Here is a 51,610-nt window from a genome sequence, read left to right as displayed (position 1 = left end):
AGTGATAATGTGTGAGTGTGGTGACAGTGTTGAATGATGACGAAAGTATTTTCTTTTTGGGTATTTTCTTTCTTTTTTGGGTCACCCTGCCTCGGTGGGAGACGGCCGACTTGTTGGAGAAAAAAAAAAAAAAAAAAAACTGGACCTGTCTCGAAAAAACTTAAGAGGGCATCCACATTCAGGATATTTTTGGAGAGGACAAAAAGTGAGTAAAGCAAAGAATAAAAAAAAATTGAAAATAAAGATACCAGAATTTAGTATATTAACCCTTAAACAGATCGACATTCAAATTCGTAGTGCTACAAAAGTAGATCTACTTTTTTTTACATATTTTCAAATATAACAAAAAAAATGTAGATAAAAATTTTTTTTACACGTTTTCAAATGTAAAACAAAAAAGAAGATCTACATTTTTTTACATACTTTCAGATGTTGAAAAAACGTATACTATATACGTTTGGACCATTTAAGGGTTAAGGACACTCCATCTAAATGTACTGCACATACTGCACAAATGCACCAGTGCAACAAATGTAAATGGCTTCAAAACATTCAAGGGTTCTTATTTTCTACTTTCACAGCCAGGTCTGAGGTTAGGATTCCTTGTTGACTGCCTAGTCAACTAGACTGTTTCTAGCTAGCCAACAAAGCCATCATACACTGAGTGATCTGGCACATATAAGAGTAAGTGATCTAAATCATTTCAAGAATGATTTGGGTGAAAAAGAAAATAACTTATCACCAATATTTTTTATTATTATTCTTAATATACCGAAGGACCACATACCAGAGCAGTGACTATCACAAATACAGGCATATCTCGCTAATGTGGCGGGTTAGGTTCTAGACCGCTGCCGTAAAGCGAATATCACCTTAAACTGTACACAAAGAGTAATAGTAAACAGAGTAAGTCTGAGGCAGCTACAGTGAAAACCTCTGTTCTGCAAGGCACAGTACTCGCCCCCATCCTGTTAAAGTGACCCCTTACTCAAGGGAGGTTCCTTGATGCTGGTGAGGGGCTCTTGATCTAGGGAATTGGATCTGTGCTCCAATTCCCTGATTTAAGCCTCAATGCCTTCCTATGGGTTTAGCACTTCCCCATAACAATAATAATAATAATAATAACTTTAAAGCGAATCATTCTTTTTTTCTCGCCTGCCAGTATATTTAAAAATCTAAAAACATATTTGCACTATCATTTATTAAATCATACCCAGTGTTTGCAGTTATTAATTTGTGAATGACCCGAGTTAAAACCATCAGTACCTAAACCCTAAACACTTAGGAGCTAATCAAGCATACACAGCAACAGATAACATACAGGCAGTCAAAGGTGTACTTGCTTTAAACTCTCTCACATGACAGGCAACAGATCATAGAGAAATAACTTACCTTGAAAACTGTCCTGTGGCTTTCAAGGTCAGGAAATCTGGTAAATCTATAAAATGGCCAGCCCTGGCCCAAGTGTTTTTCATATTCTTCTTGAGCCAAAGAAGTTTGGGAGTCTGCATTTCCAGCAACACTACCTCCCACGTATTTCAGCACACTGAAAAAACATTCTTATGTAAATGCTATAAATAATAAAATCCATGCATTTTGTAAGAGGCAACTAAAATGCCAAGAGCATGGGGATAGTAACCCCTTCTCCTGCATTAATTACTAAACATAAAAAGAAACACTTTCGTTTCTTCTTTTTCAGGTCACACTGCCTTGGTGGGAGACGGCCAGTCTTGAAAAAATATATATATGTAGTAAATATACAAAATGTAATTTTTTCTACTTTTCTACAGTATTCTTTGTAATGTTGACAATTACAGACAAATAATGTTGTGGCAGTATACTTTTTTTTCCACTTGATGTTCACCCCATACTACATTTAGCCATACATCTAGGATTTATAAATCAAACATTCAACATTTCCTTTAAGTCCACACTATAAGACAGTTTACCAGTAGTAGTAGCTTGGTTGATCAGGCCATGATCCACCCTTGCAGCCTGATCACGGACCAGGCCGCAGGGGTATTGACCCCCAGAACACCTTCCAGGTATACTCCAGGTATAAGCACAATAATGTATATCCAGAAATTCCTCCTTCACGATACGTACTAATGTTCCTGAGAATTAATGAAGTCGGCTTGTTCCTTTGCTCTGTGATCCATCCACGTGACAATATTGAACCTGTCATCTCCTGAAATATCATTACCACATTAATCACTGCAGCATTATCAAATTGGAACATGCTTAATGCTCTATGATAAGTGTCATTTTCACATTATTGGTGGCACAGTAACTTCTCTTTCTCTTACACAGCACCTTCCTATATTATTTTTCTAATACACCAGCCGTTTCCCACCGAGATATGGTGACAAAAAAAAAAAACTTTCACCGTCACTTACTCCATCACTGTCTTGCCAGAGGCACTCCAATACTGCAAATATCCCCACCCCTCCTTCAGAGTGCAGGCATTTTACTTCCCACCTCCAGGTATCTAAGTCCAGCTAACCAGTTTTCCCGAACCCTTTCATAAGTGTTACCTTGCTCACACTCCAAGAGTGTATCAGTCTGTAGTGGAAGGAAGGCGGGGTAGGGGTCGGCCTAGGAAAGGTTGGAGGGAGGGGGTAAAGGAGGTTTTGTGTGCGAGGGGCTTGGACTTCCAGCAGGCATGCGTGAGCGTGTTTGATAGGACTGAATAGAGACAAATGGTTTTTAATACTTGACGTGCTGTTGGAGTGTGAGCAAAGTAACATTTTTGAAGGGGTTCAGGGAAACCGGCAGGCCGGACTTGAGTCCTGGAGATGGGAAGTACAGTGCCTGCACTCTGAAGGAGGGGTGTTAATGTTGCAGTTTAAAAACTGTGGTGTAAAGCACCCTTCTGGCAAGACAGTGATGGAGTGAATGATGGTGAAAGTTTTTCTTTTTCGGGCCACCCTGCCTTGGTGGGAATCGGCCAGTGTGATAAAAAAAAAAAAAAATCAAAATCAAGTCGCTGTCCCAGATTTCTGCTTGGCTAACTTCATGGGTCTGACAAATTACCTGGGTGGGCTAAATTGGGACGACCTTACTATGTGTCAGGTAGGTAGAGTTGGTTGCCAATATGACATATTTCAGAGCATAGTGCTGGCTGGCCAGACGACTTTTGTCCCCAGTAGGGAAATTAGATCTAACAACAATGATCCCAATAGAATAAACAATAGATTAAAACATCTCATTGCTCATTGGTCAATAGAGAGGCATATATAGGCATATCAAAAGAGGGAAAGGGCAGTTAAGAAATCAATATATTCAATTAAAATGAGAAATAGGAAAAGGAATAAGAAAAGCAAAAAGGGATTATGAGGTTAAAGTTGGGAGGGATTTGAAGACTAACCCAAAAGGGTTCTTTCAGGTATACAGAAGATAGATTAGGGACAACATTGGCCCACTTAAAAGTAACTCAGGTCAGATCACTGACAGTGATAAGGAAATGTGTGAACTTATCAATACCTACTTCCTCTCAGTTTTTATTCAAGAAGATACTAGCAAAATTATAGAAATAATAAATTATGTAGAAAAGGATGATGATAAACTATGCACAATTAGGGTAACTAGTGACATGGTCCTCAGACAAATAGAGAAATTAAAGCCTAACAGATCCCCAGGCCATTATGAACTATTTGCAAGGGTTGTAAAGGAATGTAAAGAGGAACTTAGCATACCTTCGGCTAATCTTTTCAATATATCACTACAAACTAATAACTAATTAGTTATTTATGATATTTAATGCGCCTCACCTAATTGTACTCACCTAATTGTGGTTGCAGGGGTCGAGACTCAGCTCCTGGCCCTGCCTCTTCACTGATCGCTACTAGGTCCTCTCTCTCTCTGCTTCCTGAGCTTTGTCATACCTCTTCTTAAAACTATGTATGGTTCCTGCCTCCACTACGTCACTTGCTAGGCTATTCCACTTCCTGACGACTTTATGACTGAAGAAATACTTCCTAACATCCCTGTGACTCGTCTGAGTCTTCAGCTTCCAATTGTGACCCCTTGTTTGTGTGTCCCCTATCTGGAACATCCTGTCTCTGTCCACCTTGTCTATTCCCCGCAGTATCTTGTAAGTCATTATCATGTCTCCCCTGACCCTTCTGTCCTCCAGTGTCGTCAGTCCGATTTCCCTCAACCTTTCATCGTACGACATTCCCCTGAGCTCTGGAACTAGCCTTGTTGCAAACCTTTGTACTTTCTCTAACTTCTTGACGTGCTTGACCAGGTGTGGGTTCCAGACTGGTGCTGTATACTCCAGTATGGGCCTAACATACACAGTGTACAGTGTCTTAACGATTCCTTATTAAGGTATCGGAACACTATTCTCAGGTTTGCCAGACGCCCGTAAGCTGCAGCAGTTATCTGGTTGATGTGTGCCTCTGGTGGCATGCTCTGTGTTATGGTCGCCCCAAGATCTTTCTCCCTGAGTGAGGTCTGTAGTCTTTGTCCACCTAGCCTATACTCTGTCTGCGGTCTTCTTTGCCCTTCCCCAATCTTCATGACTTTGCATTTGACAGGGTTGAATTCGAGAAGCCAGTTTCTGGACCACGTGTCCAGCCTGTCCAGGTTTCTTTGCAGTCCTGCCGCATCCTCATCCGATTTAATTCTTCTCGTCAACTTCACATCATCTGCGAATAGGGACACTTCAGAGTCTATCCCTTCCATCATGTCATTCACATATATCAAAAATAGCACTGGTCCTAGAACTGACCCCTGTGGGACCCTGCTCGTCACGGGCACCCATTGTGATACCTCTTCTCGTACCATGACTCGTTGTTGCCTCCCTGTCAGGTATTCCCTGAACCATTGCAGTGATTATTATTATTATTATTATTATTATTATTATTATTATTATGGCATCTTCAAGACTAATAAGACATTCTTAGTGATTTTAATGTGTACCTGCATGCCAGCACAGTGTGTAAGTTTATTTAGGTACAGGTACACGTAAGTATAATTACCAGTTATAATGATAATGTAGGTACAGTATATTTACATAGTTTTGTATTAATGTTGGTAGAATTACCGACAATATGTTAGGTAAAAGGACACAAGTGCAACTAATGTGACATTTTATTGTGGCAACGTTTCGCTCTCCAGGAATTTTATCAAGCTGTGTGTGTGTACGGCTTGATAAAGCTCCTGGAGAGCGAAACGGGGCACCCCATACCCAGCTTGTGGGGTGCCCCACAGGCTGGGTATAGGGTGCCCCCACAGGCTGGGTATGGGGTGCCTCCACAGGCTGGGTATGGGGTGCACCCACAGGCTGGGTATGGGGTGCACCCAAAGGCTGGGTATGGGGTGCTCCCAAAGGCTGGGTATGGGATGCACCCACAGGCTGGGTATGGGGTGCACCCACAGGCTGAGAATGGGGTGCCCCCACAGGCTGAGTATGGGGTGCCCCCATAGGCTGGGTATGGGGTGCCCCCACAGGCTGGGTATGGGGTGCCCCACATGCTGGGTATGGGGTGCCCCCACAGGCTGGGTATGGGGTGCACCCACAGACTGGGTATGGGGTGCACCCACAGGCTGGGTATGGGATACACCCACAGGTTGTGTGTCGGGTGCACCCACAGGCTAGGTAATAAAGCACTGGTAAACACAAAAGGCAGCCACTGGTATGTAATGTATTTTGGGATAATTAAAATTGAACTAAGTCACTCTAACTTTGGGTTATCCTAGGTAATTTAAACTATGTATGATAATGCATACCTGTACCTAAATATATTTGTTTACTAAGATGATTACTAAGTTCATTCAGGTACACAAATACATAAATTATCATACAGCAGCACCATCTCTTCCTTTGCAGATGACACCTGAATTTGCATGACAGTGACCTCCATTGAAGACACTGTAAGACTCCAGGTAGACATCAACCAAATCTTTAAATGGGCCACAGAAAACAATATAAAGTTAAAGGATGAGAAATTTCAATTACTCTGATATGGAAAACATGAGGAAATTAACGCTACATCGGAGTATAAAACAAATTCCACAACAGAGCGAGAAACTAAGGTGATCATGTCAGAGGATCTCATTTTCAAGGGCCATAACACTGTCAATTGCATCTGCTAGAAAAATGACAGGATGGATAATGAGAACCTTCAAAACTAGGGATGCCAAGCCCATGATGACACTCTTCAGGTCACTTGTTCTATGTAGGCTGGAATATTGCTGCACACTAACAGCTCCTTTCAAGGCAGGTGAAATTGCTGACCTAGAAAATGTACAGTTCCTAAACCTGTACTCCACAGAATGCAGGCGAGAGAGATACATGATTATATTATTTTTATTTTTTTATTATCACACTGGCCGATTCCCACCAAGGCAGGGTGGCCCGAAAAAGAAAAACTTTCACCATCATTCACTCCATCACTGTCTTGCCAGAAGGGTGCTTTACACTACAGTTTTTAAACTGCAACATTAACACCCCTCCTTCAGAGTGCAGGCACTGTACTTCCCATCTCCAGGACTCAAGTCCGGCCTGCCGGTTTCCCTGAATCCCTTCATAAATGTTACTTTGCTCACACTCCAACAGCACGTCAAGTATTAAAAACCATTTGTCTCCATTCACTCCTATCAAACACGCTCACGCATGCCTGCTGGAAGTCCAAGCCCCTCGCACACAAAACCTCCTTTACCCCCTCCCTCCAACCCTTCCTAGGCCGACCCCTACCCCGCCTTCCTTCCACTACAGACTGATACACTCTTGAAGTCATTCTGTTTCGCTCCATTCTCTCTACATGTCCGAACCACCTCAACAACCCTTCCTCAGCCCTCTGGACAACAGTTTTGGTAATCCCGCACCTCCTCCTAACTTCCAAACTACGAATTCTCTGCATTATATTCACACCACACATTGCCCTCAGACATGACATCTCCACTGCCTCCAGCCTTCTCCTCGCTGCAACATTCATCACCCACGCTTCACACCCATATAAGAGCGTTGGTAAAACTATACTCTCATACATTCCCCTCTTTGCCTCCAAGGACAAAGTTCTTTGTCTCCACAGACTCCTAAGTGCACCACTCACTCTTTTTCCCTCATCAATTCTATGATTCACCTCATCTTTCATAGACCCATCCGCTGACACGTCCACTCCCAAATATCTGAATACGTTCACCTCCTCCATACTCTCTCCCTCCAATCTGATATTCAATCTTTCATCACCTAATCTTTTTGTTATTCTCATAACCTTACTCTTTCCTGTATTCACCTTTAATTTTCTTCTTTTGCACACCCTACCAAATTCATCCACCAATCTCTGCAACTTCTCTTCAGAATCTCCCAAGAGCACAGTGTCATCAGCAAAGAGCAGCTGTGACAACTCCCACTTTGTGTGTGATTCTTTATCTTTTAACTCCACGCCTCTTGCCAAGACCCTCGCATTTACTTCTCTTACAACCCCATCTATAAATATATTAAACAACCACGGTGACATCACACATCCTTGTCTAAGGCCTACTTTTACTGGGAAAAAATTTCCCTCTTTCCTACATACTCTAACTTGAGCCTCACTATCCTCGTAAAAACTCTTCACTGCTTTCAGTAACCTACCTCCTACACCATACACTTGCAACATCTGCCACATTGCCCCCCTATCCACCCTGTCATACGCCTTTTCCAAATCCATAAATGCCACAAAGACCTCTTTAGCCTTATCTAAATACTGTTCACTTATATGTTTCACTGTAAACACCTGGTCCACACACCCCCTACCTTTCCTAAAGCCTCCTTGTTCATCTGCTATCCTATTCTCCGTCTTACTCTTAATTCTTTCAATTATAACTCTACCATACACTTTACCAGGTACACTCAACAGACTTATCCCCCTATAATTTTTGCACTCTCTTTTATCCCCTTTGCCTTTATACAAAGGAACTATGCATGCTCTCTGCCAATCCCTAGGTGCCTTACCCTCTTCCATACATTTATTAAATAATTGCACCAACCACTCCAAAACTATATCCCCACCTGCTTTTAACATTTCTATCTTTATCCCATCAATCCCGGCTGCCTTACCCCCTTTCATTTTACCTACTGCCTCACGAACTTCCCCCACACTCACAACTGGCTCTTCCTCACTCCTACAAGATGTTATTCCTCCTTGCCCTATACACGAAATCACAGCTTCCCTATCTTCATCAACATTTAACAATTCCTCAAAATATTCCCTCCATCTTCCCAATACCTCTAACTCTCCATTTAATAACTCTCCTCTCCTATTTTTAACTGACAAATCCATTTGTTCTCTAGGCTTTCTTAACTTGTTAATCTCACTCCAAAACTTTTTCTTATTTTCAACAAAATTTGTTGATAACATCTCACCCACTCTCTCATTTGCTCTCTTTTTACATTGCTTCACCACTCTCTTAACCTCTCTCTTTTTCTCCATATACTCTTCCCTCCTTGCATCACTTCTACTTTGTAAAAACTTCTCATATGCTAACTTTTTCTCCCTTACTACTCTCTTTACATCATCATTCCACCAATCGCTCCTCTTCCCTCCTGCACCCACTTTCCTGTAACCACAAACTTCTGCTGAACACTAACACTACATTTTTAAACCTACCCCATACCTCTTCGACCCCATTGCCTATGCTCTCATTAGCCCATCTATCCTCCAATAGCTGTTTATATCTTACCCTAACTGCCTCCTCTTTTAGTTTATAAACCTTCACCTCTCTCTTCCCTGATGCTTCTATTCTCCTTGTATCCCATCTACCTTTTACTCTCAGTGTAGCTACAACTAGAAAGTGATCTGATATATCTGTGGCCTCTCTATAAACATGTACATCCTGAAGTCTACTCAACAGTCTTTTATCTACCAATACATAATCCAACAAACTACTGTCATTTCGCCCTACATCATATCGTGTATACTTATTTATCCTCTTTTTCTTAAAATATGTATTACCTATAACTAAACCCCTTTCTATACAAAGTTCAATCAAAGGGCTCCCATTATCATTTACACCTGGCACCCCAAACTTACCTACCACACCCTCTCTAAAAGTTTCTCCTACTTTAGCATTCAGGTCCCCTACCACAATTACTCTCTCACTTGGTTCAAAGGCTCCTATACATTCACTTAACATCTCCCAAAATCTCTCTCTCTCCTCTGCATTCCTCTCTTCTCCAGGTGCATACACGCTTATTATGACCCACTTCTCGCATCCAACCTTTACTTTAATCCACATAATTCTTGAATTTACACATTCATATTCTCTTTTCTCCTTCCATAACTGATCATTTAACATTACTGCTACCCCTTCCTTTGCTCTAACTCTCTCAGATACTCCAGATTTAATCCCATTTATTTCCCCCCACTGAAACTCTCCTACCCCCTTCAGCTTTGTTTCGCTTAGAGCCAGGACATCCAACTTCTTTTCATTCATAACATCAGCAATCATCTGTTTCTTGTCATCCGCACTACATCCACGCACATTTAAGCATCCCAGTTTTATAAAGTTTTTCTTCTTCTCTTTTTTAGTAAATGTATACAGGAGAAGGGGTTACTAGCCCATTGCTCCCGGCATTTTAGTCGCCTCATACGACACGCATGGCTTACGGAGGAAAGATTCTTTTCCACTTCCCCATGGACAATAGAAGAAATAAAAAAGAACAAGAGCTATTTAGAAAAAGGAGAAAAACCTAGATGTATGTATATATATATATGCATGTGCGTGTCTGTGAAGTGTGACCAAAGTGTAAGTTATCTTAGCGTGTTTATGAGACAGAAAAAGAAACCTAGAGAAATTAGTACCAAACTTGCACACGAAAATCATTCCCTACGAAAGCAAAGGCCTCGGCAGACGATGCAACATCCCCCCAATGAAAAGCTGGGGTGCCACTAGCACGTTAAGAGACAACACAATAAATGTCAGGGGCCCAAGACTGTTCACTGCTCAACTGTTTCCCACCATACTGCCTGTCCAGCGCCTTCCTGAAGACAGCTAGGAGTCTATTGGTAATCCCCCTGATGTATGCTAGAAGGCAGCCAACTAACTGAGCCATGATATATCACACATTTCATCTCTGAGTCCTACAGTCTTGCAGGATGGGTATCAGCTGCATAATAAAGATATTACACTAACTAAAACTTCTTATAATCTAATCAGTCTTCATTTCTAAGCTTTACAACCCATTTCTCCAATTTTTATCTCTAAGTCAGTACCTGACCAACTGGGCTGTGGTTTGTACATCAGCTTGCATGCAGCCAGCAGTAACAGCCTGGTTGATCAGACCGTGATCCACCATGAGGCCTGGTCTCAGACCAGGCCGTGGGGGCGTTGACCCCCGAAACCCTCTCCAGGTAAACTCCAGGTAAACCCCATTCAAGGTAACCTATAGAATACATTCCCCATTATTTCCTGGCCAGAGATTTCATCTCTGGTCGGGAGATAACTAATGCTTCCCACTAAGCTATTTTTTATATAAATTCTTTACAATCTTTCGTATACTTTTCCCACCACCTTCCCACCAAATATAATTACTATCTACTTCAATAACCAAACTTCAGTGGACTTGTAACCTGGAAATACCTTACAGGTGGGCCCCGCCCACCTCTGACGACATCACCAGCTGCTGCATCTCCACATACCAGGAGTAACCCTCTCCAGGTATAACACTAAATGTTACTAGAATGGCTGTTTCCACTCCTCAGACTGGTCAATGTTGCTGTGTTGATCACTGTTGCAGCAGACACAGCCAGGCACAGCAATTACCACACCTGGAACATTATAACCATCAACATTACACATTTATACACAAATAAACATTATAACCATCAATATTACACATATATACACAAACATTATAAGATAAGAGATAAGATTTCGTTCGGATTTTTAACTCCGGAGGGTTAGCCACCCAAGATAACCCAAGAAAGTCAGTGCATCATTGAGGATTGTAACTTATTTTCATTGGGGTCCTCAATCTTGTCCCCCAGGATGTGACCCACACCAGTCGACTAACACCCAGGTACCTATTTGCTGCTAGGTGAACAGGACAACAGGTATAAGGAAACGTGTCAAAATGTTTCTACCCACCGGGAATCGAACCCGGGCCGTCCGTGTGTGAAGCGGGAACTTTAGCATTATGAAATATTAGTCACAGAGACTAATTTTGCTTGCTGCACTCAACTGACTCAGTTTCAGCTGAAAACTAAAATGTACATTAATAATCAGATTAAATAATACCAGTTACAATAATAATTACAATAATAATAATAATATTTTAAAGGAATACAGGTTGTAGAGAATGATTCTAGTAGTACAGTCTATTTCAAGAGTACAGTCTATTTCAAGAGTACAGTCTACTTCAGGAGTACAGTCTATTTCAGGAGTACAGTCTATTTCAGTGGTAAAGTCTACTTCAGGAGTACAGTCTATTTTTATTTATTTATTTATTTATGTCTTTGCAAACAGTACATTGAGATTTTATATTTACAATAGTGGGTTGCAATACAAAGAGAGCCTTTATTATGCCTGGCATTATGGGCCAACTTAACATTATTGTCTTACAGACTACTTAATACTAAGGATTTTATCATAGTTGTACAGTAGGACAGTAATTATTTCACAGTTGAACAGTAGATTATTAATTATAAGTGAATTAAATTTGTATAAGACAAAGGATATATTCACATAGTCTAAAATGCTTATTGTGAAAAACAATGGTTCAATTATATTCCTGTCAACAATGGATAAGAGGATCAAAGTGATATTTCAGGAATACAGTCTATTTCAGTGGAACAGTCTATTTCAGTGGTACAGTCTACTTCAGAAGTACAGTTCATTTTTTCTAAAGTACATTCCATGGAAAGTCCCTTGTTATGCACAGCTTCCTAGTTATGACCCAGATTGACCTGCTGCTGCTTGCTAGTTATGACCCAGTGTGACCTGCTGCTGCTTACTAGTTGTGACCCATATAAACCTACTGCTGCTTGCTAGTTGTGACCCAGTGTGACATGCTGGTTACTTACTGTGACCCAGGTAAACCTACTGCTGCTTGCTAGTTGTCACCCAGTATGACCTGCTGTTGATTGCTAGTTGTGACCCACTGCAACCTGCTGCTTACTACCTGGAGTTTACCTGGAGAGAGTTCCGCGGGTCAACGCCCCCATGGCCCGGTCTGTGACCAGACCTCCTGGTGGATCAGAGCCTGATCAAACAGGCTGCTACTGCTGGCTGCTTGCTAGATATCACCCAGTGTGACCTGCTGCTTTTTTCCAGTTGTGACCCAGTGACCTGCTGTTTGCAAGTTGTGACCCAGAGTGACCTGCTGCTGCTTACTAGTTGTGACCCAGTGTGACCTGCTGCTGCTTACTAGCTGTGGCCCAGAGTGACCTACTGCTGCTTTACTCTTGTCTAGCACCTTTCTCAGAAGTAAGTTTATTCAGTTACAGGTACACATAGCTACATACATTATCATACATAGCAGCATATTCTAACCATACAATAGAGCAAAAAAGTAATGTGAAGGACCTGGGAGAGATAATGTCAGAGGATCTTAACTTCAAAGGCCACAACAATGTATCTACCGTATCAGCTAGGAAAGTGATAGGATGGATAATGAGAACCTTCAAAACTAAGGACACCAAACCCATGATGATTCTCTTTAAACCATTCGTTCTCTTTACCCTGGAATACTGCTGTACACCAACTGCCCCCTTCAAGGCTGGCAACATTGCTGACCTGGAGAACGTACAAAGAACTTTCACGGCACACGCAAGTGCGATAAGGCACCTAAACTACTGGGAATGGTTGAAGGTCCTTGGTCTGTATTCCCTCAAACACAGGAGAGAGAGAGATACATGATAATGTACACTTGGAAGGTCCTGGAGGGATTGGTACCAAACCTGCACACAAAAATCACTCCATATGAAAGCAAAAGAATTTGCAGGAGAGGTAACATTCCTCCGATGAAAAGCAGGGGTGCCACGAGTACACTGAGAGACAACACAACAAGTGTCCGGGGGCCCAAGACTGTTCAATTGCCTCCCAGCATACGTAAGGGGGATTACCAACAGACCCTTGGCTGTCTTCAAGAAGGCACTGGACAGGCACCTAAAGTCAGTACCTGACCAACCGGACTGTGGTTCGTATGTCAGCTTGCGTGCAGCCAGCAGTAACAGCCTGGCTGATCAGACAATGATCCACCATGAGGCCTAGTCTCAGACCTGGCCACAGGGGTGTTGACCCCTGAAACCCTCTCCAGGAAAACTCAAGGTAAGGTCACTCAAACTTATAGTCAGTCTTGTAGCCAAGGTCACTCAGACCTACAGTCTTGTAGCCAAGGTCAGTCAGACTTACACGAATTTAATAACTGAACATCAAGAGACTGATCCCATGAACTTCACAACTGAACATCAAAAAACTAACCCCATGCACTTCGTGAGTGAATGACTGCTCCTCGAAGGGCTTGGAGGCATCAGACTTCAAGATGTTGTACATGTGAGGCAGCAGCAGCGACCCGAACAAATCCGTGGCTTCCTTGGGCAGCTGTATGGGCATATTGTCTATGCTGCACACCAGTACCCCGGGGCCCTTGAAGCTGTAACAGGGTTCCACAATATTAATCACAATGTGTGATTTACATGTTATAGAATACAGTGGACCCCCGCTTAATGATCACCTCCCAATGCGACAAATTATTTAAGTGTATTTATGTGCTATTCTCAGGTGCTAAAGTTAATAAGTTCACTATTTTGCCATTATACTCCAAAGCTCATTTATTTGATTACCACTTTATTGTTCACCACAACTTATATTAGTCCCTTTTATATTATAATTTTATATTATAATTCTAACTTTAAAGAATTACCTTTAAAGTACTACCTACTATCATATTCCCAAGCTCCATTATTTGATCATCACTTTATTTGTTCACCACAAATTATTTTAGTCCCTTTTATATTGTCTCCTTTATTCTAGCTTTAAAACACTACCTTAGCTCATTATTTTTACATTTGTTAAATAATTCAGGTGCTATTTTTTTTTAGCTTTAGAATATTTACTTTATTTTTTACTTAATTCTAACTATAGATTCACTACAAATCTTATGATTACAAGCATTGATCCTGATACCAACCTCTTATTTAATGACTTAAATGATTCAAACAGTTACTGTAATTACTACACAGCAGAACAATCAAAGGCACTTCTCAGAGCCAACAACAACATAACTATCTTTAACTACAATATCAGATCTTTAAGCAAGCATTATGATGACCTCCTAGCATTACTAAATTCCTTGCATGCCAATATGTCCATCATTACACTAACTGAAACCTGGCTAAAGCCTGATACTACAGATGTCTATGCCATTCCTGGTTACACAGCCATACACAACTGTAGGCCAGACCAACAAGGGGGTGGCACAGCTATATACTACTCAGACCAACTAGAATGTATCACTAATACTTGCACAAGGGATGAACATGGGGAATATATAATAGCTAAATTCAAATCCAAATACCTACAAAAACCTCTCACAGTGATAAACATCTACAGAATTCCACAATCAAACATTAGCCAATTTAGTCAAAACCTAGGAAGTATGATAACTGATGCACGCATGAACAAAGATCACTTACTACTCTCAGGTGACTTCAATATAAATCTCCTGCAAGACCAGGACCCACACGTTACTGAATTCACAAACACAATGAGTAACTGCATGTTGCTACCAACAGTAACAAAACCTACAAGAGTTACAGAGACTAGTGTTTCCCTACTTGACCACATCTGGACCAACACCATATCCCCTTTAAAATCAGGCATAATTACAGATAATACCACAGACCACTACCCTACTTTCCTCATAACAACTCTTGGTAAAATACCCCAAGACACTACTAAAGTCACCTTCAGACTTCACAATGAGGCAGCCATTAATAACTTCACAACAGCAGTAACAAACATTGACTGGCACACTGAGCTAGAAATCTATACAGATATTGATGAATGTTTTAATAATTTTCTAAAAAAGACCCAATACCTTTATAACAAGCACTGCCCTAAAAAAACTAAACAGATGACAGCTAAGAGACTGAACAGTCCCTGGCTAACACCCAGCATTCTCAAATCCATAAATACAAAACACCGATATGAAAAACAGTACAGAATGGGTCACATAACCAGAGACCAAACAAAACGTTACTCATCAATCCTAACCAGCCTGATAAGAAGGGCAAAAAAATTGTATTATGAGAACAGATTATCCAACTTACGAGGTGATATAAAAAAGACCTGGAAGACCCTATCAGAAATTCTGGGAACAAAAAAGATATCACGACATAGCGAAATAAAATTAGCAAAATCAGATGAACCCAAACTCCCACCAACAGAAACAGCAAACAGACTCAATGATTTCTTCTCCACTATAGGTCAAAACCTTGCCAATAATATCCCAAGCTCAGATACCCCACCAAATGACTGCCTCACTGGCAACTACCCGAACACACTGTTCCTAGCTCCGACTAACCCATACGAAGTCTCCCTTATTATCAACGCACTGAAAAACAAGGCAGAAGATTTAAATACCTTACCACCCTTTATATACAAAAAAGCGTCACAAGTACTATCACCAATCATTGCAACACTCTTTAACAAATCCATTGAATCCTCCACCTTCCCTACAGTTCTCAAAATAGCAAGGGTCACCCCGATCCATAAAGGAGGTGACCAAACAGAGTTGAATAACTATAGGCCAATATCCAATTTACACCCTCTCTCAAAAATCTTCGAAAAATTAATTCATAAACGAATCTACTCCTACCTCATCTCCCATAACATTCTCAACCCCTGCCAATTTGGATTCAGGCCTAATAAAAATACTAATGATGCTATTATACACATGCTAGAACATATGTACACTGCAATAGAGAGAAAAGAAGTCCCTCTGGGGATCTTCATTGACTTACGTAAAGCTTTTGATACAGTTGACCATGACTTGCTCCACGTAAAATTGTCACACTATGGTATTAGAGGGCACTCCCTCAACTACCTCATGTCTTACCTCAGCAACAGAAGCCAATATGTGTACGCAAATGGGGCAAGCTCTTCCGAACAACCAATTACAGTTGGTGTCCCACAGGGAAGTGTCCTTGGCCCTCTTCTCTTTCTCCTATACATAAATGACCTACCAAATGCTTCGCAATTACTCAAACCCACACTTTTTGCAGATGACACCACATACGTCTTCTCTCACCCGAGCCCAGTCACGCTAGCCAATACTGTAAACACCGAATTACAGAAAATATCTACCTGGATGAGGACTAACAAACTTACACTAAACATTGACAAAACCTACTTCATTCAGTTTGGTAGCTCTTAACATAACGATAAATGGATCACCTATCACAAAGCTAACAGAGGGAAAATTCTTAGGAATCCACCTCGATAATAGACTCAAATTTCATACACATATACAACAAATTTCTAAGAAAATTTCCAAGACTGTAGGCATACTATCGAAGATACGGTACTATGTTCCACAGTCAGCCCTCCTGGCCCTCTATCACTCTCTTATTTACCCCTATCTTACCTATGGAATTTGTGCATGGGGCTCAACAACAACTAACCATCTCAGACCACTAATTACCCAACAAAAGGCTGCAGTTAGAATGATAACAAATTCTCAATACAGGCAGCACACTCCACCAATATTCAAAACACTCAACCTACTCACCATACAAAACATCCATACTTATTATTGCACTTATTACATACATAGAACACTTAACTCTGATATTAACCCTCCCCTCAAACATCTCCTTGCCAACCTCAACAGAACACATGACCATAATACAAGGCACAGATCACTCTTTGATGTTCCTCGTGTCCATCTCATGCTATGCAAAAACTCAATGCACATAAAAGGCCCTAAAATCTGGAATTCATTACCTATAAATATAAAAGAAACACTACCTGTTTATAAATTCAAGTCTCTTCTCAAAGTTCACTTACTCACTCAAAACCAAATAAATACTGAATAACTGAACCATATAAATTGTATATCTTAAATGTTACTCACAATTATATCACACAAATGTCAAACCTAACTTTGTTATTTTTTTTAAATACACTACCTAACAGAATACTCCATTCTACTGAATGAACAGCAATGCATGCAACCATATGACCTGTCTTTGTAATACTCATTTGTATTTTATAGTTATCTGTTTACAATACTGTAATGTCTTATCACTGATTTCATCATTGCTTAGTTAATCTTAAGTTAATTGTAAGCCAGCCCATAATGCTATGCATATAAGTGGCTTTGGCATGCTGCTCTTACCTGTATTTTTTTGTACCTCTGTATGTATGCTAAATTTCTAAATAAATAAATAAATAAATAAATAAAAATAAATGTAAGTGCATTTGTACGTGTATGTTTGGGGGTCTGAAATGGACTAATCTACTTCACAATATTCCTTATGCGAACAAATTCGGTCAGTACTGGCACCTGAACATACTTCTGGAATGAAAAAATATCGTTAACCGGGGGTCCACTGTATTGTCGAGTACAAAGAAAGCCACTAACTCTGCCTGTCGTTTTTTCTCTATCTTTATTTGTGTACTTGTTAGTGTCTTTATTCTGGTCAGCGTCGTAAGATAAGATAAGATTTCGTTTGGATTTTTAACCCCGGAGGGCTAGCCACCCAGGATAACCCAAGAAAGTCAGTGCGTCATCGAGGACTGTCTAACTTATTTCCATTGGGGTCCTTAATCTTGTCCCCCAGGATGCGACCCACACCAGTCGACTAACACCCAGGTACCTATTTGCTGCTAGGTGAACAGGACAACAGGTGTAAGGAAACGTGTCGAAATGTTTCCACCCGCCGGGAATCAAACCCGGGCCCTCCGTGTGTGAAGCGGGAGCTTTAGCCACCAGGCCACCGGGCCACCAGTAGAGACAGAAGGGTGTGTCAATGGTGATACGCATTGTCATGAACTCTCTAGATCCTCCAGGATCTGCTGAGACGTCACAGCATCCTGTGTGGCAGTGATGGTGAACCTCTCTGTAATGAAACATCATCTTCATTATCATAATAATAATAATCAGTATGTGGTTTTTTGTATATGATTATCTATTTAGAGACCACAGTATGTCTATCAGTGGACACCAAGGGGAATGAGTCTCACTTTTACTTTGTGGATTATTATTATTATTATTATTACTATTATTATATTCAAAATAGGCACTAAGTCCATATGTAAGGAACTGAGAAATACAAATAGGTGAGTATAGGCAGACAGAGTGGCAGAAAAAGGCTGTGGGCCCAGATAGGTGAGCCCAAGATTGCTGAGTAGATGTGCAGACCAGCAAGCAGCACCTCTAACTTGCATCTATCAGCAGTGCCTAGTAGTGTAAATTGCTTTCTCTGTGGAAAGAGGCAAATGTATTTCCCTGTTCACAAAAAGAAGAGCAGAATGGAAATCAACAACCACAGACTTGTGTCAGTTTTGTCAATCACTAGCAAGATTCCTAAGACAATAACCTCACAGCAAATGAGGACGAGTTTTTACACTACCATTCACTTCTTTGTGACCGTCAATATGGCTTCAGAAAAGGTCACTCTTCTGCTGATCTGTTGTTAAACTTCTCCACTAAGTGGCACCAGTCACTAGATGAATCCACAGTCAGCTGTGTAGTAGCACTGGACATTGCTACATTTCCACCGAGTATGGCACCAGGGACTCTTGGCAAAACTGCAAGCACTAGGAGTTACCAGCTAGATCTACACTATGCCTTCTCAGTAATCACCTTCAAGGTATATCTCTAAGTGTAGTTCTGAGTGGAACAGAGTCAACAAGACACACTACTAGTGCCAGTGTACCAAAGGGTAGTGTGCTTGTGCTACTGTTATGGAATGTTTATTTCAATGACCTTTAGCTCATCCTAGAATCCCATGCATATGGAGATGACTGTACTCTAGCATTCACTTATCCAGGAGAGGAAATGCTACGTGCTCTATGTTACATCAATCACCAGCTTACAGCTATATTAGCCTAGGAAAAATGATGGCAGGTTGCATTTGCTTCTAAGAAAACATAGATGATGGTCTCTAGGCACCATGATAATAATGCTGGTGCAGCAGTAAGAATGAACGGGAGAGTGTTGGTACCCTGGGATGAGATTGATATCCTTGGGGTAAAATTTGACTCTAAACAGTAGAGGCTGTGTTATATCTTGGAAATTGGTCATCCTGTGTTATTTAACTATTGTAAGAGAATATGATCGTCACTTAATATTATAGCGCGAAAGTCCCCGTTTATAGCTAGAATAGAGACTTTCAGCGTTATATTATTATCTGTTAAAATATATAAAAAATACCATGGTATTGTCCCTATTTTATTATTACAGTGGTCCCTCAATAATCGTCCGGCCTGAAAATCGTCCATTTCGGAAATAGTCCTGTTTTTTCGTCAAAATATTGGCTCGGAAATGGTCCGGTAACTTGCTAATAGTCCTTCGTCCCGGACGCGTACTCATGGTCTGAGCCGCCTCGGCCTTTCCTTCCCAGCCAGTGTGCCATTGTTTACCAGTGAGCGACGGTCCCCTCACATGCTCCAGCGAAATATTTCATCATAATTCATTTATTTTAGTGCTTGCAAGTTATTTAAGTGCTAAATAAGCTACCATGGCTCCAAAGAAAGCTCCTAGTGCCAAGCCTTTGGTAAAGAAGGTGAGAAATATGATTGAATTTAAGAAAAACATCGTTGAACAATATGATAGTGGCGTACGTGTGGGCGAACTGGCCAGGATGTATAACAAATCCCGTACAACCATATCTTCCATCATAGCCAAGAAAAAGGAAATCAAGGACGCTGTTGTTGCAAAGGGGGTAAATGTGCTGACAAAAATGAGATCACCAGTACTCGAAGACATTGAGAAGTTATTATTGGTGTGGATAAATGAGAAACAATTAGCAGGAGATACTCTTATGACTTCGATTATTTGTGAAAAGGCTAGGCAGTTGCATGACAATTTGGTCAAGAAATTGCCTGCAACTAGTGATGATGTGAGTGAATTTAAGGCCAGCAAAGGCTGGTTTGAGAGATTTAAGAAGCGTACTGGCATACACAGTGTGGTAAGGCATGGTGAGGCTGCCAGTTCGGACCACAAGGCAGCTGAAAAATATGTGCATGAATTCAAGGAGTACATAAACAGTGAAGGACTGAAACCTGAACAAGTGTTCAATTGTGATGAAACAGGCCTCTTCTGGAAGAAAATGCCAAAGAGGACCTACATTACTCAGGAAGAAAAGACGCTGCCAGGACACAAGCCTATGAAAGACAGGCTGACGCTAATGTTCTGTGCTAATGCTAGTGGGGATTTCAAAGTGAAGCCGTTACTAGTGTACCATTCTGAAAATCCCAGAGTGTTCAAGAAAAACAATGTTATGAAGAGTAAATTGTGTGTGTTTTGGAAATCTAATAGTAAGGCATGGGTCACGAGGGAAATTTTTGTGGAGTGGTTCAATGAAGTGTTTGGCCCTAGTGTGAAGAATTACCTCCTGGAAAAGAAATTGGATCTCAAGTGCCTCCTAGTAATGGACAATGCACCTGTTCATCCTCCAAACTTGGATGACCTAATTCTGAAGGAGTTTGGGTTCATCACAGTAAAGCTCTTGCCCCTGAATACCACTCCTTTCCTCCAGCCCATGGGCCAGCAGGTCATTGCAAACTTTAAAAAACTCTACACCAAAGCAATGTTTGAAAGGTGCTTGAATGTGACCTCAGACACTCACTTGACCCTACGAGATTTTTGGAAAGAACATTTCAGTATTCTCCATTGCATAAGTCTTATAGGTAAGGCTTGGGAGGGAGTGACTACCAGGACTTTGAACTCTGCTTGGAGAAAATTGTGGCCAGATTGAGTCCACAAGAGGGATTTTGAAGGGTTTGGGGCTGACCCTGATGAGCCTATGTCAGTTGTTAAATCTATTGTGGCACTGGGGAGTTCCATGGGGTTGGATGTGAGTTTGGAGGATGTGGAGAGTTGGTGGAGGACCACAACTAAGAGCTAACCACTGAGGAGCTGCAAGAGCTTCAGCAGGAACGGCAAGAGCTTCAGCAGGAACGGCAACAGATTGCAGCTCAGAATCTTGCTGCAGAGGAGGAGGAAGAGAGATGGAGGAAGGTGCCTTCTTCAGAAATTAAGGAGATTTTTTAAATGTGGGGTAGGATGGAAAGATTTATGGAGAAACATCACCCAGAGAAGGATATTGCAAGCCATATCGGCAACTTGTACAGTGACAGAGTCTTGGCCCATTTTAGGGAAGTTTTAAAGAGACGCCAGAAACAGAGCTCTCTGCAGTTTTTTTGCGAGACAGGACTCCAGTGACTCTCAAGGTGGTCCTAGTGGCATTAACCCTTTGACTGTCGCGGCCGTATATATACGTTTGCGAGGTACCGTGTTTGACGTATATATACTCATAAATTCTAGCGGCTTCAAATCAGGCAGGAGAAAGCTAGTAGGCCCACATGTGAGAGAATGGGTCTGTGTGGTCAGTGTGCACCACATAAAAAAAATCCTGGAGCACGCAGTGCATAATGAGAAAAAAAAAACTCCGACCGTTTTTTTTAATTAAAATGCCGACTTTGTGGTCTATTTTCGTATAGTATTTGTGGTTGTATTCTCGTTTTCTTGGTGTCATTTGATAGAATGGAAACTATATTATAGAAATGGAGGTGATTTTGATTAATTTTACTATAAAAAGAACCTGGAAATGGAGCACAAAGTACAGGAAATGTTTGATTTTTGCCGATGTTCAAAAGTAAACAAATGATGTCATTGTCCAATAAATGTCCAAATAGCCATTCTAATACGCAGTCATGAATGGGTTGATGTAATTTTTACAATTATTACAGTATTGCAGTAGTCTGCATAACAGTAAATCTTCTAAATCTTCAAAATAAAAAGCAAGAGTAATATCACAGGGACCTGGAGACATGACTGATGAACAAAGAAAATGTTATTTTAGAGCCAGGAATGTCTGCATTGTTCATTCTGGACCTTCTTTTGAAATTGTCGTATTTTTTAATTTTCGTGAAATTGGCCAAATTGCAAATTTCTGACCATGTTATTGGGTAGTTGAAATCGGTAAATGGGCAGTTTCTTGTACTCAATCGATAGAAAAAATAGAGTTCTGAAGAAATAGTTATGAGTTTGGTTGACTGGAATAACGGAATTAGCCGAAAATAGGGCTCAAAGTGGGCGAAATTGCCGATTTTTAAATATCGCCGAAGTCGCTAACTTCGCGAGAGCGTAATTCCGTCAGTTTTCCAACAAATTTCGTTTTTTTGGTGTCTTTACAATCGGGAAAAGATTCTCTATCATTTCATAAGAAAAAATAATTTTTTTTTTTTCGAAAATTTTGCGACACCAGAAGCAACTTCAGGATTTGGCCCTTCGACAGTCAAAGGGTTAAGAAACAGAGAAGAGAAGTAACCCCAGAAAAGCAATTGGTACCCAAGGTGTTGATGGAAGGGGATTCCCCTTCCAAACTATAAACAATCCACTCTCTCTCCTCCTCCAGTCTCCCATACACTAAGAAGAATCTCCAATAAAGGTAAGTGTTATACTGTTAATGTTTCATTCATCATTTCCCATTGTATTGTTTATGTACTACATGTATATTTCATGTAAAAAAAATTTTTGTTTTAATACTTCTGGGTGTCAGGAACGGATTAATTTAATTTACATTATTTCTTATGGGGAAAATTGATTCGTAAATCGTCCATTTCGATAATAGTCCCACTTCCAGGAACGGATTATGGACGATTATTGAGGGACCACTGTATTATTATTATTATTGTTAGGTAGGATTTCTTATGTATATAGAGCATAAGTCTCGGAACCATCCGGTGAATTGTTCAATTGTTTATGTCCGGCTGACTGACGTTTGGGTCAGGTGATCCAACCTGACGACGGGACAACAGACTGGCAGGTAGTCAGTCCGCTCCCTGCTCTAGCCTTGACAACTGATCGTATATTGGTTCTCTCTTAGGGTGTACAGTTTGAATGGGTTTGAGAATTAGTCTCTAGAGCTGACTCAGTTTGTTCCTCATTGCTCTGAAAGATTCTTTTGATATTTATATTCTTGGTCAGTTCAGTAATCCATATAGATACGTCTTCCCAGACAAACTCTTGCTTTCTACTTCCTTTACTGCCGGATTCAAAGGTCTTGTTGAATCTTGTACATTTTGTAGTTTGAGTTTACACAGTCTTGTTAAGACAAAGACGTAAATGTTAGTGAAGAATTAATTACAGGAAGAATAATTAATCTTCCTTATTAATGTGATACTTCCATGATTTTGAACTAAATATGTATATTGTAAATTTATTGTACAAAGTATTAAGATAATATTAGGTACAGAGAAAAGATAAAGTATTGTATTTAAATACTTTAATAAATTTGAATATTATTCTATGGAGTTTCCCAGTTGAAATTATTTCCCCTAGACTCTAAAATACCTTTAACTAACTGATCCAAAATCTTGTTGCATAAGAAAAAAATAGTAACAGACCACATTCTGAAGTTCTTTATAAAATTTCTTATTCGCAACAGGCTGCAAGACTCTTTATGAGGCAAGACTGCTTACACCTTAAGTGTGCTCCACTTTCTTGGACTGCCTGCCCCATGTCTCATCTGTGATTTCTTGACAGAATAGAGAACAGAGCAAGATGACTTATCTCTTGTCTGAACCCAGCCTGGACAGATCCATCATTTCAGCAGAGCCTTCAACACTGGAGGGATGTGGGTTGCCTTAATGTTGTAGACAAGGCCAATAGTGTCAAAGTACAGGAGGGCCCCCACTTATACGGCGGGTTAGGTTCCAGGCTACCGCCGTAAAGCGGAAACCGCCGTAAAGTGGAACACCCTTTTTTTCCACTTACAAATGCATACAAACACTAGATAACAAGTTTACACTAACATATATTATGTTAGCAATAGAACCAGGCATCAAAAAACAATAAAAAAGTACAATACACACATAGTGCACTCATTACTTACCTTAAAATATTTATAGTCTTAATCTAGGGTGAGACAAGTAGTATTTATTGTAAGAAATCAAGTGTGGTATGTATGGTAGTCAGCCAGGCTACCATACCAGGCCACCCCACCCACACATACTATTCTATGATATTTAAGCATCCCAGAGCGTTAAAATGTATATACAGTTCACTCATTACTTACCTTAAAATATAGGGTGAGATGAGTAGTATTTATTGTAAAAAATCAAGTGTGGTATGTATGGTAGTCAGGCAGGCTACCATACCAGAGAGAAAGAATGAGTGCATGAGAGAGGACAGGCGCAGAGTTATGTAAACAAACTAGGCGAAGGTAAGTTTTGTAAACGAAGTGTACACGTCTGGTTTGTGTACAAGTTACATTGTGTACAGGTTGTCTCTACATTGATACGGTAGAATAAATAAAGAAGAACACTCCCATTCTCATGTAACATCATTTTGAGAAGAAATGATGCTCTGAGTGAAGGCAATGGAAGTAAGTCACTCTGACTTTTTTGGGTTATCCTAGGTTCTCTACACATATGTTGTTATGTATTTATGTTATGTATCGTGTTTATTATATAATTTTGAAAACAATATCACGGATGGATTAATGAAAATGTGTATATTAACGTAATATACAACATTTAATGATACACCGAGCTCAGACAGCGTAAACAAACAAACAAACTGAACAGGTTGTGGACGATCACTCGGTCAGGCGAAATAGACGGTATTAATACGTGTCCAGTTTTAGTTCATTCATGTACATTTGTAAGAGTTTGTGAAACTTTTACCTTATAATATTTTTATTATTATTATAATAATTAAATAACGAAACAAATACTCTTACACTGTGTACAAGTTAGTACAGAATTATAGCTATAAAGTGAAGGCATACGAAAGGAATATTTTTCTACAGTTATCCCTAGTAACAGGTGACGGGCTAGAGAAAACGTAATTCTTCCGACACTTCTACAAACCGGTAAACATCTCATATATATTTGTATAAATTTTTATAATGTGGGTGCATGTATCATGTTTGTGTGTTACATAATGTGTTTCTTATATAATTTTGAAAAAAATATCATAGATAGATTAAGGGAAATGTCTATATTAACGTAATATGCGACATTAATGCGCCCAAGAGATTATTACTATTATTATTATTATTATATTATTATTATTATTATTATTATTATTATTATTATTATTATTATTATTATTGCATCAAGAGTAGAGAGACTCTTAGTGATTTTAATGTGTACCTACATGCCAGCACAGTGTGTAAGTTTATTTAGGTACAGGTGTACACAAGTTTAATTATCAAGTACAATACATATAAAATATACAATAACTTTAAAACACTTGAAATTTTGGAAAGTTTCCAGACATAATAAGGAGATGTGCTCAGGGAGAATGTAAACAAACTCGGTGGGCCGCTGTGACCGTATTAGAAAGACAGGTGGGGGGAGCCGTATAGCGAGTTTTGGTCATAATTTGAAATGTCCGTATTAACGGAACGCCGTAAAGCAAAACGCCGTAAAGCGGGGCCCTCCTGTACCTCCACTCCAAGGACAGCAAGAAGTGAGCTTCTACATCGCAAGATGGGCAGCAAGCAGCAACTACATTCTGACTGTACCCTACTCCAGAACATCACTTCGTCTGATATCATTTATTCCTAAGACGATTCTAAAATGGAACATGTTCTTACAACATAACTGAAATAAAGTCAGTTGACCAAATTAACTTGCTGGCCCACATATGCCTCCAATTTCATTTGTAAGCTACAGGTACACATGAGTACAATTACCATACATATTTGTAAAATACCCACCAGGATAACCCAAAAAAGTCAAAATCAATTGTGGTCATAAAATAAAAAGGTTTTTAAATGAGTTGAAGTTAAGTAACAGCTCTTATAAATAAAGATAGGAACTTTTAACCCAACTCTTTAAATATCCTTCTGTAAATATAAAGAAACTTACATTGGTAGGGAGCCAGAGAGTGTATATAGGCTGCAGGAGGAACTTGGCATCAGGGATGGTTAGAAGTTTGGGTGAGTTCACTGCCCCATATATACCACTGATGATCAACGTGGCATGTGGCACCACCTGAAACAACCAGTGAAATGAATGAAAACACATACAAGTTCTATGCACAGTGAGAAGATACAAAAGTTCTATATACAGTGAAGATAAGATAAGATTTCGTTCGGATTTTTAACCCTGGAGGGTTAGCCACCCAGGATAACCCAAGAAAGTCAGTGCGTTATCGAGGACTGTCTAACTTATTTCCATTGGGGTCCTTAATCTTGTCCCCCAGGATGCGACCCACACCAGTCGACTAACACCCAGGTACCTATTTGCTGCTAGGTGAACAGGACAATAGGTGTAAGGAAACGTGTCGGAATTTCCACCCGCCGGGAATCGAACCCGGGCCCTCCGTGTGTGAAGCGGGAGTTTTAGCCACCAGACCACCGGGCCACCTCCCCCCAATGAAAAGCAGGGGTGTCACTAGCACGTTAAGAGACCATACAATAAGTGTCAGGGGCCCGAGACTGTTCAACTGCCTCCCAGCATACATAAGGGGGATTACCAACAGACCCATGGCAGTCTTCAAGCTGGCACTGGACAAGCACCTGAAGTCGGTTCCTGATCAGCCAGGCTGTGGCTCGTACGTTGGTTTGCGTGCAGCCAGCAGTAACAGCCTGGTTGATCAGGCTCTGATCCACCAGGAGGCCTGGTCACAGACCGGGCCGCGGGGGCGTTGACCCCCGGAACTCTCTCCAAGTAAACTCCAGGTCCAGGTAAACATACACAGTAACAAGATGACGTCTCTGGAGGCGATCGACTGCCTCCCTTACTATACAGGCGGTGACAAAAAAAAAAGGTGCATACGTCTCAGCTGATGAAGAAGCAACTCACCGCTAAAAATAATAAATAAAAAATGATAAATTTGTTGAGTTAGGCATAAGAATTAACAACTGGGCGTCTACACTGCAAACTGAATTGTTTGCAATACTAATGGCGCTAAAGCTAACCTATAACACTGAGCTTGACTCTGTCATTACTGATTCTATGTCATCATTGAAGGCTCTTGACTCATATAATGGCTCCAACAACATGCTCATTTGGGAAGCCAGGTATAGATACTCAAAAATTAGGGACAAAGGAATTAATGTACAATTGCTATGGATCCCATCACATGATAAAGTTGATATGTTAGCCAAGAAGAGTACCCAGAAGGAGAATGTAGAATATAACTTTGGTATAACTGTGTCTAGCATTAGGAATAATATTAGGAGAGAAGTAAATAATGAAAATGATTGTTATAGGAATGCAGTTAGAAGCCTGAGTAGATCTATAACCCACTATGATAACATGAACGTAGATAAGTATGTTTATGGAGCAACTTGCAATGTGAACAGACTGACTGATGTTGTAGTGGCCAGGCTTAGGCTTGGTTACAAGTACTTCTGGCAGTTTGGGAGACACACAGATGATGATCAAACTAAATGTAAATTATGTGATCAGGCATATGGTCACTCTCTTGAACACTATGTGCTTAATTGTCCATTTATTGAGGAATACAGAGACAGACAGTATAATAACCTATGTGACATGTCAAGATATCTTATTAATGAAAATAAGATACCAGATATACTAAGCAAATTTCCTAAATTTGCTTGTAACAGATAAGTGAACTATAGATATGTAGATATAAATCCATATGTATTCCTGTTAACCCTTTGGGGCCTAGTTCCTAGGCCTTTTGTGTATCCATATGCTCTCGCGCTACCGTCCACAGGATGGATATGGGGTGCACAATAAACTAGCCACTTCGGTGGCAAAATCTCTAAAATCTCGTTCAACAGGCTATCCTCGTTGAAACACCGTGAAGTTGAAGTTGAAGTTCTCTGACCTGAGGGTTGGTGAGGATGGTAAGGAAGAGGGAGAGGAGGGCTGGAAAAATGGAAGAGGTTGGGAGGGTGGAGTAGGAGGTAGGGTTGCAGAGGTGAGTGGCCCGTCCACTCTGGAGCGTGATGTGCAGATGTACTGCAGGAGGTTGTGTTGGAGCGAGATGTGCTGGTGGCAGCAGTGTCAGTAGAGTAGGGCTGGTACTCAGGTGCCCGGCAGGAGATGGCTGGTGGTGCCCAGGAAAACAGGGTCGTTTTGGAGCCACACCCCAGCTTTAGTTAAATAGCAAAGTGCTGGGGAACTTCAGCTTGGTGGTGGTTGGTTATGCACATGATCCGCTGCTGACTGCATTGAATCTTGTTCTGGAGAGGTGTAGCACGTTGATGGGGGAGTTGGAATCAAATGTGTGGTTGTTGAGTTGGTGTATTATCTCTTCGAGGGTAGTTGGTCTTTCGTGGTAGATGAATTTTGCAGTATTGTCTTGGAGTCGTTGGATGAGTCCTTCGCGAGGTATTGCTTTACTGAATTGCTTCGTGGTGTAGAACGTGACTTTTCTGTGCGTGAGGGGTGGAGGGGTTGGTGGAGGAGGTGGGGTTGGTGGAGGAGGTGGGGTTGGTGGAGGAGGTGGGGTTGGTGGAGGAGGTGAGGAAGGTGGAGAAGGCGGTGGTGGAAGTGAGGAAGGTGGAGTGGATGGCGGAGCTTGGTTGGTCGTAGTGGTTGAGGGAGAGGCTGGAGGTGGGCTCTCATTGGTGGGATTCTGCTGTGGTTCAGTGGTCTCTGACTGGTCTAACTCTTAAGCGATCGGTAGTGGAGGAGCAGAGGTGATGATGATGATATTAGTGGACTTCACAATGTCGCTTGACGGCGGTGATGCAGGGAATATAAAGTTGGGCATGTTGTTGAGTTGGAAGAGTTCGTTGATCGTGGTGTTGAAGGAGCCTGGTACCGCAATATTGTGGACGTGGGCATACATGATGCAGTATAGTATTTTGGTGGAGTCACCCACGGGCAATGGTGGAGATGTAGTCGTGGAGGCCTGGAGAGCTGAGGTGGAGTCAGGTAGATTCCTGGTAATGGAAGCATATGAGGTTGCTTGGGTAGTTGGCGTCTGCTGTTGTTCAAGCTGTTTTTTCAGTAGTTCCCGTCTGGTGGGGCATTTGGCCACCAAGGTGTGGTGGTCGTTGTTGCAGTTGAGGCATTTGGGTGGAGTGGTGGAGGTGCATGACTTGAAATCGTGGCCTTCAGTGCCGCAGGTAGCACAGAGCTTCTTGTCTATGGAGGGGCAGTTCTTCGTGGTATGCTGGTAAGAACAACAGTTGTAACATTGAGGGATGTACTATGTAAATTTCTCTGCTTCGATAAATGTTGGATGGATGTGGAAGTAGATGGCCAGGCCCTCCTTGAGAGCTCGGGTTGCCATGCTGACGTCGCGAAGGTGGTCTTCAGCATGGAGGAAGCATTGAGAATTCTGGTGATGTGTTCTATCTTGGCCCAGGTGTTCTGGTCTTTAATTGATGATTTGGTTTCAGAGATCTCTTGGGTTGTGATGAGTTTGTCGAGCTTCTTGAGAAACACAGTTCTCTTGACTTTCAGGGCTGGGGATGTTAGGACTTGGAATCCACGTTGGTCGAGAGTGGAGATAGCTTCGGTGGTGGTTAGTTTGTCGGCCTCGGTCATCTCTGCAGATGACCACAAAAGCTTCCTTGAGAGAGAGGATTGCGTTGCACTTGACTCGCAGAGTACCACTGATGGTAGCTGCAAGGGCTAGTTTGGACGAGTCGTTGACTGTCCCACTCATAGGTTTGATCTTGACCCTGTTAGAGTAATGCATCGTGAGTAAGCAGTGTTCCCCTCCCCGACGGGGATCGTAGGGATTGAAACACCGTGAGACTATGTGATTTTTCCGAACTTAAGGCCTCTGCCGCAGGCATCTCCATCGAAAACACCCCATAGTCTCATTGTGTCATTACCGTCTAAGAGAAACTGCCCACACCACTTTTCCTAGGGTGACGATAGGTCCATAGTAAAATGCTGGCATTTGAGCTGGCCTCTTGCTTTCGACGTGCCATTTGTGTTGAAACGAAAATGATGGGCCCATAATAATATGCTGGCACTTGGGCTGACCTCTTCCTCTCGACGTGCCGTTTGTAATGAAACGAACATGATGGGTGCATAATAATAGGCTGGCATTTGAGCTTGATCTGTTAGGTGAATTACCGTCCAACACGCCACAAACACAGTAACAAGATGTCTCTGGAGGCGATCGACCACCTCCCTAACTATACAGGTGAGAAAAAACTGCATACCTCTCGCCTGATGGAGCAAATCACCGCTAAAATCACTGGATTTGGTGTGTCCATTCAACGGGCCATCCTCGTTGAAACACTGAGATCATATTATTTTTCCGAACTTAAGTCCTCTGCCGAAGGCATCTCTGTCAAAAACACCATAGTCTCATGGCATCATTGTCATCTAAGAGAAACTGCACACACCACTTTTTCCCTGATGACTATGGGCCCATAGTAATCTGTTGGCATTTGAGCTGGCCTCTTGGTCTCCTCGGGCCGTTTGGGTTGAAACGAACACGATGGGTCCATAATAATTTGCTGGCACTTGAGCTGGCCTCTTGCTGTCGACGTGCCGTTTGCATTGAAACGAACACAATGGGTCTATAATAATATTCTGGCATTTGAGCTGCCCTCTTGCTCTCAACGTATGGTTTGCGTCGAAACAAACACGATGGGTCCATGTTAATATGCCCTCATTTGAAATGGTCTCATGCTCTCGACGTGAGGTTCATGTTGAAATGAACACTGAGTCCATGATAGTATGATGGCACGTGAGCCTGTTGCTGTCGACGTGTCATTTGCGTTGAAACGAAAACAATGGGTCCTTAATACACTGGCATCTGAGCTTGGTGTGGTAGGTGAACTGCCGTCCTACACACCACAAACACAGCAACAAGATGACGTCTCTGGAGGCGATCGACTATCCCTTACTATACAGGCGGTGAGAAAAAGCTGCATACATCTCGCCTGATGAAGGAGAAATTCACCGCTTAAAATACTGGGTTTCATGTGTGCATTCAACGAGCCATCCTCGTTGAAACACCGTGAGACCATGCTATTTTTTCAAACTTAAGTCCTCTGCCACAGGCATCTCTGTCGAAAACACCATTGTCTCATGGTATCATTGCCATCTAAGAGAAACTGCACACACCACTTTTTTCCTGGTGACTATGGGCCCATAGTAATCTGTTGGCATTTGAGCTGGCCTCTTGGTCTCCTCGGGCCGTTTGGGTTGAAACGAACACGATGGATCCATAATAATATGCTTGCAATTGAGCTGGCCTCTTGCTGTCGACGTGCCGGTTGTGTTGAAATGAACACAGAGTCCATAATAATATACACTCATTCCAGCTGGCCTCATGCTCACGACGTGAGGTTTGTGTTGAAATGAGCATGATGAGTCCATGATGGTATGATGGCACTTGAGCTGGCCTGTTGCTGTCGACGTGCCGTTTGCGTTGAAACTAACAAATGGTCCATAATAATACGCTGGCATTTGAGCTTGGCGTTTACCTGGAGAGGGTTTCGCGGGTGAACAGGTGTTGACCCCCAGGTGAGGTAGGTGATCTGCCGTCCTACACACCACGTACACAGTAACAAGATGACGTCTCTGGAGGCGATCGACTGCCTCCCTTACTATACAGGCGGTGAAAAAAAAGGTGCATACGTCTCAGCTGATGGAGCAAGTCACCGCTTAAAATACTGGGTTTGGTGTGTTCATTCAACGGGTCATCCTCGTTGAAACACCGTGAGACTATGTGATTTTTCCGAACTTAATGTTTAAGATAGTAAAACTATCTTTATTTTCTTGAACATCAACGTGATAACTAACAATTTGTTTACATGGAAGTCTATATCTGCATCACAAGGCGCAACTTACTTGGATCAAGAGACCTACACTAATTTTTCAATAATGGAAAAAATAGCTCAGAACTACATAGACCATTGTGGGTTATGTAACACCTAGTTTACCTGGAGTTTACCTGGAGAGAGTTCCGGGGGTCAACGCCCCCGCGGCCCGGTCTGTGACCAGGCCTCCTGGTGGATTATTATTATTATTATAATCAAGGGGGAAGCGCTAAACCCGGAGGATTATACAGCGCCTGGGGGGGGATATGTGGAAGGCATTCAGGCTTAATTCGGGGAACTGGAGCACAGATCCAATTCCCTAAATCAAGAGCCCCTCACCAACATCAAGGAACCTTCCTTGAGGGGACCTCCTGGTGGATCAGAGCCTCCTGGTGGATCAGAGCCTGATCAACCAGGCTGTTGCTGCTGGCTGCACGCAAACCAACGTACGAGCCACAGCCCGGCTGGTCAGGAACCGACTTTAGGTGCTTGTCCAGTGCCAGCTTGAAGACTGCCAGGGATCTGTTGGTAATCCCCCTTATGTATGCTGGGAGGCAGTTGAACAGTCTCGGGCCCCTGACACTTACTGTATGGTCTCTTAACGTGCTAGTGACACCCCTGCTTTTCACTGGGGGGATGTTGCATCGTCTGCCAAGTCTTTTGCTTTCGTAGTGAGTGATTTTCGTGTGCAAGTTCGGTACTAGTCCCTCTAGGATTTTCCAGGTGTATATAATCATGTCGGAATATTGCTGCACACTAACAGCACCTTTCAAGGCAGGTGAAATTGCCGACCTAGAAAATGTACAGAGAACTTTCACGGCGCGCATAACGGAGATAAAACACCTCAATTATTGGGAGCGCTTGAGGTTCCTAAACCTGTATTCCCTGGAACGCAGGAGGGAGAGATACATGATTATATACACCTGGAAAATCCTAGAGGGACTAGTACCGAACTTGCACACGAAAATCACCCACTACGAAAGCAAAAGACTTGGCAGACGATCAATTTCACCTGCCTTGAAAGGTGCTGTTAGTGTGCAGCAATATTCCAGCCTAGATAGAACAAGTGACCTGAAGAGTGTCATCATGGGCTTGGCCTCCCTAGTTTTGAAGGTTCTCATTATCCATCCTGTCATTTTTCTAGCAGATGCGATTGATACAATGTTTAGTGTGAGAGTTATTGTTTGATCAGAGGAAGGGGAGTAGCTTCAATTCCTCGCATTAACCCCCCCCCCCCAAGAAAATAAAATTTTAAATAATTTAAGTGACCAAACTGGTGGTGGGGACCAGGAGCTGCAGCTCAACTCTACTGTTGTACTGACAAACACGTCAACAGACAATACTTAAATTATTTAGGTGTATTAAGAGGCTGAGGAAGAGATAAAGCCGACGGGGCGGAAGGAGGAGGAGCAACACGTATCTCCTATACAACCATTGAAGGTTAACTGACCTACATGTGACCTTAAGAATGGTCACTGTCCTGCCCTTCATTATAACATCATCACTGATAACCTGACTAACTCTGATTACCACCACTAGATGGCACTACTACACCGTCACTGTCAGTACTACTCGTGGTGGAGCGCTCAACCCATGGAGGTCATGCACCACCTGGGAAGATAAGTTCACTCCCAAGTGGCATAGATCACATTCCTTGGATCAAGAGACCCTCACCAACACCTTTCAGGAACTTCTCTCCAGGCCACCACTCTCACCACCAGAGTACTACCTGGAGTTTACCTGGAGAGAGTTTCGGGGGTCAACGCCCCCGCGGCCCGGTCTGTGACCAGGCCTCCTGGTGGATCAGCGCCTGATCAACCAGGCTGTTGCTGCTGGCTGCACGCAAACCAACTCAGATATGGTAAACATGAGGAAATTAAATCTTCATCAGAGTACAAAACAAATTCTGGCCACAAAATAGAGCGAAACACCAACGTCAAAGACCTGGGAGTGATCATGTCGGAGGATCTCACCTTCAAGGACCATAACATTGTATCAATCGCATCTGCTAGAAAAATGACAGGATGGATAATGAGAACCTTCAAAACTAGGGAGGCCAAGCCCATGATGACACTCTTCAGGTCACTTGTTCTATCTAGGCTGGAATATTGCTGCACACTAACAGCACCTTTCAAGGCAGGTGAAATTGCCGACCTAGAAAATGTACAGAGAACTTTCACGGCGCGCATAACGGAGATAAAACACCTCAATTATTGGGAGCGCTTGAGGTTCCTAAACCTGTATTCCCTGGAACGCAGGAGGGAAAGATACATGATTATATACACCTGGAAAATCCTAGAGGGACTAGTACCGAACTTGCACACGAAAATCACTCACTACGAAAGCAAAAGACTTGGCAGACGATGCACCATCCCCCCAATGAAAAGCAGGGGTGTCACTAGCACGTTAAGAGACCATACAATAAGTGTCAGGGGCCCGAGACTGTTCAACTGCCTCCCAGCACACATAAGGGGGATTACCAACAGACCCCTGGCAGTCTTCAAGCTGGCACTGGATAAGCACCTAAAGTCAGTTCCGGATCAGCCGGGCTGTGGCTCGTACGTTGGTTTGCGTGCAGCCAGCAGCAACAGCCTGGTTGATCAGGCTCTGATCCACCAGGAGGCCTGGTCTCAGACCGGGCCGCGGGGGCGTTGACCCCCGGAACTCTCTCCAGGTAAACTCCAGGTACGAGCCACAGCCCGGCTGATCAGGAACCGACTTTAGGTGCTTGTCCAGTGCCAGCTTGAAGACTGCCAGGGGTCTGTTGGTAATCCCCCTTATGTGTGCTGGGAGGCAGTTGAACAGTCTCGGGCCCTTGACACTTATTGTATGGTCTCTTAACGTGCTAGTGACACCCCTGCTTTTCATTGGGGGGATGGTGCATCGTCTGCCAAGTCTTTTGCTTTCGTAGTGAGTGATTTTCGTGTGCAAGTTCGGTACTAGTCCCTCTAGGATTTTCCAGGTGTATATAATCATGTATCTCTCCCTCCTGCGTTCCAGGGAATACAGGTTTAGAAACCTCAAGCGCTCCCAGTAATTGAGGTGTTTTATCTCCGTTATGCGCGCCGTGAAAGTTCTCTGTACATTTTCTAGGTCGGCAATTTCACCTGCCTTGAAAGGTGCTGTTAGAGTGCAGCAATATTCCAGCCTAGATAGAACAAGTGACCTGAAGAGTGTCATCATGGGCTTGGCCTCCCTAGTTTTGAAGGTTCTCATTATCCATCCTGTCATTTTTCTAGCAGATGCGATTGATACAATGTTATGGTCCTTGAAGGTGAGATCCTCCGACATAATCACTAGTGGTACTATTTTCCCACTAGTACTCTGATACTAGTGGTACTATCAAAACTTTGTGGCCCAGCCCCTGGACCCATTATGTACTTCTGTAATGTTAAGGTACAGTGCCTGAATCCATTATGTACCTCTGTAATGTTAAGGTACAGTCCCTGGACCCATTATGTACCCCTGTAATGTTGAGGTACAGTCTCTGGACCCATTATGTACCTCTGTAATCTTTTTGACTACCGCCCACAGGATGGGTATGGCGTGAATAATAAAGATATTAAACTGTCAGCTAAAGCTTAGGCAGCTATGGCAATGTCCATAAGGGTTACCTTGAGCATAGATGGATGACTTGAGAGACAGGTTTGCCCAAACTAGGTGACCTTTTTTAATTTTTCTTCCGATTTTGTTTCTTTCTGGTGTACGTTTAGAAGCATTTTTGTAGTAATATTTGATAAAGTATCAATAAGATCGGCCAACAAACAAATGGGTAGGTAAGTAAGTAAGTTTATTCAGGTATACACAAATACAGTTACATAGATTATCATACATATGTGTAGAGAACCTAGGATAACCCAAAAAAGTCAGACAGAATGACATTTCCATTGGGGTCCTTTTACCTTATTATTATAATATAAAGGTTATAATAGATTCTTATTATTCTATAATGAAGATAACATCTTATTAATATACTAAAAGACTATCTACTACACGAGGGTCGTTAAGACTATCTGCAGTACGAGGGTCATTACTAGGAATAAGGTAAAATTACACTTGTGTTAGCTAAAAAATAAAAAATCATTCCCTTCCCTTTCTGTAGCTACATTCATCAGACACCTTTTGGCACTCTTCTTGAACAGGTTCATGCTATAACTGGCTTTGACATGTGCGGGCAGTCTGTTCCATTCCTTTATTACTGTACAATAAAAGGTGTTTGAAGCCTGGCCACTGACTGAGGGTACTACAAAGTTGTGCTCTCTCCCCCTAGTACTATGATTGCTTTGGTTCCCAACCTTGACAAAATTGACAGTAAGATATTCTGGACACTGTGAGAAAAAAACATTTACTGAGTATACACAAATAACCCACACATAAAAGAGAGGAGCTCCTCTCTTCTATGTGCGGGCTATTTGTGAATTCAGGTCACGGTCTTGTGTCTTTTTTTTTTTTTTGTTATTCACTAAGTATGGCACTTGGCAGCACTAAACCTTGTAGTGGTACTGCGGACACTCCCGGCTAATAGAACAAGCTTTACTCGAATATCCAATGTAATACTATAATGTAATATACCTTGTCTTTATGCCCCCCCCCCAAAAAAAAACAAAAAAAATACATTTGGTACGTTTTTGACATTCACTGAAATATCTGCCTTTCCGTCCCCCCTACATAAAATAAAAAATATTTGATATTCCAAATGTCTGTACATTGGATATCAATCACACTTTGTTTTATATTGTCTGTGAAAATCATTTCAATATAATCAACAATAATGGTGTATCGTCAAGAACTAGGCCAAAATCTTACTTTCAAGATGTTGGGGTAAACGCGTTCACATCTAATTACATAAAAAAAATCGCAACAATTTACATTTTGCCACCGAAGTGGCTAGTTTATTGTGCACCCCGTATCCATCCTGTGGACGGTAGCGCAAGAGCATATGGATACACAAAAGGCCTATGAACTAGGCCCCAAGGGTTAACAGGAATACATATGGATTTATATCTACATATCTATAGTTCAATTATCTGTTACAAGCAAATTTAGGAAATTTGCTTAGTATATCTGGTGTCTTATTTTCATTAATAAGATATCTTGACATGTCACATAGGTTAGTCAATAAAAATTCCTAGCGGATATTCGTTATTTTCCAATGCTGTGTAAAGCAGATCTAGCATTTTTACAGTTGCATCATTAGTGCTTTTATTTTTCCTGAATCCAAATTGGCAGGGGTTGAGTATGTTTTGTGCCGTTATAAATGAATATAGTCTCCTGTGCACGAGTTTCTCGAAGATTTTGGATAGCAACGGAAAGTTTGATATTGGCCTATAGTTGTTTACATCTGTAGGGTCACCACCTTTATGTATTGGAAACATTGGGCATGGCGTGTTTCCCTACGCCTGTTGTCCCTGGTGACCTAGCAGTAAGTAGGTACCTGGGTGTTAGTGGACTGGTGTGGGTGGCATCCTGGGGGACAAATTTGAAGGACCACAATGGAAGTAAGACAGACAGTCCTCGATAACGCACTGACTTTCTCGGGTTATCCTGGATGGCTAACCCTCCGGGATTAAAAATCCGAACAAAATCTTATCTTACCTGTATTTATATAAAATTACCCGTATTTATATAAAAATACCTACCTGTACATGTATTTATATAAATTTGCTTGTTGTTTGGTTTATGACGGCCTACACAGTAATATTAAAATTGTGAAAATTTTGTATCTTCCTTATATTAGATCATTGGTTGATTATGCTGCGCCAGTACTTGCTCTTGTGTCTGACTGGAAGCTTGGAAGGCTGGAAAAAACTTCAGAACGAAGCAATGAGGATCATTCTAGATGTCCTCGTACTGCCAAAATTTTAAATATGCGGAAAGAACTTGATATTCCAAGCATCAGAGATCGTGTTACTGAAATAAATATCCTAACTGGGGTTAATATGCTCAATCAAGCCCATTCAAACCCCTACACTGATGAATACCCCTCCAGAAGTTAGTTTAATATCTTTATTATGCACCCCATACCCAACCTGTGGGCGGTAGTCAAAAGATTACAAAGGTACATAATGGGTCCAGGGACTGGACCCCAAAGTTATGATAGCTGAACTAGTTACAAAGGCATTGAACTCCAGGTAGATCTGGTCACAATCATGGCAAGTTACAAAGGTAATGAATCAGCCTCATTCCTATACATGATTACAGTCATGAACAAATTACAAAGTAATGAACCACTGGTCACAAATGCAATGAGTTATAAATACAAATATTAAAGTGGGTCATACACCCACACGAGCGCGCGCGCGCACAGACATATGCACACAAGCGAACGGGATCGACCCCTGGACCTAAGTGTGTCAGCTGAGTGCTCTAGCAATCAAGCTACGGGACACAATAATGCATAAATTGTCATACATTAGTGTCCCGTAGCTGGATCCGTAGCACACTCAGCTCGCACACTGAGGTCCGGAGTTCGATTCCCAGTACGGCTGGAAAACATTAAGACGTGTTTCCTTAATTAAGACACCTGCTGTCCATGCTCACCCATCAGTGAAATTGGTGCCTGGGTGGTAGTGGATTGGTGTGGGTCGCATCCTTGGACAAAACTGACCTAATTTGCGGGAAATGTTCAGCATAACAAGCGGCTTTCTATATAGTAGTATGTCATTGATGTCAGCTTATGGTCTGTATACCTTGAACATGTACTTGTAGTAAATAAAGATATTATTATATTGTTACATGAGTAAATTATCAAAGATAACCCAAAAATGTTTGACAAAGTGACTTGTTTCCATTGTGTTTCTTGCAATATCTTATTATTTAAACATAAAGTCAATACCTGATCAACTGGGCTGTGGTTCGTACGTCGGTTTGCGTGCGGCCAGCAGTAACAGCCTGGTTGATCAGTTCCTGATCCACCAGGAGGCCTGGTAACAGACCAGGCCGTGGGGGCGTTGACCCCCGGAACACCTTCCAGATATAGTGTTTTTGTAGTGATTTTAGAGCGTTTTTGTTGTATTTTTACATTATAGTTTTATGTAGGGGTTATGTAGTGTGTCTGCATTTTTTAATGTGTTTTATAGTATTCTTTAGTGTTATTATTATTATTATTATTAAAGATTAGCCGGTATTCTCCCGGCCCGGGCCTTTTCCAAGTGGTGGCCCGGCCTTGGCTCCCTCTTTAGGGAGTGTCTGAGACCTAAGTCTCCCATGGGAGGAGGCACAAGTACCTCCTCATCTTTGGGACCAACTGTCCCCAGGCCTAGCCACAAGCTAGGCCTCTCTGGTCTGCCATCCCCGCCCCAAGGGGGCAAATGGGAATGACAGTCTTATGAGCTAAAGGCTCGGGCTCAGGCACCTACCCTACCCTAGAAGGGTTAGGCATGGTGTCGATTTAGTGTTTTTGAGAGTTTCGCTGATTTAGTATTTTATATTAGTGTTTTTGAATTTTTTGTTTTTTTTTTTATATTAATATTATCAAAACTAAGCACTAAACCCACAAGGGTCATATAGCACTGCAAGTGTTTTATAGTGTTATTGTGCTGTTATTGCAATGTTTTTGTAGTGCTTTTATAGTGTATTTGCGTTTATATGCATTTTATAGTGTTTTGTATTTTTGTAGTGTTTTTCAGTTCTTGTGGTGTTTTTGTAGTGTTTTTGTAGTTCTTAGTGTTTTTGTTGAGTTTCTGTTATTTCTATAAACTTTTTGTAGTGTTTTGAAGAGGACTTTTTGTAGTGATTTTTTTAGTTTGGTACTCTTTTTGTAGTTTGTGTTTTAACAGTGTTTTTGTGCTGTTCTATAGTGTTTTTGTAGTGTTTGTTAGATGCTTTGTAGAATTTTCTTGTTTTTACAGTATTTTATAGCTTGTAGTGATTCTGCATTTTTTGTGTTTTGCTGTTTTTGTAGTGTTTTGTGCTTCGCGATGTTATTGCATTGTTTTGAAGTTTTTTTTGTAGTGTTTTTATACTGAATTTGGAGTAAGTTGTTCGCTCTGTGCCACTATGAGTGGGTGTTGAGTGATGGCTTCTAGGTCTTATGAGATAGTTGAGGTACAGCTCCTCTGCCTCTTGAGGGTTTTACGGTACAACTACTACGTCTCTCATCACACAGCCTTTTTCACATTCATACCTAAATACCTTACATCTCCGGGCTTTATTGTTGGATGTAAATGGGGTGCCAGGGGATGTAGGAAAGGCTTTAATGTATGTCATGACGGATTATTTATATGTATCTTGGGGGATGAGGGAGGTAAGGGAAGAGTTGAGAATATAAGCGTTAGCGGCAAGATTTTATAGAACGATGTGTAGGAATAGACAAGTCTATGGGGGGAGGTGGGCATCCAGCTTCTCGGAGGGTTGCCGGAATGTCACTGTGGGTCGCCTCCTTCTCGTGAACCCAGGGGGCGGGCAAAGGGTTGGTCTTCTGCCGAGGGATGTATGAAGGTAAGATGTTTTAGGCTACATTGTTGTGGATGGTGGGTGGGGAATGAATGATGTGGGGGAAGGAGATGTGTGATAAACTAGTTAACCTATGGTTATGTTTCCTGCGTGCAGGATAACATTTCTAACCATGGTAATCAAATCTTGGGATCTCGGGTTAGGCGCAGTACTGTTTAATTTTACACCCAAGTTTAAAATTCATTGCTGTTCAGAGAAATTGGTTGTGGGGCGCTGTGACCCTGCATATTTGCATTGCAGTAGTAAATTAGTGCTTTTAGGTATGAAGGTTAGTAGGATGGTTAACACCTGGAATCTCGGTGTTAACTACAGTCCTGAGTTACATTTATCCCAGGTACATTGATTTGCTGTCAACAAAATTTGACTTGTTTAACATTGGTTCATGCTATAAAAGCTTTCTACAATGATGTTTATTATGACATAGTTCAGTTTTATATATTATGTGGTAATGTTAGGTTAGCTGTTGTTATTCATGGTTTCTCCATGACCTGTGTCAGGCCCAGTCAATATTTATCATCATGTACATTGTATTTTTCTCTTGTGAACCTTTTCATTTATATGCGAAATGTTTTAATTGTGAATTTTTAATAATATGACTATTGTATGTTCAATTTATATCATTGTATTCTGTACTATAATTGGATTGGGCAATGATGACCTACGAGGGATTCCAACCATGGCTGGTGGGCGACGATTGTGCGAGATTTCAGTGAATAGCGACGAACTCAGTCGGTGATATGTACATTTACTGAAATATTAATGTATATTATAATCTTGTTTGATGGAAGTAAAGTATAAGCCTGTGTAACCCTGTAATTAGGATAAGTGTTGAGGGATAAAAAGAAAGGGGGGGGGGATAGCATGCGCCTGCGCGAAGTTGTACGTGCAGTGTGTATTTCGGCAGTGAGATTATAATTCTGTGGGAGATTAGGATCTGGTTGATTTATTATTTAATGTATTGTATGTTTTTTAACATAATTTGTAAAAAAAAAATTGGTTGTGTGGATAGTGCTGTTTGGGGGGGGGGATAATGCCATTATGAATGGACTGGAGTTGTACCAGTAGACATTTTTGTTACATGTAATTGTACGTGTCTACCTACTTATATATGTATATGTATTTCGTGAATAAGTTTAAATGAACGATGTACCATTATCATAATAGTGAGGTTTATTAACTATTATCAAGTAGTGTTATATTTAGTTATTGTATATATGGTGTCTGATGAGTTGGTTATTGTTTATTGTTTTGTGTTACTGATGTCTTCCACGCAAAGGCATTAGATATGTTTTGGTGAACGAGTTTTGGATATTGTGTAATCAATCAATCAATCAAGGACTCACAGGTAAGGACCCACGAGGGGCAAGGGGCAAGTGGGGACAGTGCGAAGAATAGACGGTGAGAGGAATGTCTTGAGTCGAAGAGAGAAGAGTCAGGACTAGACCCAACTGCTAAGCCTGGATGAACAATAACGAAGACGACATAGAAGACAGCAGGAACTCTGCGGGTGCTGACTGCAACTTGCTGGATGGAAGATTGTTGCATCTTGATGTTGATTGGCGGCTGGCAGAAGCTGGAGGCGTGGTCAAGGGAGGCTAGCTTCTTGATTGGTCAGGTGTCGTTAAATTGTGAGTCAGGAGTTACTTCATTTCTTCAGTGTTGGAGGCATTCCTTATGTTGTGCAGTTGTTGGAAGGAAACGATGAGTAGTCTTGTAAGCTTGGGTGGAAATGCTGGGTCGGCTTGTAACTGGTCAAGGGTCATCTTGAGTGTAGTGAAGGAGCAACGTTGATTGGAGGATTCAAAAAAGGATGCGTCGTCATTGTCATTTATTAATTCCTTCAAGTCATCTCAAAACTGACGATCTTCGGGATTATTTTCAAAATTTCAGCTGATAGTGGACTTGCAGGGAAGTTAAATGATGGCATGTTGTTGAGTGCAAGAAGTTCATTGATAGTCGTGTTGAAAGAGCCAGGTTTTGCAGCATTTTGCATGTGGGCAAACATCATGCAGTAATAGAATTTGGTAGAAATATCATCAGGTGGAGGTTGGGTAGTGAGAGGTGGTGGAGACAACTGTGGAGTAGCTTGTAGAATCTTGGATGTTGTAGATTGAATCTTGGGAATTGCAGCGTATGTAGGAAAGGTTCCAGATGACTTCTTTGTTTCTTCCTTTAGTTTCTTAGAAAGGATATCCTTTCGCACTGGACACTTGGCTGCAAGAGTATGGTGATCACTCTTACAGTTGATGCAAGTGGGAACAGCAGTGGAAGTGCAAGAACGAAAATCGTGTCCAGCAGACCCACAGGTGGAACATATCTTCTTATTCTTCACGTGACAGTCGGCAGTAGAGTGACTGTACGAGTAACATGTCCAGCAAGGTGTTATGTACGTGAAGCGTTCAGGTTCAATCTGTCGAGGGTTGATGTAGTAGTAAGAGATGGCCAGGCCATCCGACAGTGCTCTGGTCGCCATGGTAACGTCCAGGAATGTGACCTTGAGCATTGAGGAAGCGTTGGGGATCTTCACTACAGTGTCAATCTTGGCCCAGGTGTTGAGGTCTTCAAGTGATGTAGTAATTTCCTGGATGGACATGTTCGTGATCAGCTTGTCAAGACGTTTCATAAACACTGAACGTTTTGCAAGCATGTATGGTGACGTAGAGATGGTAAAGCCTCGGTCTTCTAAGGTCTTCATGGCAGTAGGTGTAAGCACCTTGTCAGCTTCAGTATCATCGAGAAAAGTAACGATGAAAGCTTCTTTCAGTGACGTGATCTTGGAGAACTTTGCGTGAAGACAAGTGTTGAGAGAAGCTGCAAGCTCAAGCTTCGTGGCGTCATCGACGACAGCAGACTTGGGCTTAATTCTCACACGATGAGACATCGTGGAGATGGTAGAGGTTCCCCTCCCCAACGGGGATCGTAGGGATACTGTGCGAGTAAGGAGAGCTGCTATGACCTGCTTGGGCGAGAGTCAACAGCAGAATTCAGTCTTATTGTGTAACAAGGTGGAAGTGGACACTTTATACTTGTGGAGGGGGACTGTAAGAAATGCCGAGTTTGTACCATTATATTATTTAATAAAAACCTTTGTACTTGTGTAACACTGTATTCAGCAGCAGTGTGTAGGGTGTTAGGTTATTTTTAGTGTTATGTAAGATATATGTTTACAGTATTTTGTGTAGTGACAAAGTTTGATGTTTTGTTTCTCATCAGTATCATGGTTACATATTAATATATGTATCTGATTATGTGTATCTGTACATGAAGTTTTAAATAAAATATATAAAAAAATTCCTTACATTTGCTTGCTAAAACTTTTTACGAAGGCACCGAACTTTTTTTTTATTTCTTGGTTATGGTTATTTAGGTTTTATTAACAAATTACGGGAGAAAGAACAGATAGAATGGAATGACAGTAGAAAGCAGCGGTGAGAATATGCTTAAAAGTAAATACTAGATTAAGAGAATTTGTAAATACTAAACCTAAATTTCTGGCACTTGTAATCCCGTGACGGCTAGTGGGTGCATATCCGTTGTTAGTTATATATATATATATATATATATATATATATATATATATATATATATATATATATATATATATATATATATATATATATATATTATATATATACATACATACATATACATACACATACATACATACATACATAGTCACGAGGCTTATACGGGTTCCCCAGTGCAACCGCTGCAAGTGTTGAGGACGCATCTCCACACACTTGTCAAGATCCTCTTCAACTTTAGGCGTTCATAGCTATTCTATTTACACATTATCTTCCAAGCAGCTCAAGATATCAACCTTCACCAGGCATTAAACTATTAATTGCTCTTGGTGATCAATGGTAACTCTACTCTTCACCAGCCAAGATTATTATTATAATTAAAACTAAGCGTTAAACCCACAAGGGTCATACAGTGCAGTTCACCAGCCAAGAAACCACAAACTTTTTACACCTCAGAAGTCAAGAAACCGCAAACTGTTAAGTGTGTTCACTTGTTTTTGTTCACTTCGGCCAAATACTTTTCCTGTGCTCTGATTCAAGTATTCCGTGTTTATTAATGTGCACTACATTACTTTGGAACCAGTTAAGTCCGCTATAAATATCCAGTGTCGCTCTTTTAAATATAAGAAATGTGTAACTTGCAGTCATAAGTTTCAAAGTGTGTCTAAAACTAATTTAATGCTCTGATTAAATATGAAAACAAGAGCTCGGCGTTTATCTTCACACCAGATCAGAGACAAATGTTATTCCATTGTGTTGTAGATGTTCGCTCTATCTTGACGGATCATTTATATTACAAACCATAAAACTACTTCTTTGAAAGTATTTAGTATTGAGTTTGGAACTTCATAGCAGGACCCTTCTGTTCAAGTATTTATCTTTGTTCACCCCAAGGATCCATATGTGTCTAGTTGTTCGTCATTGTACAGAGCACAAGCCCAGGTCTTCTTAAGCGTGTCCTTGGAAATGACCATTGTTTATTTCAGACGAAAGAAGTAAAGTTAAAAATATGATGAGTTTCTTTTCTTTCGGGCGCAGGGATTCAGCTCCTGAAAATGACTCCCGTAAACTGGAAGAGGATTCTGCAGGACACGATAGTCGCCGCAAGCACCTAAGACCACCTAGACATTGCTGCAAAGGTGCACATCTCAGTCCCCACAGGTACCATAGGCCTCACTCCCATCTCAGTCCTAACAGACATCCCAGTCTGCGAGAGAACAGAAGTCCTCATAGACACTGTCAACATGGAATTCGCAGTCGAAGTGCAGATTCCAGTCCTGATCGACGCTACAGCCCAAGAGAGTGCCACCAAAGCCGAAGTGCACAAAATAGCCCAAGCGGACGTCATAGCCCAAGCGGACTTCATAGTCCAAGCGGACGTCATAGCCCAAGCGAACGTCATAGTCCAAGCGGACGTCATAGCCCAAGCGGACGTCATAGTCCAAGCGGACGTCATAGCCCAAGCGAACGTCATAGTCCAAGTGGATGCCATAGCTCAGGCGAATGTCATAGTTCAAGCAGGCATAATCACAGTTCAAGTGAACATAGCCACAACTCACGAGAACGCATCCGCAGTCCAAACAGACACCGCCATAGCCGAAGTGGACATCCAAGCCAAGTGGACCACAACAGTCAAGGATCCTGCAGTTCAAGTGGACAGTGTGAAAATCATTGACACCACAGTGCCCAGGAATATCAAGAACATGAACGCCATTGCCTACATTGTTTCCGGTGTCCAGCATGACCTCATCCTATTCGGCTGCCGAAAATTCGGCATCAGTTTCTGCAAGACTATTATTTCTTAGAATTATTGCTGTATAAAAATGTCGTAGCCTATGCAAAAATCAAGAAACTGCAACTTAATATCGTAATTTAAAACTGAATTTGAATTGTGAGAAATTACTTGTGATAATTTTTATGCATCTGTTAAAAATCTTGGTTGGTTGGTTAATGGGGTTTAAAGCCTACTAACTACACGAGCGTCATTAAAGCTGCATGTAGCCTGCTCACTACCATTCAAGAATACTGTAATTCTTTAAAAGGGGATTAAGACATTATTATTATTATTATAATCAAGGGGAAGCGCTAAACCCGGAGGATTATACAGCGCCTGGGGGGGGGATGTGGAAGGCATTCAGGCTTAATTCGGGGAACTGGAGCACAGATCCAATTCCCTAAATCAAGAGCCCCTCACCAACATCAAGGAACCTTCCTTGAGGGGGGGATTAAGACAGCCTCAGTGTATATATCCTGCGTCGATATCTTTAATTCTTTCGTTCATTTACTAGAAAACAAAGCTATAATTGTATATAAAAATTAATAAATATGTGTTGTTTATAAACATTCAGAGATTTGTATATCTCTCAGTGTATATAGGTACATCAACCAATATTTAATTGCTTAGTCTTGCTGTTACTGACTAGATACTTTGTGGCATTGATGACTAAATGGTTGGTTCATTAGGTTTAAAGCCTATCGTCTACACATTAAGGCTCCATGTCACTTGTATACTGTGTATTTGTCAGTGTATGTACACTGACAAATACATACATATCAGAGTATATACCCTGGACTCTGCTAGCCAATAATGCCTGAAAAAAAGCATTGTCAATAGGTTTTTTAAAGCATAATATTGAATAATATGTTTTCATTGTTCCGATGTTTGTAGGTGAAGGTCACAGAAATATCTGCTAATTTTCAGGTCTCCTAAAAATATCTATTATGCTCACATCTTTAACGCATGTAAATTACAGTGAAAGCCCTTTGTTTTTCTTTTGGAACATAAACAAAAATATTAATAATACTCTGGAGTGCTATAATAAAGAAATTGCAGTTCCTAAACTTTAAAAAACTAACGAGAACTGTTTGCAAATGAGTTGATCAGTGTAAATTATATACAGGAATCAGTTAATGCTTGTATTGATACTGCATACCTCGAGAGATATAATGTAAGGTAACAGTTTCCCCAAAAGATATATTAGGTTTACAGTGTGATCATGTAAATTTCAAACAAGGAAAAATCAAGTGGATAATGTAAATACAACAAAAATATGAGATTATATAATACTGTAATACAAATTTCAGTAAAAAAAAGTATTTATTGATAGACATCAAATTAAAATTTAAAGTTAAATTGAGCATTAATTCATGAAGATTAAAAAAAACAAATAAGGAGGTAATAATGTGATAACAGTATACCTGGAGGGGGGTTTCAGGGGCCAACTCCCACGTGGTCCGGCCCGTGGCCAGGCCTTGTGGGGGATCAGGACCTGATCAACCAGGCTGTTACTGCTGGCCGCACGTGAACTGGCATACCAGCTACAGCTCGGCTGGTCAGGTACCGACTTTAGGTGCCTGTCCAGCTCCTTGAAGACAGCCAGGGGTCTATTGGTAATCCCCCTTATGTACGCTGAGAGACAGTAGAAGTCTTAGACTCCTGACACTTATTGTGTTGTCTCTTAACGTACTCGTGGCGACCCTACTTTTCATTTGGGGGATGTTGCATCTCCTGTAGAGTATTTTGCTTTCGTAGGGAACGATTTTCTCGTGCAGATTTGGGATTAGTCCCTCTAGGATTTTCCAAATGTATATTACATGAACCTTTCTCGCCTGCGTTCCAAGTAATACAAATCAATGGACTTCAACTGTTCCCAGTAACTTAGGTGTTTTATCGTACTTATACGTGCTGTAAAAGTTCTCTATATACTCTCAAGGTCTGCAGTTTTGCCTGCCTTGAAGGGGGCCGTTAGTATACAGTAATATTCAAGCTAAGAGAGAACACGCGATTTGCAGAGAATCATCATGGGCTTGGCATCTCTCGTTTTGAAGGTTCTCATTATCCATTCTACCATTTTCCTAGCAGATGTGATAGATACATTGTTATGAGCTTTGAAAGTAAGATTCTCTGACATTATCACTCCCGGGTCCTTCACATTAGTTATTCGATCTATTGTGTGGTTGAAATTTGTTTTATATCCCGATGCAGGTATAAATTCCTCGAGTTTTCCATAACGGAGTAATGGGTTAGGTTAGGTAAAGTTCGTCAGGTAACAGGACAAGCGTTTCCTGACGCGGGTCTTAGGCAGATTAAGACCCTCTGTTGGAGCTTTTGATCATCTGACCGAGGCCTTCGGCTGGCTTACCGGTTCACCCCTTTAAATTATTATAATCAAGGGGGAAGCGCTAAACCCGTAGGATTATACAGCGCCTATGGGGGGATGGAAGGCATTCAGGCTTAATTCAGGGAACTGGAGCACAGATCCAATTCCCTAGATCAAGAGCCTCTCACCAGCGTCAAGGAACCTTCCTTGAGGGGTCACCCCTTTAAAACTTGTGGTCAGAGTTATAACCATTTTTTATGACTATTTCTTAGCGGAGTAATTGTGGGAGATATGTCAACATTTGTAAAAGTAGAGGACATTATGCAAATTAGAATTCGGACCAAAACGTTAAATGGGAGAAGTGCACTTAGGCACATATCTTTAGGTATGGGCTTGAATTTGTTACGTAAGTGAAAATTCTATAATTCATCTGGCGAATTATTCCACATTTTAAACCCTTTTACTTACATCGAGTTTCTATAGAAATTTAGGCAATAACAAGGAATATCGAAGAAATGTTTATCTGTATTACAATTGTCCAAGTCTCTTATAAGGTCAGCATCGCTTTACAGAGTAGTGTTTTTAAAATGTTGAGTGAACAGTAGCAAGTATGTATAACATTAATATCAAGTAGGTTTTGAGATATGATTATTATAAAACCAAGCGCTAAGCCCACAAGGGTCATACAGAGCTGTTAGGGATTTGAAAAAGAGCAGTGCTGCTTAAAATTGTGTTTGTGATGGTTCTTATAGCTGCCATCTGTTGTACGATAATTAGTTTAAGGTGAATATTATTATAATCAAAACCAAGCGCTAAACTCACAAGGGTCATAGAACGCTGCTTGAGGTAGATAGCTTGGGTAGAATTGTGGGCAAATGAGAGATAAGTAGTTTTAGTAGTATATATACATGTATAGATTGAGGAAAATAGCGAATTTTGGAGTTTTTTTTTTAAATGTTGTTAGGAAAAAAAAAAGCCATCATGCGGTGCATTTCGGGCATTGGGGAACATCTTATATAATAAGGTAGTTGAGGAACTGCCACTTCTGTCTGTATGCTAAACAGGGTTTGAAGTAGATGTATTATAACTGAGTCCATAGTAATTAAAACTGCGAATATTAGTGGTCCCTAATAAACAATTTATGTACAAAACGTGTAAAAAAAAGTGTTTCAACTATACATGTTATGTTCATCTAAATAAATAGATCTTGAAAGAAAATTTTGGTCTATTTAACACCATTAACCTAATTAGCTATCCAAAATAGGATAGAGTGGATGCTTCAATATTTTGTTCCTCCAAGGTTTGCGTGGTAGGTTAAGAATGCCTCTTCCGATCGTCTTCAAACTTTCAACGGTGGTGCCTTACTTAAATGAAGGTTTGAACTGTTATTCAACTGTTCCCATTCCAAAGTACCAGTTTAAAGTGAAAGTAGAGCAGCAGTTTTCGCGCGATTTCATCAGATTCAAATTTACAACCCTGGGGTATCCTACTTAAAGAACTTGATTCAGATTATTACTCCACTATGTTTGTGCGAATAAATCACATAACGGGTGGCGCTTGAACCCATCGCAAGTGAGTTCTAAAACTCACACGCCAATGAGCTAACCACTCGGCCAGCTAGCTCAAAAAAATATTCATCCAACTAGGTATATTTTTATACACCATAGGGAAGTCAGCATGGGCCACCATTGTGACCACAGCTATGTACAGAAATATACCTAGTTGGATGAATCTTTATAGAGTAAGCTTGCTAATATTTTCTAAAATAACAATTTGTGCAAATAAATTAACAGTGCCTGAGTTAGCATACGTTGCCTGCAAGATAAAAGTATATGATTTAAGTTCTGCCGAGCAGGTAAGCCAGATATTAACCGTTATTATTGTATGTACAGTATAGCGCTAAACCCAAGTGTCATACAATACCTGGGGAATAAGAGGTAATCAGGGCTTGATCCAAAGGGGAAAGTAGTTCTAATTCCATGGATCAAGATCTCTTCACGAGCACCAAGACTCAGTGAAAGGGATTACATGGTAGTGTCATATAGGTGTGTACAGGGAGGGCTGAAATGAGGGAAGAAGAGAAGGGAAGGGATGGTCTCTGCCAGAATGTATCTTGGGCCAGCTCTCCACAAATACCCACACCACCGCCACCACCACATTTGCCAAGTTTTATACTTATTTTGCCTAGTATGTTCAGTGTTTTGAAGATGCTTGCGATTTCTTATTTAAACTATTTAATTTTCTTAATATAATCAGTAATAAGCCCATGTCAGTTTTACAACTCAGCTACTCAAGATAGCCAGTATGAAAGATAGGAAATAAGACCACATGTAGTAGTAGTATCTGTGTTGTTTGGCCGGCGGCGGTAACACTAAAACAGTAATAGTAGTAGCAGTAGTATAGCAGTGGTATAGTACAGTAGTTGTACAGTATAGTATAGTACAGTATAGTATAGTACAGTAGTAGTATAATACAGTATTAGTATAGCAGTGATATAGTACAGTAGTAGTATAGTAGTGGTACAGTACAGTAGTAGTAGAGTACAGTAGTAGTATAATAGTGGTATAGTACAACAGTAGTATAGCAGTGGTACAGTAAGCCTATCCGATGTTATCCTGACGCCAAATGACTTCGAACAGGCGATAAATGACATGCCCATGCACTCTGCCCCAGGACCAGACTCATGGAACTCTGTGTTCATCAAGAACTGCAAGAAACCCCTATCACGAGCCTTTTCCATCCTATGGAGAGGGAGCATGGACACGGGGGTCGTCCCTCAGTTACTAAAAACAACAGACATAGCCCCACTCCACAAAGGGGGCAGTAAAGCAACAGCAAAGAACTACAGACCAATAGCACTAACATCCCATATCATAAAAATCTTTGAAAGGGTCCTAAGAAGCAAGATCACCACCCATCTAGAAACCCATCAGTTACACAACCCAGGGCAACATGGGTTTAGAACAGGTCGCTTCTGTCTGTCTCAACTACTGGATCACTACGACAAGGTCCTAAATGCACTAGAAGACAAAAAGAATGCAGATGTAATATATACAGACTTTGCAAAAGCCTTCGACAAGTGTGACCATGGCGTAATAGCGCACAAAATGCGCGCTAAAGGAATAACAGGAAAAGTCGGTCGATGGATCTATAATTTCCTCACTAACAGAACACAGAGAGTAGTCGTCAACAGAGTAAAGTCCGAGGCAGCTACGGTGAAAAGCTCTGTTCCACAAGGCACAGTACTAGCTCCCATCTTGTTCCTCATCCTCATATCCGACATAGACAAGGATGTCAGCCACAGCACCGTGTCTTCCTTTGCAGATGACACCCGAATCTGCATGACAGTGTCTTCCATTGCAGATACTGCAAGGCTCCAGGCGGACATCAACCAAATCTTTCAGTGGGCTGCAGAAAACAATATGAAGTTCAACGATGAGAAATTTCAATTACTCAGATATGGTAAACATGAGGAAATTAAATCTTCATCAGAGTACAAAACAAATTCTGGCCACAAAATAGAGCGAAACACCAACGTCAAAGACCTGGGAGTGATTATGTCGGAGGATCTCACCTTCAAGGACCATAACATTGTATCAATCGCATCTGCTAGAAAAATGACAGGATGGATAATGAGAAC

The 51,610-nt window shown here is 41.2% G+C and overlaps 1 protein-coding gene across 1 annotated transcript; it reads right to left on the bottom strand.

Annotated features, from left to right (window-relative positions):
* Positions 1 to 468: 468 nt before the first annotated feature.
* Positions 469 to 27,268, bottom strand: LOC138853287 (alpha-aminoadipic semialdehyde synthase, mitochondrial-like). Its single transcript, XM_070089231.1, has 5 exons — positions 26,044 to 27,268; positions 13,414 to 13,585; positions 10,573 to 10,760; positions 2,107 to 2,188; positions 469 to 1,546 (listed from the first exon to the last, which is right to left on the bottom strand). The coding sequence occupies exons 1-3, from the start codon at positions 26,091 to 26,093 to the stop codon at positions 10,752 to 10,754; spliced, it is 231 nt and encodes a 76-aa protein (XP_069945332.1). The 5' UTR covers positions 26,094 to 27,268; the 3' UTR covers positions 469 to 1,546; positions 2,107 to 2,188; positions 10,573 to 10,751.
* Between the last annotated feature and the right edge of the window lie 24,342 nt (positions 27,269 to 51,610).

The sequence above is a fragment of the Cherax quadricarinatus genome, chromosome 27 (genome assembly GCF_038502225.1).
Source record: "Cherax quadricarinatus isolate ZL_2023a chromosome 27, ASM3850222v1, whole genome shotgun sequence".
NCBI classification, from domain to species: Eukaryota; Metazoa; Arthropoda; class Malacostraca; order Decapoda; family Parastacidae; genus Cherax; species Cherax quadricarinatus.
Note: the sequence above shows the minus strand (reverse complement) of the source record. Positions and strands in the feature narration are given on the sequence as shown.

What these genes read in the sequence shown, in the direction of transcription:
- LOC138853287 (XM_070089231.1), bottom strand. Translation starts at nt 26,093, where the DNA reads ATGCCAAGTTCCTCCTGCAGCCTATATACACTCTCTGGCTCCCTACCA. An exon ending in CTCTCTGGCTCCCTACCAAT is followed by an intron (nt 13,586 to 26,043) that starts GTAAGTTTCTTT and finishes ACCCTGTTACAG; the next exon opens with CTTCAAGGGCCCCGGGGTAC.